Genomic DNA, 69,422 nt, shown 5'->3' with positions numbered 1-69,422 from the left:
TACCGACTTACCGTGATATTGTTAAGAATTATCCGCATGATCAATTATGTTTGCAACATCTTGCCAAAAAAAATTATGTTTGCAACATCATTAAAAAAAATCATGTTTGAGATATATATCAATATATTTTTTTCTTTCAAAAAAAAAATCAATATGTTTTTTTCTTTCAAAAAATTAACCCATATATTTTTTGGTCGAGCAAAGTTTGTGGATCAATTAAAAAAATTAATCAAGCATTTTTGAGTCAAAGTAAAAATTATACGTTTTCAGACCCTACATTTAATTTCCTTTTTTGAAGGAAAGATATATTTCAACAACCGAAACTATTGTTTCCCTCAATTTACAAAACGTTTTGCATGGTATAAAAGAAGTAAACTTTATTCCCTAAAAAAAATAAAAGGAATATTTTAATAACCCTTATATTAATAAAAAAAAATTAAAAAATCATTTATTATGATTTAACAAATTGGTGAAATCTGTTTAACGGAATTTGCGACTTTAGAGGAATGGCCTTGAAATATTATTTTTTTTAGCTCAATTCCGATTTTTTTTTTGGTTCAAGGCTTACTTTATTTTTTTTTAGGGAAGGTTCAACATTTATTTTAGCAAGAACATTATAGAATCAACTGAAATTATATTTTCGATATTATTTAATGATACATATTTGATTCTAATTACATACCTCCAATCCCAATTTTTTTATGTCCTAATTAGAATGACTAATTTATAGACATATTTGATAGGTTAGTTTAGTATAGGTGCTTTTCTTTCTTTCTATACATATTGGACAATTCTCAATCGAAATTAAATTAAAGGATTTTCACATTCATTACCAATTTAAAGTCATGTTTAATGCAATGATCTCACACATAAATGTGTGTAACATTACTGATCATCTTTAAAAACAAAAAAAATTAATAAAGCAATACGTTTTTTCTACCACAGAATATATCAATGCATATGTCCTGATTTAAACTCATATTTTCCTTTCTAAAGCAATACGTTTTTTTAATAAGAATTCCTGAACGCATATTTCCTTTTTAATAAGAATTCTGAACGCATATTTCCTGAACTCATATTCTTGAACGCATATTTCCTTTTTTTTTCCTGAACGCATATTCCTGATTTTTTTTCTAAAAAAATCATTTATGATTTAAAAAATTATGTTTGCAACATCATTAAAAAGAATTCTGAATTAAAGCAGAGCACGAAAAATAAATCTATTTTCAATTATCTATTTTCAATTATGAACGCATATGTTCGTTTTTTTCTATATTTTTACGAAACATAATTCTTTACTATGTTACTATACAATATATATTTTGAAAATAGAAACAAAAGTATATAAACTTAAATCATACAATATATATTTTGAAAATAGAATCAAAAGAATATAAACTTAAATTATATAAAAAATTAATGGTTACTACCAAATCTAATTAAATTATTTTAAAAAGTTACACTTTTATCAAATCATATTTTTTTTGACAAATCAAATCATTTTTTTTTTTGACAAAAAATCAAATCATGTTTTTATTATTTGACATATATCAATTATTTGATCTCTTTGATATTTAAATAATTATTCCATTAATCGTATTTTAATTAGATATTACTTGTTTTATTTTAATATCTGAATTCAAATATTTTAATTTAAATTATTTGATTATTCAAAAAAAGCATATTTTATTAAAGTTTGTATTTTTTGAATACGAAATGTTTGATTTCTAATTTAATTTCAAATATTAAAATTTGAAATTGTAAATCTTCCTTTTATACATAAACATTAAATACAAATTTGTGAGGATGAATGTGGTGAGAGTATTTTGTGAGGATGAATGTGGTGAGAGTATTTGTAAAGAGAATAAGATGAGAGTGCCACGTGTCATAAGAATAGGAGGAGAAAAAACATTTCCATAAAGGGCTATGAAATCGGCCGTAAATTTATATTATATAGATGAGATGAGATGATCCCCAAAACTTTAAGCCATAGTCCGTGATAGATATATTTCCATTTGTGTAACGATGTGTACAATAAATATATAGAATTTCTTTCAAAAAAAATAAATATATAGAATTTACGATGTACAAATTTTTTAAAATGATCACAATTAACTACAAGTTTACAATACGTGATATTTTCTTTAAAAATGAGTCAGTAGTGTGTATTTATAAAAAGATGGAGATATATTTAGAAGGTATGGAGGCTCTATTTACCACGGGCCTAAGATCATATTGTACTGGACTATCTGCACCAAATTTGGTATACTAAAATTCAGGATTGCTATTTAACCACCTTCAATTTCTTACAGGCACCTCAAAATGCCATCAATAAAGGGGTGTGCATAATTAAGGCCTACATCCATAACCATATCCAGATCCACTTTAAAATATCTGGATTTTTTAAAATGGTTACCCACCAACCCATTTTAAACGGGTTGGATATCCAAACCAATTAAAATTCGGATCTGGATTTTAACCACTTCTCTTCCAAATCGTTTCAATCCTCAAACCACTTCTCTTCACGAATCACGCTTCAGTTCTTCAATTCTTCTCTTCACACCTCAAATCCGAAATCGCTGCTCATCACCTCAAATCCCAAATCGATTTCAATTTCCTAATCTCATGGTATGTTTAATTACTCATTGCTTATTATCGATTTCAACTTCGTCTGTTATTATCGATTTTGATTTTGAATGGACTGATGTTTCCAATTTGAATGGTTTGGTGGTTCTTTTTACGTTGTTCTCCACTTAAAATGTCAGTTTTGTAGTAATATTAAAAGGAACATATTTGAATAAAAAAAACGCCATGAAAATATATGTCGGTGAATTCTCAGACAATAGAATAGAATGGAATTCAAAGTCAAGCCGCCATGAAAATTCTCTCTGTACAAATACTGCCATGAAAAACCAGTTTTTTGGAAATTGGGTTAAAACTGGATTTTGAATAAAAAAAACTTTTGAATAAAAAAACTAGTTTAGTTCAAAAAACTGATTTTTATGACAAATCGGTTTCAAACCGGTTCCGAACCATATCCAAACTAGTTGTACTTAAAAACCGGTTTTCAGAGAAGTGGTTTCAGAAAGCAAACCAAAACCAATATTTGGTTTTGGTTTTGGTTTGGTTTTAATTTTGCACACAATCTTGGATCATAATTCCCATTCTCTTGTGATTGGGAGATAACTTCGGATCACTATTTTTTTGGATTTGTTCCCCATCTAACCTAGTTAACAAAGTATCAATGTTTCATCAAATAGTGAAGGATGACTTTTTTTTTTTTGATGGCCGGGGTTTGAATTTTAAACCTTTTGCATATATTATACATTGTCCATGTCAACTGAGTTAAGCTCACGAGGACGAAGTATAACTTTTTAGAGTTGTTAAATGTGTAACCCATTTAAAAAAGCCTTGTTGATCTATTTCATACATACATCCATATTATTATTTTGGAAACACATTGATTAATTCATTTTATTTTTAATGAATTATATAATTTCTTGTTAAAAATAATAATCTACTCCCTTTAAAATTTATCATTTAAATTGAAGGGATTTAAAGAGGGGTTTTTCAAAATTTTAATCCTCTTAGCATAACAAATCTCATGAGAACGGATCTTGATTAAATCATTAATCACAAATCAAACACATACTCAAACAATTTAAGGATTCATGTGTTTACCTCTTGAAGAGCAGAACCTTTGTAGTAGAATTGTTTCTAATCACGATCAAAGCAAGGTTTAGAGAGTGACAGCTAGCCAATTCCAATGGAGATTCAGAGAGAACAAGGTTTAGAGAGCGACAGCTAGGGTTTCACAACTTTTGTGAATTAAGACAAGCACATAAAACTTCACCACAAGGGTTCTATTTATAGAACCGTTGGTGTGGTCAACAAGGTAAACACTTATGTACACCGTACCTTATGGTGCACCATAGTTCACTTAAACACACCGTACCTTAAGGTGGACCGCGTTTCTCTATTTTTCGTAAATTAAATAATAAGTCATATTTAATTATTTAATGAAAAATGTTAACTTGTGCCCTTAAGGCACAAGATAAGGAACCCAACATAGTAACTTTTTGTTGGAATGTGTGCATTCGATTTGATTTTTGAATTTATAATAAAGACAATTCACAAAATTTGAGGGAATATTTCTACTTTTAGGTTCCTTATCTTGTGCTCTAAGAGCACAAGTTAACATGACCCTTATTTAATTACTAATAAGTCCTACTTATTATTTTATAAATAAGTCTTACTTATTTATTTATCTCATCTATCTGTCATTTGTGTGTGACCCTATAGATTCCTGTAACGTTGACAATAATATTAAATCACATATTTAATATTATAAACAGTGAACGGTATCTAGCAACACATCACTGTTACCCAAGTGACAAGAATGTCATGTGATCTGACGAAACCTTTTGTGATAAAGATCATGTGTATAATTACCCTTTTGCCCACATGTCTATATTGAGCACAAGGCATAGACCGTGTCATCCTTGTCTAGTTTAATATTGGGCCCGTATACATTTCTCTTGTTATGTCCTTCAGCATGATTCGTGGAATACCTATCAACCAACTTTATAGTCATCCTATTACAGACAACGTTTAAATGGTGATAAAGCACTCAACTCCAACATTTAGGGTACATAGTGGTTCAGGTCAAATGGTGGAATACACCACTATCATTATGAGAATATCTTATGACATTTTTCATAACTTTTACTATATAGTATTCTCATGTTGGGTCAATCCAGTATAAATATTACTCCTAATGTTTATACCTATGAGAAGACATGATAACTCTTTATCTATGATCTGTGAGATGTGATCATCGTTTACCCACATAATAGTCTCTATGCTTTATTATTGTTATCCATTTTCACAATAAAGCTTTACTATGTATAGTTTAAGAATAATGTCCTTTCGTTTAATGGGTCTCACGATTAAGTCACACTTAATGCTCTGTTAAACGGACTAATTATTCTATGGACTTTATTATTTGGAAACAAAACAAAATCAACAAAGAAATGTCTTTTATATATATATATATATAGCATGATACAAAGCCAAACCCAATCAATATAGATTGGCTATTAGGGCTTACTCCAACATAAATATCCCTGTATACAACAAGCAAAAAAATATCAAAACCAAGAAAAATTATTCAATGTTATAATTTGGAAAGGTTATTTTAAATAAAACTTTCAGGCCAAAAGAAATTACTCCACAACCATATCATTGAATCTTCACCCACCTTCGAATGGTGTTGGTCCTACGGACCGTGAATGGATTCGCCTCTGGCCTCGGGGCACGTCGGAACCGCATGAGTTCACCGGGGTGGAGCACAGTCCGCCAAAATCGGCATAGGTTAGGTGCTATTGATGGAACATGGTAAGCCTATCTTTCTCCATATGGAAGTGCTGCGAGCACATAGAGATGTGGGTAGAGGAAGTTTCAAAAGGCGAAGGCCGGGCTGTAGGTCACGTGACCTGCACCGAGTTGGTGGCTGACTGGGCTTTTTCCTTGATCAAAGCATATCAGCTCGTCGCCTTCTTGTTATCAAAAAGTAGGTCGAATCGGGCGGGCGAAACGTCGAATGAAATAGGTAACCGGGCCGGGGTCGGCCACCGCTTGCGGACGACGGAACGCATCGTCACGTCAATTAAAGTAGTGACCGCTTTCTAGTCGTAGTTGGTACCGCCCCTGTTCACTTCAGCATCGAGACCATGGATACTACCTTCTCAGTAGATCGCCAAGGTGAAAGCTTGCTTGTTATACGGGATCCGACGCATCTAGCAGAGCGAAGCAGCGTTCCCTTGGGAAGAAACTTCACTGCAGGGGAAAGGTTTATGTCACTCTCAAAAAGAGCGATAGACCAGATGATGATTCCTAACCTGATCTTTCGGGCATACATCAGGAGCACCACACTACACTCGGCTATCAGAGAGGGGCTTTTGTCTCGCCAACTCATCCTAAAATAGAGATGATCATAGAAAATGTAAAATATTTGATAGGATCCGTTTCGGAAACGTGGAATGTAAGAGAAATTCAAATGTTATATAGAATATAGTTTGCCATCGGGACTTCACTGCGAGAGAAAGAGGATAATTTGTTGAATTATACTTCTTCTTAGGAGACAAATAAATGAGGTTGTTCATATTTTAGCTAGGACGACCACATCTTTACCTAGTTTCCATCTGTTTATTGAGATGCCTGATGGTATCGAAACTCTTATTTATAATGAAATGAGATAGTTTTATTTCGGTAAAAAAAAAACAAAACAATTCTAAATTTTCAATCAAGTCTATCAACATTTTAAATATAAAAAAGGACAAAACTTCATATGTACTAAAGATAATATATTTTAGGGTTAAATATATTTTTGATCCATATAAATAACAAACTTTTCCTTCAACTTTTAGTCTCTAATCACTCCAAAAAATATATGTAATTTTCCAACAACCCATAAATTAAATATGATTTTTTAACTGTAAAAAATATAAAACTTCATATTTAATTTATGTTTTGTTAAAAAATGTTGTTGTTTTTGGGAGAGATTCTTATAATATTATAATTTTTTTTGCAAAATTTTATTGAAAAATATGAATTCTACATATGAGTTTACTTTAAAGGAGAGGTCAAAAGTAAAGATAAAAAACTTTTGAAGGACAAAAAGTTGAACACAATTTTTAAAGGGACACTACAACAATAAGTTGACATATTTATAAGGTCCAAAAACATATTTAACCTTATATTTTAATTCTTTATAAGTAAGAGTTATAATGATGGAGTAAAACTCCTAAAAAAAACGAGTAACAAGTTATAATTCTATTTTTTTTAGGGAAGTTATAATTCTTTCTATTATGTTCTTTTTTCAAAGAATAGAATGAATATTGTTTCGATTCGTTAAAAATTACCAAATCAATAAAATAAAATCTCTGTTTAATTTTATTATGTTCCTTTCATTTAAATATATATTTTTGTCAAATAATTTAATGGTCAGAAATTCACTTTTAAAATGAATAAATGAAGTATATGAGATTTGAACATCAATCCATGTATATATTATACAATGTCATTTATCAAGTGAGCTAAACTTACGTAGAGATATTTAAAGATATTCAAACAGTATTTAAAAACAAATGAATGGGAGATATTTACTTAAATTTTCAATGATAACGATTTATAATTTTTATTATTGTCTGTTATGAAAAAATCTTGTATATGCTTTTAAGGAGAACAACAATGGACAAAATTGTGTTTGGTAAGCCCATATGTACTTTTCACATTAGCGTCTCAAGATGCTCCACGTCAATTTATATTTGACCCAGAAAAAATATTTATCTTATTAATTTATTGTAAAAAAATTTATTTCTATTTTTTTTTTGGTCAAGTTTTCTATTTTTTCTAATACGTAATAATACTTATTCATCCAATAGTGATGTGTTACGACATCATCTTTTTTTTTTGGGTACAATGTTTTTTTGAACAAATCAAAATGAGATATATTACAATACCAACAATGTTCCTTCCGGCACAAGATGTGCCAAAGAAGAAACACCTGAAAAATTTACAGAGTTACGGTGCCCAAAAAGCACCAAACAAAACAAAAATTAACCAACAATACCCATACAACAAATGGGATTTTTCCACCAATCATGATAAGAGTAAACAAAAGCCACTTGTTTAGACTTCAGCCAAAGGAAAGAATTAAGCTTCACTTTTTCAATAAGGTTAAGAGAAGTGGAGACCGTATTTTGAAAAACCCGGTCATTCCTTTCCTTCCAGATCACCCAAACAGTGGCAAACCAAATAGTCCTGAAGTATAAGTGTGAGGTAAAATATATAATTTATCATTCATATATCATAAATTGGTTTGGTAATATATCTACTTGTGTATCGATAGTGTATATATTTGTTTTTCATTCTTAAAACAAACTTTATTGAAGCAGGTTTCAAACGTGATCACTTATCAACACTTTTATACACCGTCACGTGTTGTGGCCTTTTTCCTAATTAACAATTTTTTTTAATTGATAAAAGAGAATGAAATACCTCTTTATGCTAATCTTGCCAAGGCATGAGACACGAGTGTTATTTTTGATATTCCTACTAAAGGTGTTGTATTTTTTAGTTGTGAAATTTCGTCACAATCATTGCATTATTTAACAGTTCTCAGATTATTTTTTTTTGAAAGGGGTAGTGTGTATAAATGGTGTACCTTTTGAATAGAAACGCCATCGAGTCATCATCTTGTGGACAAAATGATGTTTGGTATGACCAACATTTGGTTTTCATCAGATTCAGACCCACATGTATGTTCCTAAGAATTAAGCACCACAACATGTTACACGGATTGTTTCAAAAAGAAAAGGAAAAAAAGAAAATGTTACACGGAATTAGTATCACTAGTCTCGGAATTTTTTTTTTTACTGCCCCTATGACCAAAAAAATTGATATATCTGTCCCTAGTTGAAACTTATTGTTGTAAATGCCCTTGTTCTTCTTTTCATTTGACGAACATGACATTTTTTTCAACCATCTCCTGCAAGCTTGCAGGTTTTGCAGGTTTTGCAGCATGGTCTAGTGAGCTCTACATTTAATTTGGCAAGCAACATTTTTTTAAGTTTTTTTTCATGTTTGTAAATTCAAATGGCGAGCATGCCATTTTATATTACAAAAGAAAGCAAAATTTATATTACAAACATGCCACTTGGTGAAGTTAATAAAGCAAAAGAAAGGTCAATGCTCGCCAATTTATATTACAAACATATTAATAAAAAAATACTTATTATTTCAACCGCATACTTTTTCTTATCTTACTTTGTTTTATTTAAACAATATTTTATATACTTGTGTTTTTTTTTTTTGTGTTAGTAGAATTTAGAAATTACACTATCAAAAAAAAAGTTAGTAGAGAAATTGCGGTATACAAAGTTCGATTCATCCTAGATTTCCACTAATATTAATACATCCTTTTATTTAATGTAAAATTTCCACACGAAGTCTACCACATATTTCCTTATGAGTTGTCACTCTCAAATAGGATATTTATGAACTTAACTTTGTGATTTTTGAGATGTTCTAAATAAAACGAGTATAATATGCACAAAAAGTACTATGTTAGTTGAATACATGAAAAAAAATGAAAACAGATTTTTTTAGTAGCTTCCACACATCTATATATATGGGTGTGGCATGGGCTCCCATTAAATGTAGAGAAGCAAAAAAAAACAATAGAGCATAGACTAAGAAAGAAGAAACAAAAGCAAGAATGAAAGTATCACAAGTACTGCACATGAATGGAGGTGTTGGAGAAGCAAGCTATGCAAACAACTCCTTAGTTCAGGTATACATGAATTCATATTTAACATATCATGTAATTCATAAAAAAAAAAAAAAATTATTTAACCTATTATGTGTTCATATATAATATTACCCGATTCTGTTATATATAGCATTCATGATAAATTGATAATAAAACTAAGTATCATTGTACCCTCTAGCTGAAAATAATCAAAGTAAAATAAGTGCATATAATATTTTTTTTTTTAATGGTACGTGCATGTAAACTGTTTTTGTAATTGATGTAATTGGTTTTATATACAGCAACATGTGCTTTCTTTGACAAAGTCCATTAGAGAAGAAGCCATAATCAGTCTCTACTGTAATACATACCCAAATAGCTTAGGAATTGCAGACTTGGGTTGCTCTTCTGGACCAAACACTTTGTTGGTGGTATCAGAATTTATCAAGGTTGTGGAAAAGCTTTGTCGAGAGTCAAATCGTGAATCTCCCGAATACAAGGTTTTCTTGAACGATTTGCCGGGTAACGACTTCAATAACATCTTTAGATCTCTTGATAACTTCAAAAAGAGACTGCGCGGTGAAACGGAAACTGAAATGGATCAGTGCTATATATCTGGAGTTCCTGGTTCTTTCTATGGCAGGATTTTTCCTAATCAAAGTTTGCATTTTGTCCATTCCTCTTACAGCCTTATGTGGCTATCTAAGGTTTGTTTAACTTTTCTCTCTTATTCTTTTTGTTATTTTTGTGTCTTAGTCAATGGAAAATGCTAACGTATGTGCAAATGTTAAGATAAGAAAGATAGAAATTAAGTATTGAAAATTGTGCTAATTTATTTCACAAAATTTTGATGATTACTTTTTCAATACTTACTATTTGTAGAATCCTTAACATGTGCCATAGGGCACACATGACCCTCAGTCGATTTTTCATCTTATAGTAATTTTCAAGAATCATGTTAGCTTATGTCTTAAAGACACATGTTAATCTAAAAAAAACAATTTTGCATTGATAAATATAATATTTTGACGTTTAAGACGAATGAGTTGCTTAACATGGTGGAGAACATTTCTGTTGGTTGGTGATTATTTAGGTTCCGGAGAATGTGAACAACAATAAGGGAAACATTTACATGGCTCGTACAAGCCCCTCAAATGTACTTAATGCATACTACAACCAATTTCAAAGAGATTTTTCTCTTTTTCTCAAGTGTCGTGCAGAGGAAGTAGTTGAAGGGGGTCGCATGATTCTAACATTTTTAGGAAGAAAAAGTGACAAGATGTATAGCAAGGAGTGTTGCTACATTTGGGAACTTATGGCTATAGCTCTTAATGATATGGTCTTGCAGGTAAATTGTGACATCCTAAATATAATGTGTTAGTGGTGATATTTGATCATGCGTCACTACTTGAATTCTCAAAAATTAGTAAATGTATATGTTGTTATTGGTTGCTTTTACAATAATCTAAGCTAAATTAACTAAACTATAGATTTATTTAATGAACTTTTGTTTGACGAAAATCTTCTTGAGAAAGAAAAAATTGAATATGTCTATAAACAAGTTAAAATATGCTCATTTTACACTAAGCTAGCAATGAAAATTTAAAATATGCACTATCTTTAGGGACAATTTGTTTTAAAATAAAATTAATTTTAAAAAAACTTAATTATATTTAGGGACAAAGGTAGTACATATACATTATTATTCTACATTCGAAATAGATAGATCGAATTCACCAAGATATTAATATGTAATTTCTTTTCTATGTGGATTAGGGAACCATAAAAGAAGAGAAGCTTGATACTTTCAACATCCCTCAATACACTCCGTGTCCATCGGAAGTGAAATTGGAAGTTCTCAAAGAAGGATCATTTACCATCGATCGATTGGGGGTTTCTGAAGTGAATTGGAATGCTCTCGATCAATGGAATGCTCTTGCTTGTGAGTCTCAAATGTCTGAATCACTCGGCGATGGTGCATACAATGTCATGCAGTGCATGAGAGCCGTTTCTGAACCTTTGCTAATTAGCCACTTTGGAGAGTCTATCATTGAAGAGCTCTTTGATCGCTATCAAGAAATCTTAGTTGATCGGATGTCCAAGGAGAAAACTAAGTTTGTCAATGTCACCGTATTATTGACTAGAAATCCTTAAAAAATTATTAGGGTTTACAAACGCCATTTTCCCCAATATATTTAGAAAGTTGTGGTGTGTTGTTGGTTATCTTTGTTTTGTCTAGTTAACAGTTAGCTGTTGTGATTTAAAAAAAACACATGGAGTACTATATGTGTTCTATATATGCTAGCAATTATTTGTAATATGTCATATGTCCTAAGTTGTATAATAAATTTATTTACGTGGGTACTGTGATAAAATTTCCATGTAAAATTTCATATCGCCAAATTTTTAGGGGAATATCGCCAGATATTAGTTCTTAGCTATGAAGAATAAAATGACTTAACATTGTTTATTTTGTGGTGTGTACTATGTAAATACTAAATGAGTGTTCATGGATTGGGTTGAGCTTGTTAACCCAACATGATAGGCACAAAAACTTAATTTAGGTTGAGTAATTTGTATATGACCCATTTTAATTTTTTTTAACTTGTTAATTTAGGTTGAGTAAATTGATAAGGTGTTTTTTTTTAAAATTTTATAATAAGTTGTTGACTACAAGGTTATATGTAAAGTTATTGATGCTAAAGTACTCCAATATACAGCGAAACAAAACTTCATGAACTTATAGCGAAACTATAATCCACCAATAAAAAACCATGTTTAGCAGAATTCATGGAAAGTTATTATTCAAAGATGGAAGTCTACAAAAAGGCCTTAGTGGAATACACATGTCGGGATGGTCGTGAAATTAAAATTCACTATGAATAGCATTATTCTTGATCAGTACTCCTATATGCAGCGAAACAAAACTTCACGAACTTATAGCGAAACCATAATCCATCAATAAAAAACTATGCTTAGCAGAACTCACGGAAAGTTATTATTCAAAGATGGAAGTCAACAAAAAGGCCTTAGTGGAATACACATGTTGGGATGGTCGTGAAATTAAAATTCGCTATGAATAGCATTATTCTTGATCAATAATGCTATAAGCAGCGAAACAAAACTTCACGAACTTATAGCGAAACCATAATCCACCAATAAAAAACCATGCTTAACAGAATTCACGGAAAATTATTATTCAAAGATGGAAGTCAACAAAAAGGCCTTAGTGGAATACACATGTCGGGATGGTCGTGAAATTAAAATTCGCTATGAATAGCATTATTCTTGATTAATAATGCTATAAGCAACGAAACAAAACTTCACGAACTTATAGCGAAACCATAATCCACCAATAAAAAGCCATGCTTAGCAGAATTCACGGAAAGTTATTATTCAAAGATGGAAGTCAACAAAAAGGCCTTAACAGAATACACATGTCGGGATGGTCGTGAAATTAAAATTCGCTATGAATAGCATTATTCTTGATGCTATTGTATCTATAAGCTAATCATTTTTCATAAAAGGCAGACGATTGGTTGATAGTGTAGTGGTGATTAATGAGGTCATTTATAAGGAAAATAAATATGGTAAAAGTTGCATAATCTTTAAGATAAATTTGATAGTGAGTGGAGGGGATAGATTGATGATCGTGCGTCCTCAAGGAACCTATTTGTTCTTGTAAATGGTATTTTTACATATCAAGTTGATATTTGTAAGAAGTTGGAGCAAGGAGATCCACTTTCTACTGTTCTATTTTTGCTTGTGGCTGAGGGGCTAAGCAGGTTGATGAGCGAGACTATATCCCTAAGTTGGTTCAAGGGATTTGTTGTGGGGAGTAATGGAACGGTAGGGTCTGACCTCAAGTATGTAGGTGATACTTTTGCTTATATGGGAAGCATGATTCGATATATAATTTATGGGCAATGAAGGTTGTCTTGAGTTAGTTTGAGTGAAAGTTATAAAAGTAGACAATTGGGTGTAATGTTGAGGACACATTCTTAGGGATACCAACAATAACATTTAGTTCAATTTAGTCCTTTGAAGTATACCTATTTTTTAACTGTTCTTTATGAAAATTATGGCAACTGGAAGGAAACTAATAGTTTGAATTCAGAAAACATTCCTTTGAGTTTGAATGTGAGTAAAATCGTGTGGATTAGGTGGTAGAGATGTGTGACTCCCTAGACTCCAAGACATAATTATTAAATTTATGATAATACTTCAATTGATACTGCACTACGGATTCTATGATCCAATATGGGTGTATTTCTCTCAAAAGAAACTACATTGTGTAGTTCTCTCTAGTGATATTGTACTACACCTCATAACTTAATTTTGGGTGTGTTTCTCTCAAGCGATACGATATCATGTGGTCACTTCTCTCAAGTGATATTGTGCCACATCCATTATGGTATATCTCCCAAGCCATATTGTTATAACAATAACAAGGGTGAGCATATCAAACATTACTCATGAAGTCCCTCTTTTGGAACATTAGGTGTGTTGGGACCCTGACTCTCAAGGATACAGACATTGACATTCCTTCTTTTCTGATTCAGGATGTTATGGTTTGGCAAAATTCGACAGATAGGAAAGTTTATTTGTTTTTAAGAGATGTACTTTTTAGGGATAGTCTAGGATTGCCTAATTTTCGATTCCCTTAGATCTCTTTTATGTTCTTCCTGTCTTTTATTTCTTTTGTTTTGGGTTCGACATAGTCCACCAACTCTTTGTATTTCTTTTTCTATTAGTTATATATTATTATGAGGATACTTGTATTTGGTTTGGAGTATTTAGCGCTGTCAACTAGTTGGGATGTCTAACTACCACTTTGATGCAAGTCCATACTCTTGATTTATCTAAAAAAAGTGTGAATTGTGCATTTTATAGCGGCGATACAATGGTAAAAAATAAGAAAAGTTTCAGACGAGGATGAAATTGTATAGCTCCACTTCAACTTTTGAAACAAACTCAGCCATTGAAATGACATAGAACTAGTATATTTGGAGCTTTAGTTTTGTGTCACGCGTTGTTGTGGTGATATTTTTTTATACAATTGTATTTTTTGTGAATTTCAATTATAATATTTTAGTTAGCATTTATCGCTCCTCCGATATTTTAGATAGGATTCTTCTTAAAAAAATATAATATTTTAGACAGGATTCGCCACACATATGCTTATTTCACACGTTGATTGATTTGGCCAGCCTCTATGCTAAATTTGCCATTCTTATTTAATTATTTTGTTTGCAATTTTCAACATAATAAAATTGGGTATAAAAAAAATACCAAATTTGCCATTCTTATTTAATTTTTTGTTTGCAATTTTCAACATAATAAAATTGGGTATAAAAACAAAATTGGGTAAAAAATAAATATTGAGACATGCGTAATTTTCAATCCATTGACCAAATTTAAAAAAGGAAAAAAAACTATTTTTGAATTGATTGAGATTTAAACGGATCTTTAATTGCTAATTATATACTAAATTTTTCGAAGGACCCGCTCCAGATTGGATCACTTGTGGCAAACTTTGCAATGAAAATATATGAACATATTTAAAGGCATAAGCATAAAAGCAAATGTATTCCGGAAAAACAAAAAAAAAGATAAAAGAAACAAAGAATGGAATTAGCAAAGGTGCTACACATGAATGGAGGCGTCGACGTAGATGCAAGTTATGCAGATAACTCCTTACTTCAGGTGTGCTAAGAAAATTATTTTGGTACTGTACTCAATAATTTATAGTGTATTTTTCATAGTTTTCAAAGAAAATAACATAGTCTATTTTGTGTTTGTTTATGTTTACTATTGAGTGACAAGAAATTGAAGTAAAAAGAGAGAGAAACTAGAGAAAGAATATTGAAGAAAATGCAGAATTTCTCATTATGATGAAAGGTGGTTACATGAAGCTTAGACCATCCACAATGGTGGGTGCTTCATCTATTTGGCACCATATTAAATAGGCACCTTCATTGTGGAGTATAATATATGGGTGGCTATGGAAGCACCCTCTCTCTCTTCATTTTTCATGGATCCCATTTAATAAATCTTAATAAAATAAATAAAATTTGTTGAAATGTAATGATATAAAATTATTTGTAAGATCTATTTTATAATTTCTTTTGAGGTGCTGGGTTGGAGTAAATGGGTGCTTATTAAGTATTAGCATAAAATGAGTGATGTGGACATATGAAATTAATTTAAACACCAGTTTAAGGTGCTCTGTTGTGGATGGTCTTATATAGTTTGTTATTGCTTATACACTATATGCTATTATGTACTAGCTTTACTCTATCATGTCCTAACATTCCTACAAATCAGGAAGTTAGTTATTCTATGTAATTAACCGTAAACTAGCTTAGGGTTTCTATATCTTGTGCTGCAAGCAACTGCAGCAAAAAAGAAATGTTTACCGTAATGAAAACCACAAAATTATTATATAAAATTAATCTATAAAAAATAACAGTTATGAGAAGCTACTGAAAATAGCTTTTTAATTTAACCAATTATAATTTATAAGAAAGTTTTTCTCAATTATCAATTTTAAGTAAAACATTTAATATTAGACAAAACATATTTACATATAATGTGTGTAATGTATATGAGCTAGTTTACCCTAAATTTCATGCATCAATTTATTTATAGAGAAAGGTGATTTCTTTGACAAAAACTTTGAGAGAAGAAGCCATAACAAACATGTACAACAAAACACTCCCCGTAAGCTTGGCAATTTCAGACTTGGGTTGCTCTTATGGACCAAACACTTTGTTGGTGATCTCAGATACTATCAAGGTTGTGGAAAAGACTTGTCGAGAGCTTAATCATAAATCTCCTGAATATAAGGTCTTTTTGAACGATCTACCGGGAAACGACTTCAACAATGTATTTAGGTCCCTCGACACTTTCAAAGAAAATCTACAGGCTGAAATGGAAACCGAAATGGGACCTTGCTACTTCTTTGGGGTTCCTGGTTCCTTCTATGGAAGGATATTTCCTAATAAAAGTTTGCATTTTGCTCATTCCTCTTATAGCCTTCAATTTCTATCTAAGGTTTGTTTACATGAACTCTCTTTTCTTATTCTTTTGTTTGTTACGATTCTTTTTTGTATTCCATGTATCTTTAACTAGCTTTTCACCTAAATACCAAATTTTATTTTTATTTGATCTACTTGTATATATAGATTGGTGAAATTATTTTATTGACATGTGATCAATTAGGTTCCGGACGGTGTAGACAACAACAAAGGCAACATTTACTTGGACAGCACAAGCCCCTCAAGTGTCATTAAGGCTTACTATGAACAATATAGAAAAGATTTCTCATTTTTTCTAAAATGTCGTGCCCTAGAATTAGTTGAAGGGGGGAGCCTGATTCTTACTTTTATTGGAAGAAAAAGCGAGGATCCATCAAGCAAGGAGTGTTGTTACGTTTGGGAAGTTATGGCTATGGGTCTTAATGAAATGGTCTTGCAGGTAAACTATGATATATTTCGTAGTGAGAATAGGTCAGATCACCAAAAAGGTTATGATATATTTTATAGGGAGAATATGTCAAATCATCAAAAGGGTTATGGTTCGTCTACATTTAAGCCAGTTTATTTAAGATTATGAAGAAAAGAAATTACTTTTGATGTTTTAATTATTTTGTGTGTAAATTTTTATATAAAATCATTTTGATATTAGTAATTTAGAGAAAGAGAACTTGGACATTTAAAGAAAAGTATATTATTATGTGTTTGTCCAAAACTATAAAAAGAGATTTGTATTTCTCCTTTCTATTAAAAATATTTTTCTTCAAAAGCTAATTCAAATAACATATAATGTTCAACATTTTTTCACAAACAGATTTTTAAAATAGCTTACTTAAAAGCATAATTAAAACATCATTTTTTTTTAAGAATATTAAATAGACGGACCCTAATTAAGTCCAAGTTAGACCTAACTTATTGATTAAATAAACAAGGTTAAAAAAGTTTTAAAAATAAGGTGATGTTAACTTGTGTCCTTAGGGCACATGTTAAGCAACCCAAAAGTAGAAACTTTTTCTTAATTTTTGTGCAATTAATTAAAAATAAAAAAAATTAAATTCAAATGCATTAATTGCAATAAAAAATTTCTACTTTTGACTCATTAACTTGTGTCTTAAGGGCACAAGTTAACATTTCCCTTAAAAATATATTTATCTTAAAAGGATATTAGTAATTTAGAGAAAAAAAAATTTGGCCCATTTTTGAAAATTTGAAAGATTGGTTTGATAATAATTATTTCTTTTAAGAAGTCAAACTAGTTTGACAATATTAATAAGAATTATTCAATATATATGCTGCAGGGAATCATAAAAGAAGAAAAACTCAACACTTTCAACATCCCTGTCTATTATCCATCTCCATCTGAAGTGGAGTTGGAAGTTCTCACTGAAGGATCATTTGAGATGAATAAATTGGAGGTTTCTGAAGTAAATTTGAATGAACTTGATGATGGATACGATGTGGCACAATGCATAAGGGCTGTGGCTGAACCATTGTTGGTTAGTCATTTTGGTGAAGGTGTCACTGAAGAGGTTTTTAACCGCTTTAAAAAAAATGCAACTGATCACATGCCCAAAGAGAAAACTAAGGTCATAAATATTACCATAGTATTGACAAGAAAGCCATGATGACATATTTGTTTGTTTTTATATTTGTGGTTCAAAATGATTTTTATAATCATGATGGTAGATTGGCAAAAAAATCTAAAGACCTTCTTATTGATAGTTAATTTGTATTATTTGCCTAGCCAGTAAATTAGCTAGGAAGTGTGTTGATGGTGATGCATTCTATGATCTTGTTTGTATAATATAATATATTTGTCTGGAGATTATGCCAATTGTTCTATAATGAATTTCAATTCATATGTTCACCTTGCAAATTGTTAAGCAGAACAAACAACTAGCTAATTTGCGAGATTTTTTTAAATCAATTTTCGAGGACTTTTTTTAATCAATTTGTGGTAGGTATTTTGTTGGTCCATGGAAAATGGCCTTGAAACCATCGAAAATCACCCAAACTAGATAACTTTGTGATCATGATATGCTTATTACAATTTTTCTCATCTAAATTCTAAAGGTATAGTCATTATGGATGTTTTTGTGAGCAGAAATGGGACACAGAGTTAAGAAAACATGTTCCACCTCGACCTAACACCTGATGCGTACTATGAGTTGTGCATCGACCAACTTGAAGGAATTCTAAAGTGTTCAGCCCCGTCGCAAAACACGGCACATAGAGACCAATGTGCGTCGCACACTGGCCATTATTAAAATACATGGAAATGTGCGCCTAAATATATGGACGTCATATCTTAGTGCAAAATTATTCTCTAACGACCATAAAAAGGCAGGAACGCGATTTGGGAAGATCAGGTGTGACCAAAGGCATTTGTGAGCCACAGAATCATCAACCAATTATCCTTTACTCATGTAGTCATGTATTTCTTTTCATATTCATTTGTTTATGTTCAGTGATCATGAGTAGTTGATTTTCTAGTTTAGGTCATGTGAAGGAACTTCTATGTAATTACTTGATCATGTCACTTTTTAAGGTCCTTTGATTACAATTAACTGTTTAGTTTTATTCGGTTATAATTTATTCTTAATGTTTTTTATGGATGTTCATAAATTGATTTTGGTCTTGATGATTGCCAACCCTAACTTTGGCGCTTGATATAATATTGATCAGACTCACCTAAGGCATTGGGGGGTCGTAACTAGAGAAGAGGGCTAGTGAACAAGACATTGGCCTAACTATATCGATCAAATATCATGAAAATAAGATATCCGTACAATTGTAAACGTAGGACTGAGTTACCGAGTAACGAAAAGAAGGGAATCTGACATGACTTAATCATTGTTTTACTTGTGTGTCTTAAAGTTTAGTCGATTGCACACCACCCCCCCCCCCCCCCCCCCACACCCACACACACACACACACACACACACCAATGTCATCAAGCTGAAATTCCAAATCATTGTGGATAAGAACTTATAAATCTTATATCTTAACAACAATTTAGTGCCATTGTTAAAATCGACCATCACTTAGAATGAGCCACTTCAAGCCCAAGAAAGTACTCGAGAATTCCAAGATCCTTAAATTTGAACGAAGAATCAAGAACAAATTTGATGAGTGATTTCCCCAATGGAGTTGCCTGCCACTATAACACCACTCGACCCAACTTCATCATCAAACAACTTGTCATATCCTTCATTACCTTAAGAGTGTGTTTGGATGAAGGAATGTTTTGAGGTAAATTTAATTGTTTGGATGGTAATTTAAAGAATTTTCAAAATGATGGGAATTTATGAAGTATTTTGTTCAAGTTAAATTTAGAGAATTTCAAATGACACCCAAAAGTTAAGAATTTCAAATATCTTCATTGTTATAATTTTCACATTTTGCATATTGGTCCTTAAATTTTTCAAAAATTATAATTTGACCCCTCGAAATTTTTGAAATTTGCAAATTGACCCCTAATTTCAATTTTCAAATTTGGTCGAAAAAAGTTAAAATTTATAAAAGTTGCCCAAAAATGATGACAGTGAAATTTTTTATTACTTCATCCAAACAAAAGTATTGAGAAATGAAAGTAATTTAATTGAATCATTTAAATTGCCTAGAATTCTAAATTCATTAAAATTTCTCAATTACCTAATCCAAACACACTCTAAGTCTTCTCGTGGTCACGGTATTATTTCCCATATCATCTAGTTTGCAATTATATGGCTTTTTAGATGTCGAATGGACTGGTTATCTTGACTCTAAATGATTCGTCGCTAGGATGTGCTTCTTCCTTATACCTTGTTTTATCTAATGGCACACAAAGAAAGAAAACAATATATTGATCTTCAAGTGTAGCTGAATATAGAGCCCTCACATGTGAAATTCAATGGCTAGTTTCACTAAGTTGATCTTCTAAGATAAACAAAGTTAAGTTGATCTTCTTCTTTTCATTACTCTTCAGTGGATTCTCTCTTTCTTAGTTCACTAAGTGAAACAAATATGTGTCATGCAATACAGATTGAGGCTTAGACGGACGATTTATGAAGGAGTTTCAAAGTGTACGACTCAATGGTTAGGGTTTTGCGACAGTGAGAACTAGTTCTGAATGAATTGAATTTGAATAATTTATTATGAATAAAAGTGGGTTGAATGTAAAATGATTTATGTGTTGATATATTTCAGTAAAAGTGAATTGAACAATATATTCTAGGCAAAAATCAATTCTAGAATGCAAATACTAAAATTTTAGGCCCTGTTTGGTTTCAGGGTGGACGACCCAGATCGTGCGTCTAACCACTCCTGCCTTATATTTGGGTCTCTCTTGGTCGAAGTACTTTTACAATTAAACTCGCGTCTCACATGAAACAACTATTTGTAGCTTTCAATTTGGGCAAAATCGATTCTCCTACTCAATTTGATGAGAGAAGACTACCCAACTAAGGGATGAAATTGAACGTGTACCTTCTCCTACTATCTAAAGTCTCTCTTATTTCTCATTGCTACTGTGATTTCAATTCCTGCAAATTCCTCTTGTACTCATGCAAGAGTTCAATATTGTTCTTTGAATTCAATAAAGCAGTGTTTATCAATTTTTTTTGAAAAAGCAGTGTTTATCAATTTGATTCATACAAACTGTTTGACAAACTGCTTGTTAGAATTTGACTCAGGGGTGGCCCTGAGCATGGGCCGAGGGGACGGCAGCCCATGGCACCATATTTTCAAGGGCACAAAAATTTTATTTTTTTTACCTATATATGAGAATTTTATATTATTTAAATTATGTAAAATACTTGCTAACAAAGTTATAGATATAATAGTAAAAAAAATCAAATGATTTCTTGGAGGAGGAAGAAGTATCTTTATAGCATTTTATGAATATAAACATTGAATTATGATCCATGTGTGTTATTGTGTAAAACATGCTCTCTTTAGTTACTAAATTATCAAGTGACGAGTGTATACTTTGGAGCATGAATCCTAATTTAGAGTCATTTGGTTCACATTTCAAATATACATGCTCGTGTTCCTTTTGCACAATATCTAATGAAAATGTGCAATAATCTTCTAGTTCATTTATTTTATCATTATGTATTTTTTTTAGTAGGGCATCATTTCATGATTCGTCCAAGGCATCCAAATTTAAAGGACCGGTCCTGATTTCACTCATTTCAAGGTGATGGAGTATAATGGAAAGTTAGGTGCAGTACACAGGTGATAATGGAGGAGACCACTAGATGGAATGGAAGAGTGTTATTCTTTTAACTAATGTTATAGTGGCAACATAAGAGTAAGACACGAGCACCGAAGCAGTGGTGAGAGTAGAAATAGGCCAGATCAGACTTTGATAGATCCAAGTCTGGCCTACGAAAAAATTTGCAAGCATGAGTCTTGTATATGGCCTTTCGTAGGCCTTTTTTTTTTTTTTGCCTGACCTAGCCTATTTAAGAGTTTGGTCTGGCCTGAAACCTATTTACCTGCCTACTTCATATTAAAGTCGTTAAATAGTCCATTTTATCTACTTTTTAATAGGCTAAATCGGCCTTAAAGTCTATTTCATTGTAAGGTTTCTCTAACACTATAAAGCCTTAAAAAAGTATTTCACTATAAGGCCTTAAAGCCTATTTAAAAAATCTATTATTTGAGGTTTCTTGATTTTTATGTTTGATATAAATTATATTTTAATATAAATAAAGAATAAGTTTTAATAATGTGCATAAACAGATCGGTCTATCAAGCTTCGTATGCTTTTTTAATAGCCTAAATTTGATCTATTTGCTTAAATAAGCTTTTTCAAAAGCTTAAGTCCAGCCTTTTTAATAAACAGGTCACATGGCGTAGGTTTCTATAAATCGACATGACCTATTCTCAATCCTAACGGTGAGGAGTTAATAGTGGCAGCACGAAGTATGGACTCTTCAATGATAAATTTGTAACACGTTAAAGTTTATATTTTTTTGGTCGAGTATACCTTAAGGTTTGGTTGGCAAAAATTAGATAAATATTATGTTAATAACTCATTTTGGTAATTTGCAAATCCAATAGTAATTTTAATCCAATCTATTTGAACTAACATATTTGTTTTTTTATGGGAAGATAGTTCACTTCATTTCATCCAGAATAATAGAGTCAATACACTGTGGAGGATTATTGAAAATACTGGGACTAGCATGTAATATAGACGCTCGAGCAATATTATGAGCGACTCTATTAGCTTGTCTCCTAACATAAGCTAGAGCATAACTAGCATTAGAAAAAAAACAACGCCCTGCAATTAGAAAGTAAACTTCCTAGTTCATTAACATATGTGTTATTACTAAGGACAACATTCACAACTAGCTGACAATCAGTTTCAAAAACTACCCGATTGAGACCAAGATCGAGAGCAATTTGAAGGGCTTGTTGTAGAGCAATAGCTTCACCCTCTGCCGTAGTTGAAATAGAGGGAAAAACCATTGAGTGAGCTTGGATAAGATGTCCAAGGCTATCTCGAAAACAGATACCAACACCAAATTTTCCTTCGGTTTCGAAAAGGGCACAATCAACATTACACTTTATCCAATATGCTTGTGGTTTAGACCACCCTGGAGTAGCTGACTGCATAGTATCATTGGGACGGTTGCACCACATGAAATCTCGAACAGTATCCAATGCTAGAACACAAGTAATGTGTGCATTGGCTGGTTTTTGTTCCAATAAGCAAGCATTACGTGCACGCCAAATACTACATAACATAGCTACAAATCCGACACGGTTTTCCACTTCAAGCGATCTAAGAGTGGCAAACATATTTGTCATAAATCACTTTTTTTGTGAAAGTGTTCAAACTTAAATTACGTTATATTTAATTTACTTTTAATTAAAATCAATTTTATAAAATCAATTCAATCAAAATCAACGGTCGTGTTAAAATTCTTATGAAGAGTTTGTTGCATAATTGGATCCCACAAAGTTTGAGAGTTTAATTTTCGCGGTTGTGCGCAGATGATATCTGATTTACATAGAATTAATTTTACAAAATCAATTTTGATCGCGACAGAACCAAACACACACTTAGTTTACAGTAGAATCACATTAACGAGCAAAATTGATTCTAGAATCACTTAAAAAATGAAAGCAAATATAAACGGAACTAACGAAGTACAAATCCCAAAACTCATTCATTCCTAACCCAAACCTGTTCGTTCGTTCTCCCCCTTTGTTCCTTCTCTCAGGTCAGTAACAAATTTCAACCTAAAAAGATGAACACCACCCAAGTTGTTGCAACCAATACTCCAATTTATGTCACAAAAAATACCAGCCACGCCATTTTCTTTCTACACCACTTGGATTGTCAATGAATACCAACCCTCTCTTTAGGAGCTTCCTAATCCCAAGAGCAAAACCATCATCTGGCTTACAATGTGTTAGGCAGAGCGCAATCACTGCCCCGGCATTAAAGGTTTATCCAAGGAACCTAACACAATGTATGCCTGTTTTGAAATCTCGAAAACCTCGCCATGTTTGTTTAGCTGGTGGAAAAGGAATGATGGACAATAGTGAGGTAATTTACTTTAATTTGAGTTATACTATGCATAATGCATGCATGGTGGGATCCTTCCTGGACCCTACGTATACGGGAGATTTGTGCACCAGGTTCTTTGAGAAAACATGTTAAGATTTCTTCTTGAAAGCTAACCATTGGCTTTTAGCTAAATTTGTGCTGGTTTAGGAGTAGCGTAGATGCTGTTAAACTATATTTGTAGTTCGATTTTTTGGTTTACATTTTTCTTCTTTTTATCAACATTGATAATTAGGATTCCCAAAGGAAATCTCTCGAGGAAGCTATGAAAAGTTTACAACAAAAAATTCAAAAGGGAGAATACAGTGGGGGAAGTGGGTCCAAGCCACCAGGTGGACGAGGTAGTGGCGATGACGGTGGCAGCTCTGGTGGATCAGAGGAAGGAAGCTTTGGTGGGATGTCAGATGAGACCCTTCAAATCGTTTTCGCAACAATTGGCTTTATATTTGTGGTACACTCTCGGTTTTTCATGAACTGTGTATTATGCCGTATCTAATTTCTTCCAAGCTCACGTAATTTACTCATTAGTCTTATATCTTTATTTTCTTGTCGAAAAATACGGAAAAACTTGAAGTGAAGTATCCAACAAACCGATGTTTATATTTGTGGCTAGTTTTGCATACATAACGGAAGATAACAAATATAAATTGCATTACAAGACACATTCATATTCCAATGCCTGATTATATAGGATTACTTATGAACTGAAATTATTAACAAGGTTGAGATTATGGTGTATGTGCCATGTCTGATATGATAACATCCTACCTCATCAATGGCGTGGAACTTACGAAGCTAGCTCGGGACTTCATCAAGTATATGCTTGGTGGTGCTCAGAGTGTTCGGTTAAAGCGGGCTTCGTACAAATTGGCACGATTTTATAAGAAGGTTACTGTCCATAAGGAAGTTGATGAGAATGGGTTGGAAAAGCTCCAACACAATGGAACATCGCTGAGTTTTACCGAGATGTCCTTAGGAATTACATGAAACCAAACTCAAATGAGTAAAAATTAGGAGCAGCGCTCTAGATGCCCGCACCGCACTGCTGAACCTGATGAGTAGATGCATTTTTACTTATTTTTGGGAAAAGTTGCTTTACTATCAAATTTCAAATTTTCTATCAAGATGGTTACGAAAATTTATTTGGTAATTTCTCAATCTGCTTATCCCATAATGCGGCTTTTTTCTGGATGTACACTTCTAGTAGTGTATTTTTTGGGGGCTTTGAGCATATAGGGGGCGCCGGGGCGGATTGAGAATTTAGCAATTTCGTTTGATATGGTTACAAATTTTTCCTCACAAACTTATAACCAGTGCACACTGAACCTAAAACTTAGAAGCCTTTGTTTGATGTAATTAGTGACAATTACACCGGTTTTTCTTGAGGTCTGTTAATTGCACAATTTTTGTTATTTGAGAAATTACCATGACATTCTTTACTTTTTTCTTCCAAGTATCGTAATGTATTGTTCAAGACATAACATGTCTTTGTAACTTTATGTATGGATTTGATACTATTTCTTTTGCAGATACAAATAGGAGGCCAGAATAAGCGGTAATAAGTGTAATGCATTAATATGAGGATCATAGTATAATTATCCCCATTTTATATTTGTGTTGATTTCCACCTAAATCATTGTTTTTTTTTGTCAAGTAATTGAATGGCTAGAAATTCATCCTTTGAAGTGAATAAGTGGGGGATCCGGAGTTCAAACTCCGGCCCCTGCATATGTCAAACTGAGTTATGCTCACGGCCATCGAATCACTGCTATTTTTCATTATTTATTTATTTGTTTAACTCATGATCATAAGTACTTAGACAAGTACAAAGTAGGAGCTGCCCATTGTGCAATTACCGTGAATTTGGATCCAATGTTAAAGAAAAAAACAAGAAACAGAAACTATTTCAAAATTTATGCTGATTTCTGTTGTGAAAGAATGGCATTTGTATTTATAAAAAGGGCAAAGAGAAGTGCCAATTTCCTTCAACTATCAATTTAATTTTCTCTTTTATTAGAAGGTGAGTGTGTTTTAAAAACCTTAAAGAACGAATTGAACATGACACAGAGACAAGGATTAAAATTTAGGATTCTTTGGATAATATTGAAATTTCTATTTGTGATATGATCTCACCCTTAATTTTGTTAAGAGAACACAAGTTGGGTGCAGAAAATGACTCTCAAGTTTCCTACCACCATCAAGAATAGATATACTAACCGTTTTTTTTCAGCCTCTCTTGAACGAGATTCTTCACTTGATTAACGATGATTCTTGACATATTTACATTAATCATAATTATCGGAAAGCAACCTCTTGTGCCGATGCTTCGACTTTGTTTAGGTCGCTCCGTGTGTCTTCTCTTTATCTATCTGAGATGAACCTATTTAAGACTGGATAGTTTATTCAAATTATAATATACTTATTTTTCGAACCAAACAAGAAAACTTCTACAAATATAATTTACATTATGTGAGGTTGCTTCTAAGGTGAAAATTAATTACATTTGGGTTAGTATGGACTACATGATACATCTTCCCACCCTAAACGCAAGCCATGATATATTAATCTTATTTTTAATTGATTGTTAGTTCTGTAACTTCTGTTCCTCAATCAAGGTTTTAGTATCATAGATTGTTAGTTCCGTTCTCCAATCAAGAACATGACAAATGAACTTTATTTAAAGTCCACATGTAATAATTTTTTAAAAAGTCCACATGTAAGGTGTCATTAGAGGCCATTACCAATCGTATTCATGAAATATTTCTCGTTCAATTTCACATAAGCATTTTTTTTAAACACGCATATTATGTAACAGTTCTCATAACATCTCCAAAACAGTCCCAAGTTATTGTGTCAGTAGATGTGTTCAAATAAATCAATCCAAACTGACATTTAAAACATCAGTTGGAACAAGCATAGAAATGTGCTCTCCAAAACATCGATTATATACAAGTGAAGAGGGAAAAAGACAATGTTCAAGTACTATTTTCAAAGTTAGATGCTAAAAGAAAATACATCTCATTATTTATGTGTAATTTACTGTTTATGCATACAAAGAGAAAACATTTCATTTAGTTTCAACAAACAAGGCTGAAAACAGTTCAACCCTAAAAGCAAAAGGGTTAGTCATTGTCCTCTTTACCGGTGTCTTCCTCATTTTGCAAGGTATCTGGAGAATTTGCCGCAGAGTTTTCAGCAGTTACAGCACCAGTACCATCTTCGTCTTGGTTGCTAAAAAGAGAAGAAAATGAAAATGGATTGCAGGTGGAGCTCGCTTTTTGTAAACCCTTTATGGCTCTCATTGCAGCAAGAGTGCTTCGATATAAATGCACAGTTTCCTCTCCAAGAGTTGACGATGTCTCTGGTACAGTATTCGTTGTGTTATCTACCGGTGGTCTAGACTCGTGTTCTGGATGAGGAGTTGATTGAATTACTTCTTCTTGTAGAGGAAAGAGTAGCTCAAGATTTTCCTCACATTCATGAACTAGCCTAGTCAGAGGCTCAGTAGTGAAAAAAGGCTGTCGAAGAACGATTTGTGTAAAAGGTAGTTGCAACAACCCGCCGGTTCTTTTATCATACTTCTTCAGAATTTTAATTAGTCCTGTTGTAGTGGAAATATGTTAACGTCATCAGAATTGACAATTATCTGACTGAAACCTCATCACACATATGCAATATATATATATATATATATGAATCATATAATCTGTATGACAAAATATCAAGAAACCTTACAAAAATGACACTTTTACATTAAAGTGGCAACTTCCACATAGTCATACTCTAAAGCATCAGACAGTGCATGACACTGACATGCAGATAAATGTGATGTTTAAGAGAATATAAGTGATTGAATGTAACCACATGTAACAGTGTTCGGCATGGCACCAGCACCACACATGTTAGACACTGCCTACACCTTCAATATGAAGTGTAGATACTACATATGTCATACTTCGATCAAAGCGAGATATATTAATTAGATGTTGTACCTGCAAAGTTTAAGGAACTGTAGTTTTTTAGGAGCACCATCTCTCCATGGATGGTAACCAAGTCCTTCCTGATGTCCATCATTTCTTCACTAAATTCACAATCAGAAGTGTACTTTTCACTCTGGCTGCTTTTTTCTTTAAGACGCTCAATTCTCTCTTTCAGCTCCTGTTCCAAGTCAACAAACAACATTATACTTGAAAGATATTCTCCAGACATTAATCAAAAATATTTTATATTGATCTTTCACAGGTAAGAAAAGCATATATCAGATTCATTAGAGTCACTTTTGAAAATCATATATCAAATTATGTGCTAGGTGAGCTATGCTGTTGCAGATTCTGTATCTTGCATTAACAGTGAGGGAAAAATTCATTAAACGAGAGAGGTTTATATATAGGTTGCCGGAAGACCATTGAAGAATATAGTATGATTGAAGTAACAACTTATTGAATAGCATAAGTTTTAGATATCTAACATATTAGAAGGATGACATATTTATTGAACCTTTCAACTTAAACCAATAAAAGCTATTGCATAGTCACATAATTCGCAATCCGTCTTGGTACGTGGTACGGGTACGGGTTCGGGGTACGCGGCATGTGAAGAATTCGATACGTATGGGAGTATAGAACTTCGGTACGCGTCTGTTCGTGATACCAATGATAGAAAAAATAAAGCCCAAAACTATAGGATAAAATGATCCACATCATGACAGAAAGAAAAAAAAAAAAAACAAAGTTATTAGGCAACTGGTAAGCATAAAGGGCACAACGTTGTTGAATAAGAGAAAAATATAAATCTCACATCGGAAGATTTGAGAGAACTATCGAAGAAAGCTGTCTATAAAAGCAAGCAAATGAATTGAAAGTTGTGATTTTGGCCTCCTATGAAAAAAAATGACAAAAGTGACCCCCTATGTTTTGGGAAATATGCTCTTTCGACCCCCTGACATAAGGGAAATATGATCTTTAGACCCCTTATCTTCTCAAAAAGTTGCGATTATGGCCCCTTTTTTGGGACGCGTGGCGTCTTCTCAGCAATTTTGGGACAAAAGGGGCCAAAATTGTCATTTTTTTAAATAGGGGGCCAAAATCGCAACTTTTTGAAACTTAGGGGTCAAAAAGTGCAGTTTAGCCAAAGTTTTATGGATTAGAAGATACGAACCAGTATAGCATTAAAAAGCTAGCGGTGTCTTCATCTAATATATGGTGCATTTCAACGTTTTATTATTATTTATTTATATTACAGTCCAAACCTTTTTTTCAACCAATGAGGGGTATATATTCTTTGGTACGCTTGATGCGTACCAATACATCTAAGTACCCGAATTTGGTACTAACTAATTGGTACGTGGTTCTTTGCTTATTAGACGAATTATGTTACTATGAGCTATTGTACCAGTTTGTGAGAAACCAAGCTCATTCTCAAACCAGATTATTCTCTATAATTGCCGAAGAAGGCATGAAAAAGATATATATTATCTGTAGGCGTGTTACCAGGCAGAACTCCCAAACAATCTGAGGTTTTAAATTAATCTAGTCAAAACAGGAGAAAAGAGAGAAAAAACTTGTGTTTTTGCTTTGTATCTATATGCCTAAACTTGATCAAGCCAAGATGTTTATCAAAACCTAGCAGCGCTAACTCAAATTGCTATTAGCAATGACACATTTTGATCAAAACTAACAAGAATAGGTCAGTAATCACTACCAGCGTATTGGTAACTTTTGATATATTCAAGGACCTAGTTTCCCTGCAGTAGGGATAACCATTCAGTCACACATCTCATATGTCTCACATCTAATCTTAATCAGACGGCTCAATTTCCAACTTCTCTAAAGGTTCCACTACCTGAAGTCAGACTGTAGACTGTCTGCTTATAGAAAAAAATACTGCAGACTCTCTGATACAATAATATCAGAAGGTTCCGCAACAGTGTGGTTGTCGACTCGATGAAATCCATTTTCCTTCTGTTGTATATTTGTTGTTCATATTAAAAATGGCATATAATAAGATTCAAAAAGTGACAAATTGAGTTTAAATGACAAACAATATCAATGTAAACCAATTTCACACTGACATCCAACGAGGGTCCATTGTTTTGTCAAGTCATCTCACTCGTATGATTATATTTCGAAATTGATTGTATAAAGTAGCAAAATGGTGAACTTTCATTAGATGATAGGGTAAAACCAATTTACACTAATACTCTAATAGTGTCCTAATAAATTTCTGTTTCAAAACACAGTATGATGTTCCAAAATACATATGCCTACATCTACTAAAAAAAAGTTCTTGTAGAACCAAATACAAAACTTCTGATCGAAGTGTCCAGGGTGTCTGACACGTACTAACACGTGTGATTACATTCGATTATGTTATTTTCTGAAAGTACTACCGGAGTCAACTTGGTATTCATAGGTTCGACCAAAGCAAGAGCTTTCTGAAATACCCAATTGAGCAAACAAACACAAGTTTCTAAATTTCTAATTACCAATTACATAATTCAATAGAAACAAACAAAATCAAAAAAGGGTTTTCAGAAAAACCTGAAATCGGATAACAAACTCTTCCTCTTTGTCAACGTAGAAATCATTGAACTTTTCAAGCTCTTGATTGAGAATCCGAAGAAACCAAGCCTGCAAGATGTTAGGAGAAAAGGGTTGTTGAAGAAAGTGAAGATGAAGATTGATTGGTGTAGTTGTTGATGTTGTTATGGGTAAGTGATGTTTGAGGAGTTTCTTCAATGGTTTGTAGCATAGAAATTTGTCTCTCCATTCAGGGATTGTTTCTTCTAGATGAGTTTTGAACTCTTTCCCAAATTTCATTGCTAATTATTGGGATGAAATGATTTTGCGATTATCAGATTAGGATTGAAACTTGGAATTTGAAAATGAAACGATTGAATTGAATTTGGATTTTACATATTGGAAAGATTCCAAAGAATCTAGGAATGTTTTTTTATTTGTTTATGGAAAGTTTTGTTTTTTTTTTTTACAATTTTGTTTATAAAGTTTTATTTTTGTTTTAAGAAAAAGAACCGGTGGTAATTCGTTAATCACATCACAAGTTCAATTGCTTAGGTATTTTGTTTAGGTTTAAATAGGTCTTTCGTCCCTGTAAATATAGGTCATTTGAATTTTCGTTCCTGAAGTTACTAATCCTTCCAATCTGCCATTGCAAATATTAAGCATTTGACTTTTGGTTCTAATTAGGTTTTTTTGCTGAGGTGGCTGTCATTAGCGACGTGGTGCCCATGTGGCAAGTGATGATTGAGCGAGGTGGTTCGGTTAAATAGGTCTTTCGTCCCTGCAAATATAGGTCATTTGAATTTTTGTCCCTGAAGTTACTAATCAGATGTAATTAGGACCATTTTTCAAATGATTAATATTTACAGTGGCAAATTGGAAGGATTAATAACTTAAGGGACGAAAATTCAAATGGTCTATATTTGCAGGGACGAAAGACATATTTAAGCCTTTTGTTTATAAAGTTGTTATATCATGTTGACCATGAAAAATGTTTTACAATTAATTTTAATTTTGTGTAAAAAAATTATAGTAAAAATATATTTTCGAATAAGAAGTGATCAAGACTTAGTTTCGTAAAATTAGTGGATAGATGATAAATTAACTCATGACTAATGAACTTATAACAAAGAGTTTACAAGACGAAGAGACCGAGAATGGCAAAAGTTGCTTGTCCAGGTGAATGCTCACAAGCAGGTGTCTGCCTCTCTGAAAGATTGGATAGATGAAAAAGATGTTGTTGCTCTTGTTGTTGAGGAGAAGAAAAGGAAATGAGATGTTATTATTGTTAGCTCCTCTCAACATACTATTGGGGTTCATAAATGTAAAAAGTTAGTGACCTCTACATTTGAGCCGAGAAATTTCAATGTTATTGGTGTCGCGACTTCAATATAAGTCCATAGTATCCTTGATCCGCCTTTGAGAGTATAATCTTTTAAAAATTTGCCAGCCTCCCATCAAAATAGTGGACACGTGAAGAAGCGGTGTGGCGTCCAAGATGGAATGAAGGTCAGTGTGTCGACCAGGATGGTTGGGTAAAGCACCTTCCTAAATTTGTTGACAATGGAGAGTCATCTTCCAAATATACATTGAATGCTACCAATGCCTTCTATGAGCTAGAAGGTAGCATGATGCTGAAGGAGGATGAGGGAAAAATGAAAAATGTTGGTGTCTTTGGAGCATGTATAGCCTCCTCGTCTTATCTCTTACGTGTTTTTTGTGGTCGTTGCAATTTGGAAGAGAGCGTTTAGAACTAAGAATATGTTGTGAAAATGCTGAAGAAATACAAGGCTTAATTGTATAAGAAGCGTGACGACGTGTGTAGTGCCACTAAAGCTTCTAAGTTGAAGTCGGATATGGAGAATTTGAAGAATGAGAAGTCCGTCAAGGACTTGAGGAAACCTTTGGAGGTTGAGAGGAAAGCTCGAGAAAATGTCCATAAGGTTGTTGTCAATGCGAGGACCGTGGTTGAAGGGTTGAAGCTTCAAGTCAATGGGTTGGAATCAGAGGTTAGAAAGTTGAAGACTGATAAAATCTCGTTGGGAGGAGAGATTGAAGGTTTCAAAAAGAAGAAGAATTTTGATCTTGATGAAAGTCAATTGTGATGACGAGGTCAAAGATGTAGTGGAATTTGTTTTCGGATTTGTTAAAGCCATCATACAAACTAAAGTGATAGCCCCTAAGGAGAAATTTGTTGAGGCGCTTTGCGCCAAGGCAATTGGAAATGGGGAGATCGTTGCGGGAAGCGATGGAGATGGGAAGGAGGATGATAATTCTGTGAATGGATAAGATGATCATGTTAGTTAACCTCATCTTGGTAAAGCTTGTGTTAGACAATGTGACAATTTAATAAAGAGAAATTCTTGCATGCAAACACACCTAACACATAAGGTTTTACAAACAACCACTAATAACTTGACACCTCATATATTTATTTATTTATGTTAAAAAAATAAAATAAAATAATTTGGAAATATTGAAGTGCGCTTTTGATCTGTCGTGCAACATTTCTCTCTCGTGTAGTGGCACTTCCAAACAGTTTTTCCATAATTTCTTCCTCCTTCATAACACCAAGCCACCAACCCATCTTGTGTCGTCACTTTGCAAATGTTTTTGCTTCTTTACTAAACAAAATTAACATATCGCTAGATAAGATTCACTCTTATATGCAATGGACCTATGTGGTTATTAAACCCTTATTGCTCGATGATGTTATTATGAGTGCTTCATGTTGTGAAACTTGTGTTGGTCAATTTAAGATCACCATTAAAAATACCATGTATAGGCAAGTTGCATCATAAGTAATGGTTATGTAAATTGGAAGCAAATAAATTATGAACTTTATAATTAGTTGTTTCTTGTATGTTGCAAAGATTATGTCCTGACAATTGTCTCAATATTCTTCAAAAGAAATATATGTACTAGTGGAACAACAACTTAGAAAGTCTCGTATCCACAAGAAAGAAACGGAGAAATGGATTCTTTTAAAGGCGAGAGCAAGGACCCCAATTCATTCTTAGGTGCTATGAGGGAGGAAGAAATTATGGAAATAGTTATACAGAAGAGAAAACAAAAGAAGAAAAAACGGTTTGGAAGTGCCACTAAACGAGAGAGAAATGCTTCAATATTTCCAAATTTTTTTTTAACATAAATAAATAAATGAGGTGTCAAGTTATTAGTGGTTGTTTGTAAAACCTTATGTGTTAGGTGTGTTTGCATGCAAGAATTTCTCATTTAATAAATCCAGTCCAAGAAGAATGATGATAGATACCAAGACCCGTCTTGCATCAAGTTTAATATAGTTGAAGAGAATCCCGAGATTATTTTTGAATTTATAGATGGGAGAATTTTGGTTTGTATCTTGATTTTCGCGTTTTATCTCTTTTTAGTTTGGTCCATTCAACATTTGGTTTTGGTTAGGAGGGGGTTTGTTGTGTTTATTTCGGCTGGATTGTTGTTGGACCCAGGCAATTGGGTCTCAGGTATTTGATCGGTCCAGAACATGTATCAATCACAGATATGTCTTCCTTTGTCAAAAAACAAATGTCTTTTTTTTTTTTTTTCTTCCAGAATTACGAATGACAAATATTTTATTAATGTTTTCAAAAAATATTTTTTCAAAGAATTTTTTTTTTTTAAGAACACGTAGGATATTTGGAATTGATGTATTTATATTTATACGGCTTCACCGAAGCAAAAGACAGCAAAACACTATTCTTTGTCTCTTCTACCGGGGTGATTAGATTTGAATCGCAAACAAAAACAAGATACTCTACGTGATGCATCCTCATTGCGATTAATGTTTCTTGTTATGGCATAATATTGGGCCCGTTTGTTTCAGATTTTTTTCAAAAAAAATCTATTTTTTCCCTTAAAAAAATTCACTTTTTTCATTTTTAAGTGTTTGTTTAGGATTTTTAGAAAAATCATTTTATCAAAAAAATCTATTTTGACCCTAAAATGAAAAGCTATTAGGAGTAGCTTTTCTCAAAATCTATTTTTTTAAAACTGAAACAAACGCACCCGTTAACGATCGTTCTTTCCACCGATGAAAGAAAGCGATTAACAAAACAGTAGACTAATCGAAGAAAGCGATTCAAGTTTTCTGGGGACACGTCAATTAGTTGGATTTGCGAATTCTCCGAATTAATTAAACTCGTTCGTGTTCTTCAAGTTCTCGCTCTTTCGTTTTCAAGTTGTCGTTCTCACCGAAGAACTCTCAATCAATCTCGCTACTCATCTCATCTAAACCCCACAAACTGTACTAAAACCCTATATCAATGATTGAGCCCTACAATAAGTACGAATTTCACTCTCCACTTCAAATGTGCATCAATTTTGCTTCCAAAAATATAAATGAGAAGAAAAAGAAACAAAATGCGTTTTTTGAGTTTGTAATTTAAAATATGTTATATATATGTAAATTTATTGATTGAATTTGCATTCATAGGCTTGTTAAACTCACTGCTAGAGCTTTCTATGATGATTATACCGGTAAAGAAGATAATCAGCCCAAAACTGGAAGAAGTGATAACAGAGGAATTGCCGTAGTCATCCTTGATGCCCTCACCAGGTTCAATTTATCAAGTTTAATCACAATGTACCTATGAGGCACAGACACTAATGGTGATAATTTAAGAAAATTAATTAATTTAACGTACCTACATATATAGGTGTCACGTGCTGACACATTTCGAATGCAACACATGCTTTTGACCAGAAGCGTCTGTGCTAAAATGTACATACTTTTTAACGAACAACTGATTTGCACAAGTTCAATTGATATTTTTTTCATCTTAAACACTTCTGATCAAAGGCTTGTACGGTTCGACAGGTGTCCATGTTTGACACACTGGCAAATTTGATTACATTTAATTATGCTATTTTCTTAAATTACTACAGGTTTCAACGCGTCAGTGTCGTGTCTGCTATCTGTGTAGTGATTCATAGTATAGATATAATTTAGCCGGTAGTAATTTAAGACAATGACATAATTGAATGTATTGTTATCACATATGTCCGTGTCGTGTGTCTGGTGTCCATGCTTCGTAGTATAGATATAGTTTTCCTGCAATTGTAGATTATTGGTGATTGATGATAGTTATGTTGAAAGTAGTGCGTTTATTCAAAATTACAAAGGAAAAAAACAAAGATTGGAAGTTACTTAAGTGAATTAGATAGCAGATTAGAGTCGTTACATATAAAGAAAGCGAAAATAGCCACGGAATATTTTGTAAGTGGCAGGGCAGTGAACAAATAATGCAAAAGTAATATAAGGTTAAACATGACTGTATTTGAATAATAGCAGGTTTATTTATTTAATTTGGAACGATTTATTTTATTTTGATAGTATTGGTCTGCTGTTAATTTTATACCAGGAAACAATGGATTAGAGAAGAAGACTTGGCAAAGGACCTCAAATTGCATACAAAGCAACTTCGTCGAACATTGTGCTTCTTTGAAAAAGAAAAGATTATCACTAGAGTTCATAGGAAAGAGGTAACTCTCCAGATCTGTCCATTCATTAGGTTGCAGTTGCTGTCATTTGTGAATTACACTTGGCTTGCTACCATTAGCCAATCAAATCAATATGTTCTGTTGTATGATCCGTAGCTTGATTGGGAGCACACTCGTACAGCTTAACAAAGATGTATGGTAGTCTGTAGAATGCTTATTACTGATTGCAGTTTGTCATTTCTATCACACTCTTTTTCCCTGCCTTGTGACTAGAAGCTTTGAAATCAAAGGACTTAAAGCCTCTGGGCCTATGACGCACGGACACATACACTGGACACAACACGGATAATAATTTGAGAAAATGACATAATTCAGTGTACTCATAGGTGTTGGACACCGACGCGTGTCCGACACCGGGACACACCTAATCCGAGGAGTGTCCGTGCTTCATAGCTCTGGGCCCATATACACACCCTTTTTTTTGTTTTGTTTGACAGATGTTATTTTTTTTTTAAGAGAAAAAGATGAAGAGAATGTAAGCTTTTCTAGATTATCATTTTAGAAGACTCCCTCCCTTGTGCATTGTGAAAGTAATTTTAAGAAAATAAATTATAGTATTCTAGATATTTAATGGTTATAATTCACACTTTCTGTCTGTAGATTTGCATGTGTGTGAGAGTTATGAGTGAATATATTTAGTCGCGTATGGATTTTATTCACATGTTTCTTATTGTATGATTTTCACAGACAGCAAAAGGTGCAAAAATATATAGTGCCGCTGTAGCTGCTACAGCTGATGCTACGAAAGGAAAAGATGGAGAAGAAAAGGTCAAGCTACACACACACTCTTACTGTTGTCTAGATTATGCACAGGTCAATCTCTCCACAAATTATATTCTTCAACTGTAGCTTTACCAATGATATTTAGTTGTTTTATTGCAGAGAGAAGGGAAAATCAATGTTATTTTGTCCGATTTTCAGACAATTCGTTTGAATCGGTACATCAGAATTTGGGCTTTAGGAAACTTGTGATTTTTTTGCAGATATATAAAGGGGTTAGGTACAGACTGCATCAGATGAAGCATAAGCTGAAAGATGAATTGGAGAACAAAAACACCGTTCGAGAATATATATGTACAAATTGTGGAAAAAGGTCTCAGTAATTCACTGTTCTATTTGTATCATGTTTTGTCATAGCTATTTTATTTGTATTGATGTATTTCTGTTCCATAATACTTGGGAATTTTAATTATTTTAGATACAACGCTTTGGATGCACTGCGGTTAATATCTCTTGAAGATGAAGAAGACTTCCATTGTGAATGTTGTAATGGAAAACTAGAGGTTGAAAGTGAAAAGTTAGCTGCTCAAGAAGGTGGAGATGGAGATGAGAATGCAAGAAGACGGCGGCGCGAAAAGTTAAAGGACATGCTTGAAAAATGGAGGTTTGTCATTTATTGAACCATTTGTTTCTATTTGTGGCTTCATATGTTGGATAATTTTATTTATATTTGTTGTTGTTGATGATCAGTATCAAAGTTGTTCGTTGGAACTGGGAAAATTCCTACTCAAAGTAGTTTATAGCAAGTGATGTTTGTTATCATGTTTTTGGGGTTAAGCCTTGTATTTAGTTAAACAAGCTATGAGGGACTTGGGGACTTCAGAGAAGCCTGATGCAGACCTCAACACCAAGAAGTTATATAATTAGAGAATAGCACAAATACTGAGAAATGTTTGATATTATAAAAAGGAAAATGGCAAATGCAGATAGGAACAATGCTTCTAATCCACCCACAGAGCTGAGCTCCACAGAGAGATATAATTCTCTGCCTACAACAGAAAATTCACTTCTGCCTAATCTCTCTCTACCCCCTTCCCACAACTTTATAACAGAATTTGTTACTAAATCAAAACCCTTCACTGACTCTACTGCCACATCAGCAGTCTTATTACTTACTATTTTTCCGCACATAAACTTTCCACACCTTGGGTCCACTTTGCTGACCCAAAATCCTTGTGTCCCTATCAAAACCGTATGAATTTATCACACGTATAGAGGTGCCTTGTTTTCATTTTAATATTCTAAAGACATCAAGTGGTAATTGTTTAGGATAATGGTTTTTCTATCTCTGCTTGGTGACGACTGCTCGAGCACCAAATCCAATTAGTTTGATATTCTAACTGAAGATTGTTTATACAGACATTGATGTCTCCCTAGAGTATCAAATATGCATGGAGAAATATATACATGCATACACCAGCATATATTTAATTTTAATTGATTAGTGTTGACCAGTGTCGAAGTGAATGCTTTTAGTATGCTAGACAACCAGACCAGAAATCTTCGACTCTCCCACAACATGACCAAAATGTGAAAAATACCTAGACCCACAATTGAAAAAAAAAAAAAACTTTATAGAATAACACATTCTATCAAGACCTCATAAAGATGAAATTGAAATTTGAAACACTCGTCTACATTCCACCAATGCCAACTATCCCCAAACACCCTGTGGGATTAGTGAACCAAGATGATACAGAAAAGTTGAAACATGGCAATCTTGCTCTGAACCAGCTCCAACGTGGAGATGTGCAATTAAGCCGTCAATGTAATACACCCAGCAAATTTACTTGAGGTCAACAATATTATGGGTTTTTACCCAGTGTATTAGTTCACGCAAGTATATGTAATCATTTTTACTAAAAAGAAGTATATGTAATGTAATCAAATTTTGTTGGGGCATGTACTCAGTAGAACTGTAAACTTTGGGCTGGTTTACAAGTCCGCTGACTGTACTCGCTGTTTAAAACAAACATGACTGAAGGTATCATTTATCTCCTCTTATTTTCATGATAAATTGCTAAAGTTTACACACTGACGGCCTTTACTTTTTGTAGCTTCTGTCCCGCAATTTGATTTGCATGTTATGACTGTTGTACCTCTTGTGCTAGTGCAGGTACAACTCAAGCCTCTAATAGACCAAATCGGTCGGGTAGAAGACTTGCCTGTTCCAAAATTTGGCAGTCTTCAAGCATGGGAAGCTCGGGCTAGTGCAGCTGGGCGTGCAGCTAATGGAGATAATGCTGGTGATTCTAATCTGGGATATAATGGAGCACCACTGCCATACAGCGGAGATACCAAGGTAACATTATGCTGTTTTAAAGGCGTTGTCGTTTCTGGCTTGCAGAGTATTAGGTATCAAAAATTGGAAAGAAAAAAGATAAAATGTTAGAAAGGGAAGTAAAATGCAGTGAGAGAGTGATAGAATTTACTTTAAATATTCTGCCACTGAAATACTGTACTGAACCTTTGAAGTTTCTGGTACATATAGTTGCTAGCTGAGTTAACATCTTAACTAACTATGCCAAGTGGCTGCTGGTTAACTGACTTACAAAATATAAGTGTTATACTTGTAAGACAGATAGACCGAGCAACCATACTATGTTCTTTTTCTCATCAATTTTCTTGGATCTCTCCCCTAGTTTTGAATGATATATTATCCTCTTCATTGTACATTCTCTCTGAATTTGATTTTTCTATAAAGCTGAAAAACTCAATTTTTGTTTTAGTTTGGTCAATATAATTTTCCTTTACATTTGTTGACGAATGCGAACTTTTCTTGCCCTTTAAGTTAGTACTGAAAGTTGTAATGCTAATTTTCCTTTCCACGGTCTTGTCATTCGAAAAAATTATCTGTCCCTCTCTTATAGCAGACATTAATTAGAAGGGGATCTATCAAAATTCGTCGATACCTATGAAGAAAAAGATGAGACACAAATTTTTGTCATGACCTTGCCATGTGAAAATTTAACACGAGAGACTCCAGTCTGATAAGCTCTTGGGATAGAGGGAAACTGTTAGAAGGGAGAGGAGGCATAGCAGAATGAGGCAGGTGGTATTTGATGAGTGGAGAGAGAGAGAGAGAGAGAGAGAGAGAGAGAGACCAGGAATTATTTCTATATATTAGAGAGGGGTCAATGTGAGTTGGATAAGAATTGGGTAATGGTGGTAAGGCTTTGGCCTTGGTGGGACTGATGTCTTCTTAGCAATAATTAGTTGGGGTACATTGGTATACTGTTTTAGGAGCCTACTGCTCTATTGTTTTACTTTTCACCATTAATATCATCTGGTAATGGAATTTATTACGGTTCTGTTTAAGTATAATTTGTAGTTTATTTGGTTTCTAGTACATATCTCTCGAAGGTAGTTAACATGTCAGTCTGTGCGTCCAGTGTATGACAAACATGCTTTCTTGGTTCCATGTATAGCTTATAATTTTAGCATCCACCATTTCTTCCTTGAAAATATTGAAATGTTAAGTAATCTATAAATAAATGTGGACAGGTGGTGGTTGACTTCAATGGTACTGAAGGCAAAGGAGAGGGTGTTAAATCTGAAACTGACAGTACATCTTTAAAGGTTTTGCCTCCATGGATGATTACATCAGGTATGAATCTTATGAAGGAACAGCGCGGAGAGGTGAAGCAGGAAACAAAAATGGATGGGACTTCAACTTCCACAGCAGCTCAATACACAGACGAGAAAAAGTCAACAACTGGGCATGATGATAAAAATATACAGGCTCGTAAATTTTGATATACTGCTATTTTATATTTTATTTTTTATGTTTTGATGCTTTTTGCTTGATTTCCTTGTCCCTGCCTCCCGATGGCACAAGAAAGTTTTTGATCACTAGGATTTATGTTACCTTTTATAGGATGAGTATATCAAGGCTTATTATGCCGCTTTACTTAAGAAGCAACACGAATTGGAAGAAGCTGCGAAAATTCCCCAAGATGTGAACACAGCAGATGATCCTTCTAGCAGTACTTCCAATCGCCAAGTTGGCATGAAATCAAAACGCAAGGAAGATGATGATGGTACTGAGTGGGAAGAGGCTCCTGTTAAAGGTACATTTTATTCTTTACAATCTGATTACACTGAAATTTGGATCCTTAGAGTGCAAGTCTAGAATACATGTTTATATGACTGCTAATTGTTGCATACATGTTTAATGCCTTAACTTACCTCCCATTTAAGAAAGTATAAGACAAGTTTTAAGCACTCTGATTACTTACAGGTTTGATTATATTATTGTTTGGTTTATTTTTCTCCCTTAATTTAGTTTAAATTATATTATTACCATGCATGATCATCACCCTTGATCCACTTTAGAGCTTTATTATTACAAATGTAATTATTGTTATACACAAAAGCGACAATAACTAAGAATGAATGATAGGAATACTCAACATCTTAACAGGTAAAAAGTCCCATGAGCTTAGCTCAGTTGGTAGGGACAATGCATAATATATGCAAGGGCCGAACCCCGGACACCTCACTTATTCACCTTAAAGGTGAATCTAGCCCCTTGGCTACTTGACCAAAAATCTTAACAGGTAAAAAGTGTCATTAAATAGGCAGAATAATCTCTAATTTCTGAAGGAAAGAAGTCCACATGCAGAGGTTCAACTGGGGTTGAACATGTTATACTTTGATTATAAAGATTTTTACCAAATTCTTATATACTTTGATTATAAAGATTTTTACCAATTTCTTTAAGAGATGAGATATACCTTTAATGTTCAATTAGTTTTTTTTTTTTTTTTTGGGTTTGAAAAATGTCAGCGACAAATCTTTCAAATAATTTAGTAATTATAGGTTGCACTTTTCAACAATCATAATCAGTATTTTTATATTTTTGTTTAAATCCTTGCAAAAATAAAAAATAATTTACAATGGTAGCTTGGTGTTCCAGTTCCGCCTTTGCTCTCAAGGTCATCCAAGAGTTAACTTAGGCTGGTTGTCATTCTTTAGTTGGTTCGGAATACGGCTTTAAGTTGTAGTTGGTCATAGTTGTGTTGCATTGCAGCTATTGGCATGCCAAGGCCTATGGTAGCCTGGATACTCTAAAATTGAAGACGTATCTGTGTCGGATACCAAAACTCCTAGGACACTTCCGGATACATATCATAATATATTTTTTATTATTTTAAAAAACATATATTATCAGATACGTTTGAAATACTTCGTGGATACTCCTAGGAAACTTCCAGATAGGTATCCTAGAAGTAGCGTTTTTTTTATTAGCATATCTAAGCCGTATCGTTTCTTAAATTTCAAAAATTTATCGTATCCGTATCGTATCGCTCCTGTACCAGTACTACATATCCGACTTCATGGGTCACGGCCAGTTGCATAGTGGCCATGGGATAAATGATGTTGTTGGCTGTGGAATATTCAAGGTAGATTTAAATTTATCGCTCAGAAAATGGGTCAACATTTACCTTGACGCTTAACAGCGATGGGAAGGTGGTTTTGATAGTAGCTTTGGGTGATGTCATGATGATTGTGGTATCATTGGATGGCCATCGTATGAATGTTGCTGATGGTGGTGGAATAAATAAGGTAGACGTAAATTTAGTATCTGTAAGAAATTGGGAGAATAGGTGATGCGATGCAATAGCATGAAAGAGAATGTTGATGCTTACTAGGGATGACAAGAAAGTAATGGCAGCTAAAGTGGTAGCTGATGGTGATGCCATGATGATTGTAGTGAAAGGGACAGCAGTTGTAATGGTAGGAGGTACATATGGGATATAGTACATACACTTAGTAAAAACTTTCATATGATGAGAATCTACAGACCCTCTGAGTAATGTATGAGTGAGTATTTTTTAGTGTGAAATTGATTTTCATTACCTATTTGGAATCCTCAACTAAAATATGAATTATTTTAATACCTTTTGTGAAATATTTCAAAATCTCCAATTCCAAAAGAATTTCATAGGAGGCATTTGCTTTAAGAAAAATAAAATGACGTATAGAGGGCATCGTTTTAATTCCAAAAATCAGAGGGGGGTTTTCGTAGACTTAGCAAACCCAGCCTCACGAATTTAATATAATAACTTCTGGCTACCCCCCAGCCTCACGAATCTGGTTCCAGGAGAACCATGTGTTAAGATGTTGACAATGAGGTCATTGAGTAGGAGCTTGTTTATTATTGATCTGAACATCTTTAATTTTTCAGAATTAACTGTGTAAAAGTGTTAACGTTGAAAAATAGTGTGTTCAATTCTTAATACTCTATTATTCTATCCTTTGGTTGATAATGTTATTTGTGTGCCATCATTACTGATCTTAGTGTAACTTTTAAAGGAAATGGAGGTTACAAGGTGGATTTGAATGTTGAAGCCGATGCTCCAGCAGAAGACAATGAAGATGATGTCGACTGGGAAGAAGGTTGATGGAAGAAAAAAAAATTTGTAAAGTCATTATGAATGTAATGGCTTATTCTGATCTGCAAGGACATGTCTTATAAGTTATTATAACTATATAACACAACTTCAAACGACACAAGATCGGAGTTAGCTGTGTGCATGTTTTTGTGAAAGGAAGTTTTCATGGTCACAACCGTGGTCACAAGTCTTGGGAACACTCACAAAAGTAAAATTAAAATGTAGAATTAATTTTTTGATTATTTTTGAAATAATTAAAAGAATAGAACGTTGAATAGAACTAATCTTTTGTGAGTGTGATATCTATTTGGCATAGATGCGTCCTGGTTTGAGAGGAGATGTACAGTTGACTTTTAAGTTAATCATCAGTTTTGAACTTTTCATCATATATTGGTTGACTAGATATCCCTAATTTGTAACTTTGCATGTTATGACTTATGACTGGCCAAAATATAGTGTTCTGGCTCCATTTTGTTATGACTACATTACCAATGAATACTTTGATTTGTGAATGGTGGGCCCTCCCAATGAAGAAATGGTAAGCTCTGAATTATTCTACTCCTTCCATATTCCCGACAAGGCCATTCATTTTGGTAAATTCATCCAAGTTGTCCATTCCCCCAAGATATAGAATGGAAGTGTATAAAGATGGGCAGTTAGGTCATTGCTGGCTCCCATCTTTAATCAAAAGTCTAAATTGATATCCCAATAATTTGGGTTTGATAATTTGTTTAAGTGTTTTTCACTATTTTAGCATAGTATTTTTTTGAAGTTTTATGATTATATATAATTTACAAGACATCAAATTTTAAAAATGGTGTAATCTATTAAATGAAAAATAATGCCACATAATCCGTTTCCTTTGCTTTACGCTATTTATTGGACTACATGGTTCGCAAGCATTTGAATATTACTGCTTTGTTTTTCTGTTTTTGTTTTGTTATATAAATAATGAACCAAGATGCAAAATCCATGTATTTTGTTATATAAAAATATATATTGTATCATTCATATTTCATATGGAGGCAGCATGTTTCCCTTACTCAATCATCACGGAAAATACAATCAAATAGTAAGACCCACCTGCACAATCCCTTCATTAAGGATACATGGGATATGAGCAATGTATCAATTATTTGTTTATATCAGTCAAAATAAGCAATATATTTGAAAGTGGACATGTGAAAGAGTCTAATTGAAGCAATGTTTTCAGCTCCACGATGCAACTTTAGCGTGTTCCAATGTATATATATAAAAATACAGACTATATAGACGTGTGAATTGGCACACTATAGCTTGCATATAAATTAATTAAAATATTAAACTGTCCATAAGACTTAGCTCAACTAGCCATCTTGATATTGCTAGCTAGATTGAACAATGTTATCTGAGTTCAACCTGGAGACCTGCGGATGTGTCTATGAGTTTTAAATGGTGTTTGTAATTTCGTCTATGAACAAAAAAAATTAATGTAATGATATGAGTATTTATTGCCAGCTCGTTTCTACTTGCACTAACTTGTGTCAATGTCGATGATAGTCAATATGTTAATAATCAGAAAAGAGGGAAGAAAAAATATATGTTGGAGTCTAAGTTTATATTCTTTGTTTAAACACAAGCGTCTGTCATTTTCCAAATAAAAAACAAAAATGAGAGTCAAAGTAATCTCATAACTTTTTTCTCTCTTTTAAGTTTCTGCCGACTACTATACAAATAAATACTATAATATAAATAGTACTATAATTTTTTTTTGTTGAGAGAATAAATAGTACTATAATATAATATAATATAATATAACTTTAACCCAGAAAACCGGAAAAGGCATAGGGGGAGATGTTTAAATGGATTCACATACAATGTTTCCATTTTAATTTTTGGCTAAATTACTCTGTGAATAATACTTAGGTTAAATTTTTAAATGGATTACTATAATTAAGTGTATGCTTGGTTTCACTTATAAAGAGATCATAATTGATTCTGGAGTTGTAGAATTGATTCCGATATGTTTAATCGTTTTCGAGTAGAATTGATTTTTAAACATAAATTTATAATTTAACTCACTTTTACATTAATATATTCAACTATAAATCATTTTATCTTCAACTCACTTGTAGTGAGAATCAATTTTACAAAACAGGACCAAACATACACTTATAAGTTTATGCTAGAAGTAGAACAACAACTCTAATTCAAAAGTAAACATATAAAAAAAAAAAAACAAACACATAAAGACATATTTATTATAATATCTTTACTACAATCTCATTTTTAGGATTACCCTTGAATTGTACCCATCTCGAGTCAACTTCCCACTTATTAGTAAATTATGAGTCATATTCAAGAATTTCTAATTATATTGGTAGTTGTACATGTACTATTTATTTTTATTTTCTAATTTTTTAATTAATAAATAATTTATTTTTGAGGGTTTTTTTAAGGATCTATAGTAAGGGCTCCTTAGTCTTCTCACATAGCTTCATCATATTCACCAAAAACAAAGCGCAATATGTCTGAAATAGTAGATGCTTTGTGTTTAAGTTACAAAACAAAATTGGAATTTTGTCATATGATACAATTTATTTATCTATATATCTATTGAATAACAGATTAATTGATTGGTTGTCCTTCCAATTAAGTACTATTTCGTTGGACAAATGCTGGTATTATTATTCACTCATTGCCACTTTTATTCTGATTTCATATATTTATACCCGTTACTATGTACCCCTATAATCACAAACTTTTTGACCTCTTCTAGTTCTAGTGGTAATACCAATATATATTTCAAGGTTTGACACTTTGCTCTTAAATGACCTTATGTTCCTTGAACGCAAAGGAAGCTTCATTGGAAGAAGAATGCTCGACAATCCTGCCCCCTCTCCGCATCTACTGGACCTTCCAAATTAATTCAACCCCCTAATTTATTATTATACCATATAGTCATATAACATACACACACACATATATATAATTTATAAGCTAAAGTCTTATGGAAGCAAGCACTCCCTCATGTCAAGCTACCATAACAAAATAATTTCATATGCATGCTTAGCACCTTGTCAAACCTTCAAAACTTTCCCTTCCTCTAAAACCTCAAATATTCATCAAATTCTTCTTCCAAAAATCTCTCCCTCCCTCCATGCAATCATTTCAATCTCTTTGTACTTCACTTTCATTGCCATGACCATCAAACTCCAACATGTACTTAGTTTTATTATTTGGTTATTCCTATTTTTTATACTCTTTCATATGTTTTTTGGTTTCAAATCAAATACTAGTACTAGTGGGAAAACCATAATCACTAGAAGCACCAAGTTTCCGCTTTCTCAAAGTAGGAAAATGTTAGCAACTGGATTTGATTTCACCCCATTTATCAACCGGCACCGCCAAAGTCGTCATCATCGGCATCAAGATCACCACTACCGGAGTCACACGCGGGCGGCTCACCCTAATGAGCCAAAGAAATCGGAGATCGATCCATTGTATGGTGTTGATAAACGCCTTGTTCCAACTGGTCCAAATCCTTTGCACCATTAATGAGGTTCATATACTTTTTTATTTTAATTTATTCTTCATCATTATACTGTAATAAACTTGTGTAGTGAAAATTTTGTTATATATATGTGAATCCTCTCTTTATTGACTGTCCATTTTTGTTACAATTATTATTCATATATGTATGGTGAATATTACTATTGATCTTATAATTTTTCATAAATAAAATATTCTTCAATATTATTCTATTAATGTTCTAAATTCAGTTTTTGGTGCCTCAATTTCGGTCTAACGTGAATAATGAACTTATAATAATGTAGGTAGAATTTTAATCACACACACAAACAATCATGGCCAACTCAATTTGTTTAAGCAATATGCACCAATTATTAAGAATATGGATGCATCTTAAATGTTATACAAATTGATTGAAAAAAGTTAGAATATGTATTTTGTTTGATTTGCAGTGGTTGGGACGGCACGGCACATCACGGGAAATAAAGAAATTAATTAATAATTGATTAGATATCTGAAGTGGACATGCAATTTAATATTGAGATTAGTTGTGATTGTGATAATAAGGGACTTTAGAAAATAAGTACGTGTGATAATAATAAGGGATATTGCTACAAAGGGTTGACTTTTATGAATGAATGAACCATACATGACGCATATTTCACATGGATGCTTACGTAGGTCTTTGCTGTAATTGTTTGAATTTGGGCTTAAAAGTTTGTTGTACAAAAAGTAACATTTTACTATCACATCAGGGTAATTTTTTTCCTCCTTCGTGCTAAGGTTTTATCACTTTTAAATTTTCAATTTTGTACCTTTCTAATTTCAATATGGGTGGGTACTTACTAGTTTGGTGAAGTTTAACTACTTCATTTTCATTTTCTACATACATGACACGATTCAATGTCGACTTTAAAGCTCGGTGGAGGAGTTATGGAATCTGATGAGTATTTGAAATTGAAAGGATTGTGAAATGGGTGATGTGGCCTCTTTTTGGTCTGTTTGGTGGAGTGGTTAACAATTACTACTAACATTGTGGCTTTGGTATAGCAATTGGGACCCTTCTCACTCTTCCTTTTCCTTATACCATCTCTAATTGTTCGTGCTTCTATCATGGGTGGAACTATTTGCTCATCTATGTAGTTGACTTAGATATAGTGGTGACTCCACTTTATTATTATTATTATTATTATTATTTATGAATCAAGAGAGCATGGAAGACATAAAGGAAAAGCTAGACATCTTAACTAGATTGACACCTCATATAACTGCTCTCATCTTATACCATTTACTTTAAAATTTTATTAAAAAAAGAAAAAAATGTATAAGAAGGGAGACTAGATCATGTTGTTTTTCGATTTAAAATATACCGAACGAAATTACTGGGTGAGTCACGACCAGGTCGCTTTCTTTAAGACGTTTCGCGGCACTACCCTAGTTTGTGCAAGGTAGACTAACAACCACGCCGTCTCCAGGATAAAACAGCCCAGATCACTGTTACGAGTATATACTGCACAGTATATAGTCGCTCGAGAATTACACCTTAAAGTATGGTTCAATCGTTTGATCGAAGTCACTCGATACGGTACGTAACCGCTCTATTCGAAACAGTATGGTTCAATCGTTCGATCGAAGCCACTCGATACGGTACGTAACCGCTCTATTCAAAACCGACGGGACAGAAAGGAGTAGAAGCAGAAGAAACTTGTTAAAACAAGTCGGAGGGAGAAGAGAGGAAAAAGCACAGGAAGCATCGACTGTGAATTTTCGGTGTAAAGAATGAATGGGGCGAGCTCTCCTTTTATAGGGAGAGTATGTAACAAAAAACGAGTAACTTGGGGATTAAGTTTGCTTAATCCTTAAGCAAACGCGTTTTGTTTCTTAATTGGATATATCCGGAAGTTTCTGGAAACGCGTTTTGGATCGGGTCGGATCGTAACAAATTTATTTGTTACGCGTAACGCTTACAGATAATGATTAAATTAATTAATTAATTAATTTAACATTTTCAAGTGACAAAATATATATATATCATTTTTTTTATTCCACGACCCAAGCCCGGTCGGACGGATGGCGGCGGCGTCGTCGCGCACGTGATATATATATTTTGTAAGCGTTCACCCGTTCACAAAATTGGGTACCCCAAGGGCACACCCTTGAAGGTCACTTTGCCCATATATAAACACTTACTAGTTGGGGTGACCCTCCAATGTGGGACATTTTTAAGTCACACCCACACACTAGTTCTTTCATAGTGTTTTTCTTTCCAATTTTCTTCACTAGAATGACTAGTGTTCCAACAATCCCCCACTTGACTTCAAAATGGTTTCGAGAAATAACGTAAAACGTTTCCATAAGATTTGCTAATATACAAAGGTGTCGCCAACAACTTGAACCTTTGCATAGTGGAAAGTATTCTGATTTAACAAGAGTTGCTTACAACATTGAACTCTATCTCAGACATAGAATCCACACACAAACCTTTTCATAGGTGTATTCTAAAAGCCCGTGCGTTTTAAGGCCCTGCACGTGTATCCCGGTTTTAACGAATGCTCTAGGAATTCTGCCTCGAAATTCCATAGGACCGGCCTAAGTTCCACATTCGTATAGGTGAGTCTATCAAGGGTACTCCTGTAGCTGTGTACCCCACTCAACATAGAGTATAGATCTCATTAAGAGTTACTATTACCTCATCCTTCTTTCGCTGCAGGATCATGCTTTCTATATTTTTTCTCTCATAGCATGTTCTACCACTTCATGACTTGTTTTTACCCATTGAACCTAAATCTTGGGATCTCCAGTCATATAGGTCGGGTTACCATCATTCAGTGGGCTATAGACATTAGTCCCATCCTACTGGATGTTTCTCAGACTTTCTCTCTATTAAGTCCTTTCGTCAAAGGATCAGCTAAGTTTTCTTTTATACGTACAAAATCAACTCTAACCGCTCCATTAGAGATACACTCTCTAATCGTGCTGTGTTTTCGCCTTATCTGTCATCTCTTACCATTGTAATAACGATTCTTAATCTTTGCAATAGCCGCGGTACTATCGCAATGAATTAACACAGCTGGCAACGGTTTCTACCATAAAGGGATTTCAGCTAGCAAGGATCTTAGCCAACTTGCTTCTTCACTAGCAGTAGCTAGTGCTATCATCTCGGATTCCATTGTGGACTGAGCCAGAATGGTCTGCTTCTTAGACTTCCAAGAAACAGCTCCTCCAGCTATGCTAAATATATAGCCGCTGGTCGCTTTGGAATCATCCGACAAGGTGTTCCAATCTGCATCACTGTACCCTTCAAGTACAGCAGGATATTTTTGATGATGCAGTCCTAATGTCATAGTCCCTTTCAGGTATCTCGTGACTCTCTCAATAGCATGCCAATGCTCCTTGTTTGGCCTACTTGTAAATCTGCATAAGAGTCCCACGACATAAGCAATGTCGGGTCTAGTACAATCAGTGGCATATCTGAGACTGCCAATGATGCTCGCATATTCAGTTTTTCTAACACCATCTCCAGTGTTCTTAAAAAGTTTTACACTTGGATCATAAGGTGTGTTTGCAGTTTTTCAATCAAAATAGTTATATTTCCTTAATATCTTCTCAACGTAATGAGACTGATCCAAGGAAATTCTTTTATCTGATCTAGTAATCTTGATGCCAAGAATTACGTCTGCTTATCCTAGGTCCTTCATATCAAAGTTGTTACTCAACAGTGATTTCACAAAATTTATGGCAGGAATGTTTGACCCAAATATGAGTAGATCGTCTACATATAGACATATGATAGTGCAAACATTTTTATCATACTTGTAATAAATACATTTGTCACTTTCATTCACTTTGAACTCATTCGAAATCATTAAGTTGTCAAACTTTTCATGCCATTGCTTAGGGACTTGTTTTAGACCATATAGAGATTTGTCTAACTTACAAACTTTGCTTTCCTGTCCATGGACTACAAAACCTTCAGGTTGTTCCATATAGATTTCTTCTTCCAACTCACCATTCAAAAAAGCAGTTTTCACATCCATTTGGTGTACTATCAAGTTATAAACAGCAGCCAAGGAAATTAGTACCCTTATGGATGTGATTCGAGTAACTGGTGAGTAGGTATCGAAAGAATCTATATTTTCTCTTTGTCTGAAACCTTTGGCTACAAGGCGTGCCTTGTATTTATCAACAGTTCCATCATGTTTCAGTTTCTTTTTCAAAATCCATTTATAACCTATTGGTTTGCAGCCTGGAGGCAGTTCAGCCAAGTGCCATGTTTCATTAGACAGTAGAGAATCCATTTCATCATTTATGGCTTCTTGTCATAAGTCTGCATCCAAGGAAGACAAAGCTTCTTTGAGATTTGATGGATCCTCTTATAATGTATTGACCACATATTCAGGTCCATACTCTTTAGCAGTTCTTGCTCTCTTACTTCTTCGAAGTTCTGTTACATCAGTTATGATGCTCTTATCACTATCCCTAATCACTGGATTGTGATCAGGTGTAGAGTTCATATTTGCGCCCCCACTATTGCCCCCACTATCTCTTGATAGAAAGGGAAATTTCGTTTCATAAAAATCGGCGTCATTTGATTCTATGATCACTTTAGCCTTTAGGTCATAAAACCTATATGTTTTACTGTTTAAGGCATACCCAATGAATACACATTCATAGGCTCTACTGGCTAGTTTGACTCTCTTCGGATTGGGAATTCTAACATAGGCTAAACAGCCCCATGTTCGGAAATAAGACAAGTTTGGTTGTCTTTTCTTCAAAATTTCATAAGGAGAAATTTTGTTCTTAGTTTTAGGTACTCTGTCTAGCACATAGCTAACAGTCAGTAAAATTTCTCCCCACCAATGAGGCGCTGCACCAGAATTAAGCATGATAGCAACTACTAATTCGGTAAAGGTTCGATTTTTTTCTTTTCGCTTTACCGTTCATCTCAGGAGAGTAAGGTGCAGTTGTTTTATGAATTATTCCGTGCTCTTTATAATACTCATTGGATGTGTGTGATAAATATTTAGTGCCTCTGTCACTACGATAACGCTTGATTCTTTTATTGAATTGATTTTCAATTTCTTTAACAAATATTTTAAACATATCAAGCGCTTCACTTTTGTTTTTCTTTTCATTAAATACACATAAGTGTAATCAGAGCAATCATAAATAAAAGTTATAAAGTATCTTTGCCCGTTTTTAGTCAGATTACCATCAAGTTCACATATATCAGAATGTACTAATTCAAATGGTTCGGTTTCACTTATTACAGATTTATGAAATCCTTTTGTTATTTTTGCTTGACTACAAAATTGACATTTTTCAAATTCATTCAGAGAAAAAAAACTAACATTCATTCAAAGATAACTTAGGAATTAAACCGATATTGCTCATATTAGAAATGATTCGTTTATTAACGTGACAGAGTCGTGCATGCCAAATAAGAACCAACCATCAGATTCACACACCATGTTGATCCACCAATCATCAGATCCACCCAGCATGTTGACTTCAGTTGTCATTGCAGTATATGGCTGCTCCTCATTTGTTGTCAAGTGAGTCTAAGCTTGAGCCGGTCTACTGGATGGGTTTCTACACTTTCATGCCATATGACCTGGTTGTCCGCAATTGTAGCAATTAACCGGTTGAGCAGGGTCATTCTTTGATGGTTGAGCTCTTGGGACCTTTGGTGGGTTCCCATTCTTATTCCGATTGGAATTCTTATTTGCAGGGCGGTTCTGATTCTTAAATTGTTTGCCAGTAGGCTTCAGAACAGCACCCACAGATTTCTTTTTAGTGTTGTTGTTCGAGACAGCAAACACCTCTTCATTCAGTTTTTGTTTTCTTGCCTCTTCTTCAATACGAAGTCGAGTAATCAGACTTTCAAGAGACAACTCCTTAGTCTTATGCCTAAGGGCATTCTTGAAGTCCTTCCAAGCAGGGGGCAGTTTATCAATTATCACAGCAATCTGAAACTGCTCAGGTAATTGAATCCCTTCAACAAAAATCTCATGAGCTATATTCTGAAGCTCCTGAGATTGTTTTTCGACAGATTTCTCGTCGTTCATCTTATAGTTTAGGTACCGGCTCACAGCAAATTTCTTTGAGCCAGCCTCTTCAGTGTTATACTTATTCTGAAGAGAATCCCAAACATCCTTAGCTGTCTTATGAATAAGATGCAGATCATATAGATGATCCGCAAGACAGTTCAAAATATAATTCTTGCACATGCAATCATCATCTTGCCAGAGAAGTATATCCTTTTCAGCCTGTTTCACCTTTTCAGCATGTTCGGCAGTAAGCCTTTCCAACTCATCATTTGTCGCAGATACAGAAGCATCTGTAGCCACTGCTGTCTTACCGTTACTAGTCATTTCCATAGGAACCGACATCGATGGTATCACAGGTACGTTGTTCTTCAAGACGTGGGCAACCTTTTTAGTAGTTAGAAAAATCATCATCTTTGTTTGCCAACGCTTGAAGTTACTACCGTGAAACTTAAACGATTTGTTGAAATCGATAGCTGTTCCAGATACAGTAATTTCGTTGTTGGTACTCATGTTTTCAGAAACGTCTTAAAATTGTTGTTTTTCGATTTAAAATATACCGAACGAAATTACTGGGTGAGTCACGACCAGGTCGCTTTCTTTAAGACGTTTCGCGGCACTACCCTAGTTTGTGCAAGGTAGACTAATAACCACGCCGTCTCCAGGATAAAACAGCCCAGATCACTGTTACGAGTATATACTGCACAGTATATAGTCGCTCGAGAATTACACCTCAAAGTATGGTTCAATCGTTTGATCGAAGTCACTCGATACGGTACGTAACCGCTCTATTGGAAAGCGTATGGTTCAATCGTTCGATCGAAGCCACTCGATACGGTACGTAACCGCTCTATTCAAAACCGACGGGACAGAAAGGAGTAGAAGCAGAAGAAACATGTTAAAACAAGTCGGAGGGAGAAGAGAGGAAAAAGCACAGGAAGCATCGACTGTGAATTTTCGGTGTAAAGAATGAATGGGGCGAGCTCTCCTTTTATAGGGAGAGTTTGTAACAAAAAACGAGTGACTTGGGGATTAAGTTTGCTTAATCCTTAAGCAAACGCGTTTTGTTTCTTAATTGGATATATCCAAAAGTTTCTGGATACGCGTTTTGGATCGGGTCGGATTGTAACAAATTTATTTGTTACGCGTAACGCTTACGGATAATGATTAAATTAATTAATTAATTAATTTAACATTTTCAAGTGACAAAAAATATATATACCATTTTTTTATTCCACGACCCAAGCCCGGTCGGCCCGACCCGACCCGACCCGGTCGGACGGGCGGCGGCGGCGTCGTCGCCGCGCGCGATATATATATTTTGTAAGCGTTCACCCGTTCACAAAATTGGGTACCCCAAGGGCACATCCTTGGAGGTCACTTTGCCCATATATGAACACTTACTAGTTGGGGTGACCCTCCAATGTGGGACATTTTTAAGTCACACCCACACACTAGTTCTTTCATAGTGTTTTTCTTTCCAATTTTCTTCACTAGAATGACTAGTGTTCCAACAGATCAAAACCCTAAAAAAACAAAAATGGAAACTAAGGGAATTTAAAATTTGGTAGACCATGTTTGTCCCTGTAAAAATCTTGTCTAAGAAAAAAATATGCAAATAATCCCACCAGACTTATCATTATCATTATCATTATCATTATCATTATCATTATCATTATCATTATTATTATTATTATTATTATTATTATTATTATTATCATTATCATTATCATTATTATTATCATTATCATTATTATTATCATTATCATTATCATTTGGTTTCAAATAGAATGATGGTGAAACTCACTCACATTAATTGTGAAGAAGAATAGATAATAGAATATGTTTGAACTATGTCTTATCATATCGACTTTTAACACCTGACTTGTACTTATGAACTACTCCATTTTATTATTTACTAGAGTTAAGACGAACATATTTATTTGTCTTTCCACATTTATCGATAAAATAATCGAAGTTGTAAAATTTTATCCGATTATTTGAAAAATCAAGTTTTTTGATTGGTAAGAAATGATAAAATAAAAAGAGTTAAGTGAAGGAAAAAATTAGAAGAAAAAATTATTATGTTGGTAAGGCAAAGTCTTCAATCTTGATCGGATGATGTCTTCACTCTTCACCATATAGTGTCTTAATTAGATAGCATCTTTTATATTTTAACCAAATGCTGTCCTTTGATACTTGCTTCATTGTGCCAAATGATTCATGTTCCAACCAGATCATTAGTTCTTCTTTTCCTTCTGTTGAGTTAATAGAGGCAGAAAATTAGTTCTTCTTTTCCTTCTGTTGAGTTAATAGATGCTTGAATCATTTACATGACCTATACTTACAATTATTTGTATACAACTTTTGACGAATTCAATTTATGTACTTAGATAAATTTGATAACTATGTTCAAGCATCTATTAATTTCCTACGTAGATTTATATTAAGCATCTATTAACTATGTTGGTCTGTTTTTTTTGTCAACTATGTTATTTATATGGTAACTGAGTTTGATCTAACCATTATAATCTCCTACGTAGATTTAAAATGTGACATGGTATAATTATATTAATGTGGAAATCCATGTAAATAACTTAATGGAAGGAAATCCATGTTAAATTTGTGAACTTGTAATTACCTATGATGGAGAAGATCTTAACTCTATTATCAATTGCAAATTTGAGTCTGCATGATTGTATGTAATTATGTCACGTGTATTAATTTTTCAACTGTTAAAGACATTAATTAATTCCCTCAAAAAAAAAAAAAAAAGACATTAATTAATGTTAACGAAATTTTGTGTATATATTTTTTTTGTTAACTTAGTTTGTTTCCAAAATAAACTATGAGATAAGTCAAAATTAGTGATTAAAATTATTTTCACAAAATATTCCATTCTTTATAATTAGTAAATTTGAATAAGATCTCGTTGTCCTTAGTTGGTAAGGATGTTGTCACTTGCCCCCCCCCCCCCCCCCCCCCCCCCCCCCAAGGGGTGAATTTATAATTATACTAACGAGAGATTAATTTTCTAATGTGTGAAACATTCTTTATGTTGTACTAGTGTTCAGACGGGCACTCCCTGCCCGTTTATTTTTTATTGTGTTAATGCGTATAAATTATGAACAATAGTCTTTATGTAATTTTGATTTTGATTATGATTAAAATTATAGGTATAAATATTTTTCACTTTTATATTGTAACAAATTTTACTTATCTTTTTCAACGACACAAACAATATAACAAATATAATATAAATTCTTTTTTTTTAATGACATCAACAATATAATATTCTTATAGGCAAATTTGTTTAAAAGTATAATTGAAAGTGAAAAAGTCAGTCCAAAATCATGTATTTTCTTTATATATAGTATAAATGTCATTCAATGATTATATATACAAAGGGAAATGTTAACTTATGCCCTCAAGGCACAAGATAATGAACCCAACATAGTAATTTTTTTGTTGGAATGTGTGCATTTAATTAAATTTTTGAATTTATAATAGATAAAATGCACAAAATTTGAGGGAATGTTTCTATTTTTGAGTTTCTTATCTTGTGCCCTAAGGGCACAAGTTAACATGATCCATATGCAAATTAGTGACAAAAGTGGACTCAAGTGAAAGTTTCTTTTTTAAGAAATATTCAGGTGAAAGTTAATTAATGATGTAAACAATTTTAAAGATACAAACAGATGACCAATTTAAGATTTTGATCAAGTTAAAGAGAAACTTCAGAAATTTATATGAATGTTTACCTAGCTTGAAAGTTTTTAAGATCTTAAAGTCATTCAATGTGGGACTTGTGGCCAAACAAGTAAGGTTACTAGTTATAGAGATGTTCGCAGTGATCGTTGCTATATATAGTAAAACTTCAATTTGGCTTTCAATCATTTTTTTTTTGAAACAGCCAATATTATTAAATCTAGTCGGCGTAAGACACACCGAACAAGAAGGGGAACAACTACAAGGTGCCGAATATATGCGAAACACCGACCCAAAGACAGCCCCGTGTATAAATGGAACCTAAACCCAAAAAAGAAAGAGAGGGTGAGCTGCTCACTGCCAAAACCGACAGCACAATAGCAGGACAGCAGGTTACCAAAAAAATTTGGCTTTCTATCATTGAATCTCTGATTGTTTGTGCAAAACCAAACAACATTGATGATGCTAATAATTGCAGCAATAATGACCAGCCTACACTAGGGACTTCATCCTCTATTGCAGATCTCCAAGATGCTTAGGATAGAGCTCAAATGGATGCTGCAGTTGATAATAGAATGTAACCAGTTCCAAAGAGTGATGGAAAAAGGACACTGCAAGAATATAAGGGCTAAGATGATCCAGGTTGCTTGTTACACAAGATACACATGAAAGGAAGACAACATCCTTTATTTAATAAATTTTCATTTGTAGGCATCTTATTATGAATGAGCCTCCAAATCATAAATGATTTAGAACGGGGGATTATTGCATTCCAAATAAGCTTAGACCAGGATTTATGTTGACTTGTTGTACATTAAATTGAGTAAGCATCTTTAAGAGGTAAATCTCTTGAAGTTGTGTGTTTCCAAATAAGGATATCTTGTCTATGAAAAAGAGGAATAGTAACTTAATGGATGTGATTCAAGAGAGTATGATATGCTTGTTGCAGCACAAATAATATGTGCCATTGTGAATTGATTGAATAGGCCTTAACAATTGTTTGCAAATTGTGATGACTATTTTGAGGAATATTGAATAGATTAACCAAAGGAACTCCACTCCAATCATGAAGCTATACGTTTATTTTTTGGTCATTTTAAAGTAGCCAGCAATAATTGTCAAGAATTTACAAAAGTTGTTGTACAAATATCATTTCTCTATCTAGCAAAAGATATTATTCCAAACTTGAATGTTAGAAGATGTTCCTTTGCAGAAGCGCATCACGTCATCTACATATAGGATGTGAGAAGAAATAAATGTAGTTCTTTCTTGTATCATTTACTGAGAACTTCATTTGCTAAACAAAAGAAAGAGCAAACGAGACAAGGAATCTCCCTGCTTAACACCCCTACTACAAGCAAAATAACCTTCTTACTTGCCATTAACTGAAATGGAAAGCTTTGCCGAGTGCATAATAGTTTCTATCCAACTACAAAATATGTTGCCAGCAGGAACTCGCAACAAATTTACGCAAGAGCCAACTATAAAGAAGAATTTTTTGAAAATAAACATATTAAATTTAAGGATAAAATATGTTTTTAATCCCAAAATTATAATTTTTTAGGATTAGTAAAAATATTCAATTTTTGTCTCAATTTTTTAAAAATTTTACAAAAAAAAAAAGTGTTTTTAGTCTTTAATTTAATCTATAACAAAAAATTAAAGACTAAAATTAACAAATATTAGAAACTTAACATAAAAATTGCTATTTAGAAACGTTGGCCAAATTGCATTTCAAGAACCTAATTTCATCCATAATTATTTGTTTAATAATAGATTAATAATGTCTTTTCAAATGTAAATAAATAGGTTGCAAAAATGTAAATAAATAGGTTATTTGCAAGAAACTCGTTGTCCATTTAATTTGTTCGTGACTATTGTCTTGATAATTTTACTGTTGAAAAAGGTTTCTCTATAGTTGTTATTGAGACCGGAAGTATCAAATCTATACAAATAAATCTATCAATCAAGTAGTAATTTTTTTTACTTTATTATTCATGCTAATTTTTGCAACTGAACTTGTTTGGAGGGTAGCTCAATGTTTATTATTGGGTCATGTTAACTTGTGCCCTTGGGGCACATGTTAAGCAACCCAAATGTAGAAATTATTTCTTAAATTTTGTGCATTTAATTAGTTAAAAGTCAAAAAGTTAAATTTAAATGCATTAATTACAACAAAATATTTCTACTTTTACTTCTTAACTTGTGCCTTGAGGGCACAAGTTAACATTAGCCTTTATTATTTGGGGTAGCCAGATATAGATACATACCGACCAATTCAAGAATAATATTTTTGGCTAGATTGCATTTTTGGTCCCTTAACTATTTAGGTATTATCACTTTGGTCCCTTAATTAAAATTCGATTTATTTTGGTTCATTAACTTATCTCCGTTACACATTTTGGTCCTTTACGCTAGTTTTAATTCAAAAATGTTAGGTTTTCTTCAATTTTTTATGGAATTTTTCTGGGATTCTTGTTGTTGAAGATTGATGGAGATGATATGAAGATGAAAAAGAGGAGAAGAAGATGAAGAAAACTTAACGTTTTTAAATTAAAACTAACGGAAAGGACCAAAATATGTAACGGAGAGAAGTTAAGGGACCAAAATAAATCAAATTTTAATTAAGGGACCAAAGCGATACTACCTAAATAGTTAAGGGACCAAAAATGCAATTTTGCCAATTTTTTTTTTTTGGTAGTCTTGGCTACCCGTCCCTTATGAAAGGCTACACCCATGTATGCTGTTAAAACCAAAAGCCCTTAAAAATTAAAAGCTTATGAAAACAACTTATTGACCGCTTAAAAAATATGTTTATTGATTGCTTTTAGCTTATTTTCATGAAATCGTCAATATAACTTATGAAAATAATTTGAATTTATTTTATCTTTCGTTATAGAAATAAGTTATACATTAGTAATTTATTTTATTTTGCCGAAAATGTGAAGCATTGTTTTTTTTTTTTTGAAGGAATGTGAAGCATTGTTAATATCAATACTTCTAAGTTAAACCTAAAAAAAAGTTCCAAAGGTGACCATTTTTAATAAAATACTACACCCTTTCCCTTTTTTTTTTTTTTTGAGAGAGCACCCTTTCCCTTTTATTTACAAGATCCGCTGTTTTACTAAAAATATTAAGAGTCTATTGTAGACTTTTTTAGGTACATATTAAAAGCACACCCTTGTTAATATACCTCAACCTAAAAATCGAATTTTGAGCTGATTATTTGCAGAGACATTATGAAAATACATAAAAAGGATATGCAAAATTTCGTAGCATTTCAAAGATGTTTCAATATTTTAATTTTTCAACCAAAACGTGCGAAATTGCAATTTTGTTCCGAGTAAATATCTACTCACAAGTCAAATCCGTTTTCTAATTTTGTAGACCTGGTTAGAACATCATAAGAACCTTCACCATGAAAGTTTTGAGTTTCTAAACAAGATACGAATTAATTATGAATTGTTTAAGAAATTCATAATTATGGGGAATAAAAATTCATAATAAATTTGTCCCTAATCGGACAAATTTAATTTTTTTTGTGTAAAGCCATGTTTTAACATCCTAAAGATAGGTGGAAAAAAAATCATGAAAAAATTCATTCTCTATATCACTTTTTTGGACCACGCGTACATTATAGGGTCAAAAATAAGAATAATCTCAAATTACAGGGTTAAAATATCTATTTTTATTTTACAGGGTCATTTTTTAGACATCGTGTATTTTACAGGATCGATTTAAACAATTAACCTAAAATAAAATTAAAAAAGGTATTTATATATTTTGAATGAAAATGGTGTAATCATCGTTGAGTTAATCGATATGAAAATGATAAAGTGAATTCCAAATACACATTTACAGGATAGAGGTATTAAAAGTAAAAGTGAGAGGGGAGGTCACGACATTACATCATCTTTGAAAGAAAAAAAAAAAGGACATTACATTATCATCGGCATTAAAGTAGAAGTCAAACCTAAACTAAGACCATACAAAAGTCTAATAAAACACAATCACGTAAGTTTGATACTCCCTTCGGTCCTTAATACAAGAAACAATTGACTTTTTAGGTTTATTATGTAAGTGATGTATCTAGTCTATATTTACAACAAGACACATTAATTACTCTATGAACCCAAAAAATGAATTGTTTCTTATAATAAGGACCGGAGGGTGTATGTTTTTGTGTGTGATATTGCTTAAACTATCTAAACATCATGTAGATATAAAGAGTAATTATTGGTATCCTCGTGAGCTTAGCTCAGTTGATAAGGATATTGCATATTATATCTAAGGGACATGATTTGAACTCCGGAGACCTCACTTCTCCATATTTAAAATTTGTGAGCTTTAGCCACTAGACTATTTGACAAAAAAAAAAGAGTAATTATTGGTTGACACACTTTTTCTTGTACCGCTCATGTACACCCCCATGTGACATGAGTATTTTAATAATTTCGCACATTATTAAATTTCATTCATTCCAGCACCTTGATCCTCCTCCTCTCACTGTTCATCTCTCTCCGGCGACCAACAACAACCTTTCCACAACCACCTCTCTCTCTCTCTCTCTCTCTCACACACACACACACTCAACATAGAACTCAACATCACCATCACCGTCGTTTTTTATCACCGCCTCGATCTCCGCCACGATTCACTAGATCCAGCGTGTTTCGCCTGAGTTCTCACTGACTACGGCATCGCTGGTTTTAAAAATATCAGCATATTCGTTCTTTGGTATAAAAGAGAAATTTTTAAAAATAATCTAATAACTTTTGACCATTTCAGAAAACTTGACATGGTTGTGGTGGTCGGAATTGCACTTGAAACTTTGAAGGAGAGAAGATGGAGGACGGGTGGTGGTTCTCCATATCTGGTGAGGAGAAAGAAGATGATGGAGAGAGCACGGGAGGGAGAGGGGAAGAAGATGTCGGAGCGAGGAGGATGTGGTCGGTGGAGAGAGATGGCTGGCAACAACGACGATGAGGTCTGAGAACGAGTACAAAGTGACGGTGGTAGTGATGGACGGTAGTGCTCACGGTCGTGATGAGGGTGCTGATGAGGGAGATAAAGAAGAGAGAGAAGGGGAGTAAGAGAGGGAGTGGGGAAGACTCTCTCACTGTTTTTGTGTTTTTTTTTTTTGGATTATTATTTTACAAAATTAAAGTAGGCCACTTTGTCACAATTATGTGTGGAGGTCAAATGGATGTATGCCACATAAGGTGGTCAATGTATCACCCGCTGATATATAAAGCAAATTTTTTTAATGATATCTAGATGTTGAAGCAATGATTTGAGAGACCAATCCACATACATTGAAACCCTATGAATTTGTCGATAAATTCAATTTGCAAGATCTACTTCAATTTAATTTAAGACATTCTGAGAGTGCAACAATCAACAATATATAAAAAGGAATCATGTCGAAAGAGTAACATTCCTTGGTTGGTAAAATCAATTTGAATAGGATAATTTTCTATAAACACCTTTTATATGTGCTACACCCAATCCACCACTCCTTACATGACAAAAACATTAAAAAAAACATGCATGTGTTAACATGGCAAAATAATAATAATAATAATAATAATAATAATAATAATAATAATAATAATAATAATAATAATAATAATAATAATAATAATAATAATAATAATAATAATAATAATAATAATAATAATAATAATAATAATAAAATAGATTGAGTCATTGACTCGTTCTCTCACTCTCCTTTGAAAAACAATATTTCGTCAGCTTAGCCCCACTCTCACAGTCGCCAGAATCTCATCGTCATCGGCCTCTTTCAATCTCGGTGTCACTATTTTCTCTCACTCTCTCGTCACTATTTCCTCCACATATCTTTCAACAACTCTAAGGCTAGATCTACATTGACGATGGCCATATCTAAAACCACCACATCGGCCATCCCCATTAGTTTCTTCTTGTTCTTGCCTCTTTTGCAACCATCGTGTTCCCTTTTCTTCTCTAAAACCATTGTTGTTTGAGCTATCACCGGTGACCTCCGTCTGAGCTCTCACCGACGAACACAATAAGGGAGAAGTGGCGATATCAAATGTCAGAGAGGAAGGGAGATTGGAGGTGAGAGAGAGAGAGAGAGATAGAGAGAGACTTGATGCAAGATCTGGCATCAAATCCGACAGAGATAAGGTGGAGAAGCAGCGAAGGTGGGTGGCGTATTGGTCAACAAAGAAGAGAGAGAGGTTGACTGAGATAGAAATTGAATTTTTTGTTTTTGTTTTTTGTTTTTGTAGATTGAGAGTTGAGATAAAAAGTAGTGCCACATAGGAGGGGTATCGTTGGTGTATGCCACATGGGATGGTACACATATCACAATTCATGTGAATATGCGCACACTCGTTTGCTTAATATATTAGTAAAACATAAATAATTTCAAATGTGTTCATCATTTTACTAAGAATACGGTAAACAAAATTAAGATAAGTCAGTTTACTCAAATTTGGTACAACAGTTGTGAATTTTCTTCTTATATGCCTCAATTCAAATTAGCAAACAAATTTTTTTAAAATAGCCAATAATAAAATAGGAATCTAACTGCTGAAGAAGTATATAATATTTTACATTGCAAAATCACTTTCCAAATAAGAAGAGTACTTAAAAATATACTAATACACAATAAAGAAAATAAAAATAAAATAAGGCATTTTGACAAGCAATCACCTTATTATATATAATATATATTACAAAAGAGTACTACATGAAAAAATCTCTTATTATAATAAGATAAAATCTCTTATTATATGGAGCACCCTCAGTAGAATATGAGAATATTATTGATTATCTGGCCTCTTAGGACTGGTGAAAGGAGGAAAAAGTCCTGCAAAAAGTGGAGATGGAGGATCAGGGCTTAAAATCACATTTTGTAGATGTGGATAGAAAGGGTATTCGAATGATGAAGGCGAAGAAAGCATGTTTGGGGATATTGGAGGCATATAAGGAGACTGAGGGGATAAAAAATTCATATTATTTTCTGGTGAAGGCAATAGAAATTCAGATGTTGATGATTGAGGGCCAGTTGTTTGTGAAGGGAAACCGGTCACAAGTTGGCTACTAAATCATAGGAATATTTTGGTTGGTAGCATTCAGAGGCACTAAAGGATTAGACACATGTTTGTGACGGAGCAAAACCATTGACAAGTTGGTTACTACCATTTGCTTGGGACAGATGAAAATAATTCACAAGTTGGTTATTATTGCCCATATGATAATGTTGCTGTTGAGATTGAATTATTGGTTGAGATTGAACATTATTATTGTTCAATACTTGCGATTGAGGAGGGTATGATTGAAACTGGTTGCTTCCAGTACTATTATCATAGTTCCTCATATAATCTTGAAAATTTCTCATGAAAGCAGAAATTGGAGACTCAACAAGATTGTTTTGTGAACTGACAAGATGAGGTCCGGTAATAGGCTGCAAAGGATGTCCAGGTGGTGCATTGTTTGGAGCATGTGGAGGAGCTACAAACGACGTAGCCTGAACCGAAACTGGTGGTCTCACAATGGACAATGGTGGAGGTCGATTCTTCTGCAACCTTGTAACTTGAGCTTGAGAATTTGATGCATTAGAGTGTTTTCCTGTAATCTGCTGAGCGAAACTCTTGAATTCATCTTTTTGAACATTGTAGAATTCATCTTTTGGCATTGAATAGGGATATCTATCACTAGTTATAATATTGTTGCTAAAATCATCTGTTTGTTGAAAAGGGTTCTTTTTTATGGTCTTCCCTATTTTGTTTACACCTAAATTCTCATTCAGTTTTTTTGAGTTTTCCATTTTTACAACCCAAAAAGATACACAATCAAAATCTCCATTTTACAAATGAAAAACACAGAGCTAATAAAACTACCAATTACACAAATAAACTCAATCCCCAATCCAAATTCTAAATTTATGATCTTTTTATTACAATAACAATACCTAAAAACATGAAAGAAAAAAAAATGAAAAACAATACTTAAAATTCAACCCCCTAATCAAAGAACCTTTAAAAAAAAAAGGTGTTTAAGTAGCTTTAGAGGAAAGAAAATAGTGACCCAAAAGAAGAATTGAGAAAAAGATTAAAACTTGACACAAGGGTCTATTGCTGAGACATTGAAGAATAAAACATCTGAGAAAAGTAAGACGAGTGAGTGAAGAAGAAGCAAACCCTATGACACTTTATAGGATTTTTCTTCTTAGTCAGCAGCAATGACAATCTCAAATGGATTGGAAGGGTATTTTAGGTAACAACAAATTCAATTTAACCAAAGCGTTCAGGTGTAAAACGTGAACACTCCTTATAATTAAAAAATTGGTTGACAAACAATATTTTTTTTATTTGATAATATGTTGACAAATAGTTTACCTATTAAAATATTAGGTTAAAAAATATTATGTTATATATAGTGAACAACATGATTAATATATCAATAAAAATTATTAAATCAGTCAACAAATATGTTTTATGATAAATATATTACATGCTTTTATATATATATATATATATATATATATATATATATATATATATATATATATATATATATATATAAGGGTTTTGCTAGAAGACACCTTCTATGAATGTGTTTTTTTATCAAGTTATTCTATGAACATTTGTTAAAAGACATCAACTAGTTTTTATGAAGGTGTCTTTTAGTAAAATTATAACTAAAAAATGAAAATCATACCTTGAGGTGTGGATTGCTAACACCTTCATGGATGACTTATAGCAAAATCCTATATATAATATTTATTATTCTCTTTTTAAATTTTTTTTTTCGAATCCTATAATTTGACTAATTTTTTTAGTTTTTCTTCTACTCCCTCCGTTTCAAAATACATGTCCATTTTGAAGAAATTGCAGTAACCAAGAAACTAAATAAATTTTGTTACTTTTGATGAAATTATATGTGTATTTTCTATAATACCCTTAACCATTTATTATTTCATTATATTTTTTCTCTCTCTGCAATAAATATGCAAGGGTATTATTGAAAATACACTAATTAATGTTGCATTGAAACTTGAAAGAGACAAGTATTGTGAAACAAAATTATTCTTCAAAATGGACAAGTATTATGAAACGGAGTTTCAAAATACATGTCCAAGTCAACCACTTCACATATGCCAATGCACAATTTTGATCGTTAATATCTTTAATTATCTAAAGTAAAAAATTATAAAAATTTAATATTTTGAAAATATTTGTCGAGACAAATCAAACAATATCCTACATGCTAATATTTGTATTTATACATTAGTAAAAAAATATGGTCAAAGTAAGTCAAATGAATAGTGCACATTGCAAAAATTAGACATGTATTTTGAAACGGATGGAGTATTAAGTTCTAGAGATTGACTATTTGACCAAAACAAGTAGTGGTTGAATATAGTTTAATGAATAAAATTATAATATAAATGAAATGTATTTAATGCATTCTATTAAATGTTGTTTGTCAAAAAAAAAAAAATTAAATGTTGTTAAATTTTACAATATTTATAGGATATGGTTCATGAAGTGAAAAGTACAAAATAAGAATAAAATAAACAATGTTTAGTATAGTGATATTTTGTGCCTAAAAAAATATAATGATATTTTAAAAAGGTAGCTTTGTAGTGGTTACTTTTCATTTTTTTATTCCGTATAATAAGATGATTCATGAATTGAGAAATACAAAATAAAAATAAAATACACAATTTGTAAGACCATCCCCAATGGTGGTGTCTTTACCAATTAAGACACCGTACCTAATAGGTACCCCCATTGGGGAATTTTTTTTTTGGGGGTCTCTTAAGACCCGGGGTCTTATTTAAGACCCCCAACTTTAAACGGGACCCGCACGCTTTTAATATTAAAAAATTAAAATGTAGTGATATAAAGTTATTGATAGTTGATTAGTGGGTCCCATTTAAGAACTTTGTGTGAGATCTGGGTTGGAGGGATTGAGTGCTTATTAGGTACTACTATTAAAAAATGATAAAAGAGTGATGTGTATGTGTGGGACCCATTTAAGTACCCAAAAATGGATGTCTCCATTGTGGATGCTCTAATATAGTGATATTTTAAACAACTACCTTTTTGATGAAAACTTCTCATTTTTTTTCCTTACAAAGTTTTCTAGAACGTCCCTCAACATATATCATTTAAAAAGTTAGCAGTCAAATACCCATACAATCACATGAGTGAAAATTGTTTAATTATGAATTCGTTTAAGAAATTCATAATTACGGGTGAGTGAAATTTTTTAATTAATTTGTCTCTCATTTAAACACTCCAAAACTTATTGGTGGCGATTCTTATAATGTTATAAACATGCTAGCAAAATTAGGAAATGAAATTTAACCTTTGATTATATGTTTACTCGGAGCAACATTGTAATTTTGATCGTTTTGGTTGAAAAATCAAAATGAATCGAGGGATAGTTAAAATGTTACAAAATTTTGCATATCCTCTATATAATTTTATTCAGGTGATTGCAAAAAAAAAAAAACTAAATGACGATAAAAAAAATTGGTAAACATTGTAATCAACCTTCCAAAACCTATGTCCCAGTGGATGTGTGAACTGCTTCAAGCAACAACTAGATTTATCCTAGGCGTCGTGAAATGAAATTATCCAATTAGATTGCTAGTTTATCCTTTCTATCCTAAAACTCATAGCGGAAATTCAAATTATGGTAAGGAGGGAGGTTTATCTTTTTGACCTAGGATTATACACTCGAAGTGGTTTTTTTACAACACAATACACCATCCGTTTTAAAATGAGTGTCGCTTTAGCAAAAAAATATTGTTTCAAAATGAATGTCGTTTTCAACTTTCAATGTAAATTTGATAATTTTTTTCCCATCTTTGCCCCTCATTGAAATAACAAAATTAAGAATTAGAAACTTGTGTTGCCGTCAACTTGCTTTTGCCTTGTTACCTTGGAAAACGTGAAACACATATTGGAAAGAGAAATGATATTTTGACAACCACTTTTTGACAATTTTTAGACAACTTTCTCTCTCATACTTACATGATATTGTTATCCTATCTCTTCCTTTTTCTCTCTCCATTGTTTTTGACCAATAAGAAATGAGAAAAATGAGGTTGTCAACGAAGTTGTCATCAAATGGATGTCAAAATATCATTACTCTATTGGTAAAGTTCCAGACGCTCATTTTACTTGGCTTAATAATGATCCATCCTCCTTTTTTTGTGAATGTGTCTTTCCCGCTTAATGTTTGTGAATGCTCCCATTATTATCAAAATTAAATAATTAAAAAAATTGTAAGGTTATTTTAGTAAAATTGCTATAACATTTGACTATTTTATTTAATTCCTTAATTTATGTGTAATTGGCTAAAGCGACATTCATTTTGAAAAGGTGCAATGATGAAACAACTAGTCCCGAGATTTCTAAATAGTGCAGGTACTCATTACTTTGCTTCGTGCAAATATTCAAAAGATGTGACTCTTGGTTTGACTCATAACGTGCGAAACATGCAAGGAAAAACATGATAATTTTAAGGTAAATGTTAATTTGTGTTTTCAAGGGCACATGTTAAGGAACTCATTATAGAAATATACGTATCAAAAGTTAGGGGTGTTCATGTCCAATCCAATCCAAAACAAATCGCAGTAACCGAACCGAAAAATCGCAGTAACAAAGTGGTGCAGTGGTCCATCCGAATAAATTAAAAAAAATTAAATTATAGGTCTAAATTATGAGACTTTAATCAATTTTTCAATATGTTTAGTTTTCAGCGGTTTCAAAAGTGTCATACGTGATTTTTGTCATTCTTACACTTGAATGGTTAGCGGAGGCTAGTAGACGTTCAAATTTGCATGGGTTTCAAATCATTCGTATATTATCCTATCAACTGAAAACTCCATCCGTTAACAGTTGTACTATAAAAAAAAAGTTTTATAATTTATAACAGTTGTAAAATATGTATTTCCTTTTTTTTAAAGTATTCACTCTATCTTTTTAGTCAAACTTCGTACTTAATGGTTATTACAATATTAATTTTGTGTTTATATATTATAGTTTATTTTATTGGCTTACCTGAATTTTTTTCTGGCTCCGCCAATGTTTGGGAGCATGCTCAACAATTTGGTGGTCTGCATATGTTTAGCAAGGATATTAGTTCTTGTTTTTAAGAAAAATGCCAGAAACCCATTTGGAGTTGACTTACTGGTTGAGTTGGGATCTTGAAGTTTACTCTTCTTAAAGTCTCATGTTCGATTCCCTCTAGTGCCAATTTCGGTGGGTAGGTTCATACATAGCTTGCTCTGACTTTAGATGGAACCCCGCAAATGGACAGTGAGATTGATCCCTTCAGATTAGACGATTCTTTGGTCGGATACCAAATTTTAAAAAAAATGCTTTTTTTTTGAAGAAAAAAAAATGCTAGAATTTCCTATAACAAAGAAATTTCATTTTCGGTGTTGGTTGAAGACACAACCTAATTTCTTCAGTCTAACCAACCCTACTCAGTGTTGGCCACGTCACAGCATAATTTCATTTGAAGTGTGCTACAAACATAACTCTTCATTATTACTTATCTCAAAGTAATAAAGCTTTGATCACCTCCTCGCCCACTATTCAACAAGATTTTAATATGGCACATCACACAACCACCCCCACCACTCTTCGTGTTTTCTGCGTCGGAACCTTAGACACTAAGCTCAACGAACTCCGTTTCATCTCCGATTCACTCCGCTCCAATCTCCACCGTTTCTCCGATCACACTTCCCCCAAACTCGACATCGTCCTCGTCGATGTTTCCACCGCTCCAACCCAACCAAAACCTTCACCAGATTTCACATTCATCTCCAGAAACGAAGTTCTCTCATACCACGACACCGCCGACACAGCCACCACGCCTCTTCCACAAGACAGAGGCAAAGCCGTTTCCGTAATGAGCCAAGCACTTCAACATTTCTTACAAAAATCCAATTCCGATCAGAGCATCGCCGGAGTTATCGGCGTTGGCGGTAGCGGAGGTACATCACTGTTATCATCTC

General features: G+C 33.1%; 8 protein-coding genes and 1 pseudogene across 9 annotated transcripts in view; 5 read left to right on the top strand and 4 right to left on the bottom strand.

Moving 5' to 3' along the window:
* Positions 1–9,217: 9,217 nt before the first annotated feature.
* Positions 9,218–11,688, top strand: LOC146900783 (S-adenosyl-methionine 4-1-methyl-2-pyrrolidinyl-3-oxobutanic acid methyltransferase-like). Its single transcript, XM_085731644.1, has 4 exons — positions 9,218–9,355; positions 9,616–10,020; positions 10,407–10,661; positions 11,090–11,688. The coding sequence occupies exons 1-4, from the start codon at positions 9,281–9,283 to the stop codon at positions 11,465–11,467; spliced, it is 1,113 nt and encodes a 370-aa protein (XP_085587770.1). The 5' UTR covers positions 9,218–9,280; the 3' UTR covers positions 11,468–11,688.
* A 3,180-nt stretch (positions 11,689–14,868) lies between these two features.
* LOC146900782 (S-adenosyl-methionine 4-1-methyl-2-pyrrolidinyl-3-oxobutanic acid methyltransferase-like) lies at positions 14,869–18,184 on the top strand. Its single transcript, XM_085731645.1, has 4 exons — positions 14,869–15,019; positions 15,965–16,369; positions 16,538–16,792; positions 17,649–18,184. The coding sequence occupies exons 1-4, from the start codon at positions 14,942–14,944 to the stop codon at positions 17,973–17,975; spliced, it is 1,065 nt and encodes a 354-aa protein (XP_085587771.1). The 5' UTR covers positions 14,869–14,941; the 3' UTR covers positions 17,976–18,184.
* Positions 18,185–22,602: 4,418 nt separating this feature from the next.
* LOC146900781 (uncharacterized) lies at positions 22,603–23,142 on the bottom strand. Its single transcript, XM_085736977.1, has one exon. It carries the CDS (start codon positions 23,140–23,142, stop codon positions 22,603–22,605), a length of 540 nt encoding a protein of 179 aa, XP_085593103.1.
* Positions 23,143–23,594: 452 nt separating this feature from the next.
* LOC146900780 (uncharacterized) lies at positions 23,595–25,056 on the top strand (annotated as a pseudogene). Its single transcript, XR_015021172.1, has 3 exons — positions 23,595–23,896; positions 24,150–24,367; positions 24,676–25,056. The product of XR_015021172.1 is annotated as an uncharacterized LOC146900780 (transcript).
* Positions 25,057–26,838: 1,782 nt separating this feature from the next.
* SPX4 (SPX domain-containing protein 4) lies at positions 26,839–30,912 on the bottom strand. The gene is made up of 3 exons (XM_085733793.1): positions 30,454–30,912; positions 27,907–28,072; positions 26,839–27,515 (listed from the first exon to the last, which is right to left on the bottom strand). Exons 1-3 carry the CDS (start codon positions 30,730–30,732, stop codon positions 27,037–27,039), a joined length of 924 nt encoding a protein of 307 aa, XP_085589919.1. The 5' UTR covers positions 30,733–30,912; the 3' UTR covers positions 26,839–27,036.
* Positions 30,913–34,464: 3,552 nt separating this feature from the next.
* Positions 34,465–43,513, top strand: LOC146900778 (transcription initiation factor IIE subunit alpha-like). Its single transcript, XM_085734285.1, has 10 exons — positions 34,465–34,732; positions 34,883–35,005; positions 35,811–35,931; positions 36,637–36,762; positions 36,933–37,042; positions 37,148–37,337; positions 38,846–39,031; positions 40,234–40,470; positions 40,607–40,799; positions 43,048–43,513. Exons 1-10 carry the CDS (start codon positions 34,713–34,715, stop codon positions 43,134–43,136), a joined length of 1,395 nt encoding a protein of 464 aa, XP_085590411.1. The 5' UTR covers positions 34,465–34,712; the 3' UTR covers positions 43,137–43,513.
* An 8,724-nt stretch (positions 43,514–52,237) lies between these two features.
* On the bottom strand, positions 52,238–53,197 carry LOC146900777 (uncharacterized). The gene has a single exon (XM_085736976.1). The coding sequence runs from the start codon at positions 53,195–53,197 to the stop codon at positions 52,238–52,240; it is 960 nt and encodes a 319-aa protein (XP_085593102.1).
* A 9,978-nt stretch (positions 53,198–63,175) lies between these two features.
* On the bottom strand, positions 63,176–64,534 carry LOC146900776 (protein HAIKU1-like). The gene has a single exon (XM_085733895.1). It carries the CDS (start codon positions 64,206–64,208, stop codon positions 63,531–63,533), a length of 678 nt encoding a protein of 225 aa, XP_085590021.1. The 5' UTR covers positions 64,209–64,534; the 3' UTR covers positions 63,176–63,530.
* A 4,429-nt stretch (positions 64,535–68,963) lies between these two features.
* LOC146900775 (TIM-barrel signal transduction protein) overlaps positions 68,964–69,422 on the top strand; it is a 5,957-nt gene continuing 5,498 nt past the window's right edge. The window contains exon 1 of the mRNA XM_085731642.1: positions 68,964–69,422. This exon is cut by the window's right edge and continues 389 nt beyond it. Within this exon, the coding sequence (XP_085587768.1) occupies positions 69,017–69,422 (406 nt within the window). The 5' untranslated portion in view covers positions 68,964–69,016.

This window comes from Medicago sativa, chromosome 8, assembly GCF_051527215.1.
Source record: "Medicago sativa cultivar Bolivia chromosome 8, Bolivia_mono, whole genome shotgun sequence".
Classification (NCBI taxonomy): Eukaryota; Viridiplantae; Streptophyta; class Magnoliopsida; order Fabales; family Fabaceae; genus Medicago; species Medicago sativa.
Note: the sequence above shows the minus strand (reverse complement) of the source record. Positions and strands in the feature narration are given on the sequence as shown.

Coding starts and splice junctions, on each gene's coding strand:
- LOC146900781 (XM_085736977.1), bottom strand. CDS start 23,142: ATGTTTGCCACTCTTAGATCGCTTGAAGTGGAAAACCGTGTCGGATTT.
- LOC146900778 (XM_085734285.1), top strand. CDS start 34,713: ATGATTGAGCCCTACAATAA. Junction 36,763..36,932: donor GTTGTCTAGATTATGCACAG/GTCAATCTCTCC, acceptor ATTTTTTTGCAG/ATATATAAAGGGGTTAGGTA. Junction 40,800..43,047: donor GGAAGAGGCTCCTGTTAAAG/GTACATTTTATT, acceptor TAACTTTTAAAG/GAAATGGAGGTTACAAGGTG.
- LOC146900783 (XM_085731644.1), top strand. CDS start 9,281: ATGAAAGTATCACAAGTACTGCACATGAATGGAGGTGTTGGAGAAGCA. Junction 9,356..9,615: donor CAAACAACTCCTTAGTTCAG/GTATACATGAAT, acceptor TTTTATATACAG/CAACATGTGCTTTCTTTGAC. Junction 10,021..10,406: donor GCCTTATGTGGCTATCTAAG/GTTTGTTTAACT, acceptor GTGATTATTTAG/GTTCCGGAGAATGTGAACAA.
- SPX4 (XM_085733793.1), bottom strand. CDS start 30,732: ATGAAATTTGGGAAAGAGTTCAAAACTCATCTAGAAGAAACAATCCCT. Junction 28,073..30,453: donor AGTTTGTTATCCGATTTCAG/GTTTTTCTGAAA, acceptor GACTTGGAACAG/GAGCTGAAAGAGAGAATTGA. Junction 27,516..27,906: donor CAGTTCCTTAAACTTTGCAG/GTACAACATCTA, acceptor CCACTACAACAG/GACTAATTAAAATTCTGAAG.
- LOC146900776 (XM_085733895.1), bottom strand. CDS start 64,208: ATGGAAAACTCAAAAAAACTGAATGAGAATTTAGGTGTAAACAAAATA.
- LOC146900777 (XM_085736976.1), bottom strand. CDS start 53,197: ATGAGTACCAACAACGAAATTACTGTATCTGGAACAGCTATCGATTTC.
- LOC146900782 (XM_085731645.1), top strand. CDS start 14,942: ATGGAATTAGCAAAGGTGCTACACATGAATGGAGGCGTCGACGTAGAT. Junction 15,020..15,964: donor CAGATAACTCCTTACTTCAG/GTGTGCTAAGAA, acceptor ATTTATTTATAG/AGAAAGGTGATTTCTTTGAC. Junction 16,370..16,537: donor GCCTTCAATTTCTATCTAAG/GTTTGTTTACAT, acceptor GTGATCAATTAG/GTTCCGGACGGTGTAGACAA.